Source organism: Coregonus clupeaformis, chromosome 20 (genome assembly GCF_020615455.1).
Source record: "Coregonus clupeaformis isolate EN_2021a chromosome 20, ASM2061545v1, whole genome shotgun sequence".
In the NCBI taxonomy this organism is placed as follows: Eukaryota; Metazoa; Chordata; class Actinopteri; order Salmoniformes; family Salmonidae; genus Coregonus; species Coregonus clupeaformis.
In genome coordinates, this window is record NC_059211.1 from 1156647 (window position 1) to 1223789 (window position 67143).

A 67143-nucleotide genomic window follows, 5' to 3' on the forward strand; every position below is an offset into this window, starting at 1 on the left:
GGGAAAGAGAGAGAGGAAAGAGAGAGAGAGAGGGAGGAGAAGGGAAGCCTTTGAAGGGGCCGTAGCGTGTGGGCGGCACATTTAGCCCAGCCTGGTAATTGTGTCTCTGGGGTCGACTCCCTGGACGAACCAACCAACGTCTGGTTGAGATTAGAGGAGGGGGGAGTGTGTATGACAGACCTAACTGGACCAGGCCAGGACACCTAACTACACAGGGAGAGAGAGAGAGAGAGAGAGAGAGAGAGAGAGTGAGAGAGAGAGCGAGAGAGAGAGAGAGAGAGAGAGAGAGAGAGAGAGAGAGAGAGAGAGAGAGAGAGAGAGAGAGAGAGAGAGAGAGAGAGAGAGAGAGAGAGAGAGAGAGAGTGTGTGTGTGTGTGTGTGGTGCTTTATGCCTATTGATGCATGCTTTCTAGTGACCAATCCATCCCTTGGGATACTCTGAATAGTTGAACAAAACCATGCCACTGTTCCTTAGTTAGTTAACCCCAGTACATAACGTCCCTTGTGAAATACCAGCACACTCAAGTGTGATATCTTTCTGCTCCAGAATGACCAGGTCCCTGCAGGACAACACTCACACTCCACCCAGACAGAACACGCACACACACACACACACACACACACACACACACACACACACACACACACACACACCAACTGAGTTACAGTGCCAAAGAGTGTAACAGAGTAAGAGAGAGGGGGAAACTCAAGCATTGGCAGTCCAAGTGGCTCAGTGTCGACTGACAGATATAATTACAGGAGCCCTCTCTAAAACCTCTCCCCCCTCTCCTCACCCCTCCTCCTCTCCTCACCCCTCCTCCCTCCCTCTCCTGACCCCCACAGCCCAAATCATTATTTATTTTAGCAGCTCCAGCCCCTGCCAAAAAGTGGCTTTCTGACTAAAAGCTTTCCAAACAAGCTCCACTGGTCCATTTGGCCGTGCTCCAAGACGGAGCAACGCCGCGCCGCAGTCCCACTCAACTACCATAGACAGACGGAGAGAGAGAGAGAGGGGGAGAAGGAGAGAGAGAGAGAGAGAGAGAGAGAGAGAGAGAGAGAGAGAGAGAGAGAGAGAGAGAGAGAGAGAGAGAGAGAGAGAGAGAGAGAGAGAGAGAGAGAGAGAGTACTAGCAATCAAAGGAGAAAGAGAAAAACAGGTCTGAAAGCATTACCCCATTCCCTCCCAAAACTGCCAGGCCATTGTTATGACCCAGACCCAGACCCAAACCACACACACACACACACACACACACACACACACACACACACACACACACACACACACACACACACACACACACACATACACACACACACACACACACACACACACACACACACACACACACACACACACACACACACACACACACACACACACACACACACACACACACACACACACACACACACACACACACCATGCTACATAAACAGTGAGAACTCTGTTTAAACTAAGCTGAGAGAGCAGGAGACCAGTTGACCTCAGACCCTCCTACAGCCTCGTCTCTGACAGTACACAGACAACCTGTTAATGAACAGTCCTGAGCAACACACACACACAAACACACACACACACACCTAGACACACACTCTGACTTGGGCAGTAATATAGGGGAAGCATCCATAGTGGCCAGGCTAGTTAGGTGTGTGTTCAGAAGAGAGTAGGAACAGATAAGACAGGGTTAGATTGGAGGTCAAAGGGTGTAGGGAGATGACATCCTGGGGGGCCCAGGACCGAGTTTGGGAAACCCTGATTTAGAGGTCAGAACAATATGTTCTATATATACTGTACTACTGTATGTGTAGGGGGGTGTGTGTTGTTGTGTGTTTCTGTCTATATGTCTATATGTACACTGTGTGTCTGCCTGTGTTTGTGGTGTGTGTGTGTGTGTGTGTGTTTGTGTGTGCGTGTGTTTGTGTGTGTGTGTGTGTGGCGTGTGTGTGTGTGTGTGTGTGTGTCGTTGACCCGTCATACTGATGCAGGTGTCCACTCTTCCAAGAATCAGGAACTAGGTCTGTTTCAACATGACGCCCTGTCTGTAACCAAGTGTGACATGCGGACAGATGCAAAACAAACACACACACACACACATATTAACACACACACACACACACCCTTAGCCCTTCATGGCCTCAGAGGAACCAGAGGGAGAGCAGTAACAGGACACACACAGACCTCCAGAGAGGAAGGAAACAGAGCCAGGGGCTAGTGGCCACATGTTACACCAGCTGTAACCCTCACAGTATTCACACATGACAACTTTACTGATACACTTAACATTGACCATTCAGTGTCTATTCAGTTAGCTACTTCCCAAAGTCATTTGTGAAATAATTGGTCCTTAAATCGAAAATATATATAAGTATTTGTTGTGGTAATGTTTATTTGTTGCAATATGACTGAATAAATGATGCCAGTGAACATTGTTAGCCAGTATAATAGTTTATAAACCTATATAATTAGCCTTCTGACAACATAGCCTACAAACCAGTAAAAACAGTCAGCTTTGTACTTTAAAACCAGCAGGTCAAGGCTGGTGTTTGTAGTTTGACCTAATGGTTGGTGGTCTGGTATGCTAGCTAGAGCACGTATACACACACGTACACACACACACATACGCACACACACAAATACACACGCACACATACACACAAACACACACGCGCGGGCAGAGCTGAATAGTTGGGCAGTTGAGTAGTCACGACGGTGACTCGAGGCTGAGCCAAGCTGTTGTTGATATCTGTAAGATATGAGCCAAAGTGTCAACGCTCCAATCAATCATTTCTCAAGCCTCTCAATTCCCTCATTCTTCCTCTCCTCCTTTATTTTATCTTTTTATTACCCCTCAATTAGGTCTTATCTGTAGTGGTAAACTTGGCCCTCTACTTCCTTATCTCAGAGACTTGGCCGACCAAGGGTCTCTGGTGTCAGGAAAGAAAAGGAGAGGCAGAGAGAAGAGAGAAGAGAGAAGAGAGAAGAGAGGAGAGAGGAGAGAGGAGAGGAGAGAGGAGAGAGGAGAGAGAAGAGATGAGAGAAGAGAGAAGAGAGGAGAGAGGAGAGAGAGAGAGAGAGAGGAGAGAGGAGAGGGGAGAGAGGAGAGGAGAGGAGAGGAGAGGAGAGGAGAGGAGAGGAGAGGAGAGAGGAGAGGAGAGGAGAGGAGAGGAGAGGAGAGGAGAGGGAGAGGAGAGGAGAGGAGAGGAGAGAGAGAGGAGAGGAGAGAGGAGAGAGGAGAGAGAGGGAGAGGAGAGGGAGAGAGGAGAGAGAGGAGAGGGAGAGGGGAGGAGAGGAGAGGAGAGGAGAGGAGAGAGGAGAGGAGAGAGGAGAGGAGAGGAGAGAGAGGAGAGGAGAGGAGAGGAGGAGAGAGGGAGAGAGGAGAGAGGAGAGAGGAGAGGGGAGAGAGGGAGGAGAGGAGAGAGAGGAGAGGAGAGGAGAGGAGAGGAGAGGAGAGGAGAGGAGAGAGAGGAGAGGAGAGGAGAGAGGAGAGAGGAGAGAGGAGAGAGGAGAGGGAGAGGGAGAGAGGAGAGGAGAGGAGAGGGAGAGGAGGAGAGGAGAGGAGAGGGAGAGGAGAGGAGAGAGAGGAGAGGAGAGGGAGGGAGAGGAGAGGAGAGGAGAGGAGAGGGAGAGGAGAGAGGAGAGAGGAGAGAGAGAGGAGAGGAGAGAGGGAGAGGGGAGAGAGGGAGAGGAGAGAGGAGAGAGGAGAGAGGGAGAGAGGAGAGAGGAGAGGAGAGAGGAGAGAGGAGAGAGGAGAGAGAGAAGAGAGAGGAGAGAGGAGAAGAGAGGAGAAGAGAGGAGAGAGAGAAGAGAGAGAAGAGAGAGAGAAAAGAAGAGAAGAGAAAAACACTTTTAGGCAAATGAGTGAAATCCCCCCAGAGACTGAGAGGAAGCAGACTTCCTTCCCTCCCTCTCTCTTCTCTCCTCCCTCTCTCTTCTCTCCTCCCTCTCTCTTCTCTCCTCCCTCTCTCTTCTCTCCTCCCTCTTGCTTCTCTCTCCTCTCTCTTCTCTCCTCCCTCTCTCTTGTTGGTGAACCACCCCTTTAGCCCCTCTCGCCCTTCCTCTCCCTCCCATTGCCTCCAGCCATCGACCCCCCCTCCCACTGGTCCTGACTGGTCAGAGAGTTGGCGTGTCAGGGAGGGATAGAGGGAGGGGTCGAGGGGAGGAGGAGAGACCTTGACCTTGTGGCCTGACCCCAGAGAAGGGGACGGCTGTCTGGGCCTGTCTGGGCCTGTCCACCCCGTGCATCTGTGCATATGCACTTGTGTGTGCGTGTGCACGCATGTGTGTGTGCGCACAACACGCTTTCGTGTGTGTATGTGTGTGACGGTCAGAGACTACCATTGTGCTCCAGGGGCCAGGGATATACGGGACCAAGACGAGACCAGAGCAGAGTGACAGGTATTGATCATCGGCCAGCACGCATGCTTAATGCCTGTGTACCTTAGGGAGGAGGGAGGCTGGGTCTGTCTTGCTGGAGAGAGAGAGAGAGAGTATGTATTTGACATTCCCTTGTATGCCTCCACTTTGAGAGTGATCATATAGGGGCGATTGTTTTCAATTAAACTAGAAGTGTCTATTCTATTCTATTCCAGACCATGGCTGGGATCCACCCTATAGGTCAACATTAATACCTCGTAAATCATGACGTATGATATTTATTTTCCCTTTATTACATATAATTGGTTATTGGATGATTGGTTTTCATCATAGAAATAGAACTAACAGCATGGCCTTATTGACTTGAATGGGGAAATCCAGTCGTATTAATTATATTTCTATGTTCTTCATCATTATTATCACCTCATTAGCTGAACGATTCTCATTGGATGGATGCTGTTTACACTGGAGTGGTGAAGAATGCTGTGATGTCATAAGATGGGGAGAGAGAGGTGAATTATTTTGGGGTCCCCTTCTCCTCCCCACTACCCTGCTCCTCTGTTCTTCAGTGTGGGACGGCCTCCTCGCCAGCTCAGACAAATTGATTTGCAAAGGTCCGGAGCTGGCAGGCCCTGTGAGCCCCTTTATGCATACAGAATGCTCCCCTCACAGTAACACAATGACAGAGTCCAACAAAAGAGGAGAGGAGAGAGGGATGAGGAGGGGTGTGGGGGGACACCAGGCCAAACTCAACAGGACAGAGGGAACTGGGCTGGTTCAGAGTCCATGATACACACACCCTCCCCCCTCCGCCCTCTCCCTGGCCCCTTATCCCTGTCTGGTTGGAAAGGTCAGTGTGTGTCTGGGAACGGGGTCCCAAGACCCCCCCCCCCTCCCCCCCACCCCTTCTCTTCTTTATTGAAGGATACCATTATTCGGCAACACTTAATACACACAGGCTGGAACAACACGCACGCACGCACACACACACACACACACACACACACACACACACACACACATGCATGCATATGAACACACCCAGGGTGTGAAGGGTCTCTTCGATTGAAAGGGAGGGCAGTTTGAAAGAGATTTATATGTGTTGGTCAACCTCGACTGGCCCCCCCAGACAATGGGTGCCCCCCCCACCCCGACCCACCCCCAGCTCTGGTCTGAATAAAATAATGATCACATTCACATGGAGAACACAGACCATTATTACGACACCTTTGTCCCCTTACCATGTAAATAACAACACACAGTAGCCAACCCAAAAAAGTTATTACAGTTTTTTACAATCACTTTGGCACTAATTTCAGAACCTTGACGTCATTTTTCAAAACTCTAGACACAAAACTCACAACCAATGATCAAAATGCACATTTTTCAAAACTCTAACACTTTTTTCAATTGCTTGGATACAATACACATAAAACTAAGATCATTTGTTCATTTAACAAAAGTCACCTGTTCAATATGACACAACTTAATATCAAAGTACTACTATTTCAAAAGGCAATTCACACATTACATTTCAGATGAGTGTCTACTCATTTCATTACAATTATCCAACTATCAATTGATACAACTGCTCAAAATGATAAGTAACTGTTGCATTACTCTTAATGCATAGTTGTATGGAAACAGACAAACAATATTCCATGTTTAGATCATGAAAGTTTCAAAGTAACGAGATTCATTGTCACCAATTAGCGTGGAGCATGAACCAATTAGACTACATTATCTATGGATGTAATATTTCATCATCATTCTTTATCAGACACCGTTTCTATGGTCCCCTTGTAACCTTCCTTGATGAGCTCGATCAGGTCTGTAGAGCTGATGGCGTGACCTATGTCATCGTGTGGGATAATGTCAGGTTCCACCATGCTCATATGACGCAAGCATGGTTTCAGGCCCATGCACAATTGACCACCCTGTATTTACCCCCATACTCTCCTTTCCTTAACCCGATTAAGGAATATTTCTCCACATGGAGATGGAAGGTTTATGATAGGCGCCCTCATGAACAAGTCACTCTTCTCCAGGCCATGGATGACGCATGCAATGACATCACGGCAGACCAGCCTGGATTCGCCATGGCCAAAGGTTTTTTCCAAGATGTTTGGCTAATGAAAACATCCATTGTGATGTAGATGAGAACCTGTGGCCAAAACCACAAGACAGAGTTGATGAAAATGTAGAAGTACAGTAATCACTCCTATGTTTTGCTTTTTACAGTACAAGCAAGCAAGTTGATGTTTTACAGTACTGTATTGTTTTTCATCAATATATTTCAGATTTTGTTCAATGATTCCACTGTGTCTGTGGTATTCTCTCTACTACTGCAGTACTTTTACAGGGATGTATTTACATGTAGTACCATAATGAAACATGTATCACCTATTTTGTACTACAATATTTAATGATTGTACGAACAATGACACAGTGAAACTATCGGTTGCTTGTGTGTGGGTGATCTAAATTAACGTTTCATTGGTATTTCACAATAAATTTGTATTTTGAATCAATGATTGTGCAAGTGTAAGATTTCTTTAAAGATATGAATGCACAATGCAATGTTTTGAACATTGGACAGCCTGTGTTACAAGTGATGACCGTTTTGAGTTTTGTGTCTAGAGTTTTGAAAAGTGACGTCAAGGTTCTGAAATTAGTGCCAAAGTGATTGTAAAAAACTGTATAACAATAAACGTTATTATAATCAGAACATTCCTATTTATCATATTATTAGTATATAATGAGACAGTTATGATCATTTCCAGACTATTTACACTTTCCCCTACTTTACTGAGCTGTAGTGCTGCATGTTTACACAAATGTAAAGAGAATAAAAATCTAAAAGGAAAACAATGAACTTGACCCTTTCAAAGTTCCTGGTGTGTGTGTGTGTGTGTGTGTGTGTGTGTGTGTGTGTGTGTGTGTGTGTGTGTGTGTGTGTGTGTGTGTGTGTCACCCTACACCATCACGTCTTCCTAACATTGGTAATCTGTTACAACTGGTCTAGGTGACTAGTAGCTCTTATTTCGTCTGCTAGGAGGAGAGAAGGTGGGACAGGCGTACACATTTATTGAGTTTACGTGTGTGTGTGTATGTGTGTGTGTGTGTGTGTGTGTGTGTGTGTGTGTGTGTGTATGTGTGTGTGTGTATGTGTGTGTGTATGTGTGTGTGTGTGTATGTGTGTGTGTGTGTGTGTGTGTGTGTGTGTGTGTATGTGTGTGTGTGTATGTGTGTGTGTGTGTGTGTGTATGTGTGTGTGTGTTTATGTGTGTGTGTGTGTGTGTGTATGTGTGTGTGTGTGTGTATGTGTGTGTGTGTATGTGTGTGTGTATGTGTATGTGTGTGTATGTGTGTGTGTATGTGTGTGTGTATCCGTTCCTGTGTATTCATGTGCGTCCCGTTGCTCTGTCTAGTCTTCTTCCTTTTCTCCTGAAGCCCCTGAGACACTACAGCAGCAGTAGACCAGAGGATGGAAACCCTGAAACCCTGGTTATAAACTGGCTGACCCTGGACTTGACTACCCTAGCAGACTACCAGAGAGAGGGGGAGGGACCAGGGGGAGGTCTGTGGAGAGGGGAGACCAGGGGTCCAGCTGGCTTGAGGACAGGGGAGAACCCTCCTCTCCTCTCCCTTCCTCCCCCCTCCCCAAATCCCCCTTCCCGTCCGTCGTCACCCCTTGCACTCTGAACTCGGCGGTAGGAATGTTTTTTAGTAGCCGTGGGTCAATATTAGGTCTGGTTACTCGTATCGCCTTCACTCGTCCTCTCTCCCTGCAACGTTTTTACGACTAACTGGTGTTTTGGTTGTGTTGGTTCTCCAGTATGGAAGGGACCTCCCTCTCCAGTGATGAAGTCCCCTGGACCAGCTGCCTTGAGGGAGGGAAGTAGCAGACACAACATAGAGACAGAGAGAGACGGCCCTGGCAGCGGACAATGAACTAGACAAATAAATCACCAGCCGTGTGTGTGAAGAACAGAAAGACAAGGAAGAGACAGACAGAGAGATAGATAGGAGAAAGAGTGTGTGTGCATTTGTCCATGTGTGTCTGGGTTCGTGTCTGTGTGTGTGTGTGAGTGTGTGTGTGTGTGTCTGTGTGTCTGTATATTGTCCATTGTATGGTGTGAGTAGAGACAACAGGGCCAACAGAGGTCAGAGGTCACTAGGTCCGCCACCCTCCACCCTATCTGGTCAGGGTCTCGGTCTCTGGGTCTGCATGTCCTCGACGGTCACACACACACCAGTGGTCACACACACACACCCCAGCGGGCGTCCTGCCAGCCCAACCAGCTCATTCTTGCCCCAGACCTGCCCTTGATCCGGGTCACAGGAGACCCCATTCATCCCTATCCCCTCCCCTTTAGAACCCCCCTGCTGCTTCTCCCTAGAACCCCCTCTGTGGTCCGTCTCAGCCCCCCTCTCTCTCCCCAGTCCCCATCTCACCCTCCAGGACTGAGACTGTTTAGAAAGATTAGGCTTAATATGAATATCCAGAAACAGAAAGGGACCCCCAGACTGTGAAAGCTATCAAAGGCATATTTGCATCTAATTCTCCAACCACCCCGCCCTTCTCCCCACTCCCTCCGCTATGTGCCCCCCCCCCACCCCCCAGCCAGTCACCCCAGTCACCCCAGTCCATTTCCTAACCGTTACCCCAGCAAGGCAGTGTGTCCCCAGCCCAGACCAGACCAATCCTAGAGGGGATTAGTTAGTTTTAGCCATGATGAATAATGGATGAATATCTATCTAACCCTCTGGGCTCTCAACAGCCACCTCTCAATTGGCCTTGGCGTTGAGACATTCACTGGCCTATCTGTCTGTCTGTGTGTGTGTGTGTGTGTGTGTGTGTGTGTGTGTGTGTGTCTGTCTCTATCTATCTATCTATCTATCTATCTATCTATCTATCTATCTATCTATCTATCTATCTATCTATCTATCTATCTATCTATCTATCTATCTATCTATCTATCTATCTATCTATCTGTCTGTCTGTCTGTCTGTCTGTCTGTCTGTCTGTCTGTCTGTCTGTCTGTCTGTCTGTCTGTCTGTCTGTCTGTCTGTCTGTTTCTGTCTCTGTCTCTGTCTCTGTCTCTGTCTCTGTCTCTGTCTCTGTCTCTGTCTCTGTCTCTCTTTCTCTCTCTCTCTCAATTCAATTTCAATTTCAATTTAAGGACTTTATTGGCATGGGAAACATATTGCCAAAGCAAGTGAAGTAGATAGTAAACAAAAGTGAAATAAACAATAAATATTAACAGTAAACATTACACTCAGAAGTTCCAAAATAATAAATACATTTCAAATGTCATATTATGTATATATACAGTGTTATAACAATGTGCAAATAGTTAAAGTACAAATGGGAAAATAAATAAATATAAATATGGGGTTGTATTTACAATGGTGTTTGTTCTTCACTGGTTGCCCTTTTCTTGCTGCTGTGATGGCACACTGTGGTTTTTCACCCAGTAGATATGGGAGTTTATCAAAATTGTGTTTGTTTCCAAATTCTTTGTGGATCTCTGTAATCTGAGGGAAGTATGTGTCTCTAATATGGTCATATATTTGGCAGGAGGTTAGGAAGTGCAGCTCAGCTTCCACCTAATTTTGTGGGCAGTGTGCACATAGCCTGTCTTCTGAGAGCCAGGTCTGCCTATGGCGGCCTTTCTCAATAGCAAGGCTATGCTCACTGAGTCTGTACATAGTCAAAGCTTTCCTTAAATTTGGGTCAGTCACAGTGGTCAGGTATTCTGCCACTGTGTACTCTCTGTTTAGAGCAAAATAGCATACTAGTTTGTTCTGTTTTTTTGATAATTCTTTCCAATGTGTAAAGTAATTCTCTTTTTGTTTTCTCATGATTTGGTTGGGTCTAATTGTGTTGTTGTTGTTGTCCTGGGGCTCTGTGGTGTCTGTTTGTGTTTGTGAACAGAGCCCCAGGACCAGCTTACTTGGGGGACTCTTCTCCAAGTTCATCTCTCTGTAGGTGATGGCATTGTTATGGAAGGTTTGGGAATCGCTTCCTTTTAAGTGGTTATAGAATTTAACGGCTCTTTTCTGGATTTTGATCATTAGCGGGTATCGGCATAATTCTGCTCTGCATGCATTACACTGAGGATATTTTTGCAGAATTCTGCATGCAGAGTCTCAATTTGGTGTTTGTCCCATTTTGTGAATTCTTGGTTGGTGAGCGGACCTCAGACCTCACAATCATAAAGGGCAATCGGTTCTATAACTGATTCAAGTATTTTTTGCCAGATCCTAATTGGTATGTCAAATTTTATGTTCCTTTTGATGGCATAGAAGGCCCTTCTTGCCTTGTCTCTCAGATCGTTCACAGCTTTGTGGAAGTTACCTGTGGCGCTGATGTTTAGGCCGAGGTATGTATAGTTTTTTGTGTGCTCTAGGGCAACGGTGTCTAGATGGAATTTGTATTTGTGGTCCTGGCAACTGGACCTTTTTTGTCTTACTGAGATTTGCATTCGCTCAACCAGCTTCACCTGGAATGCTTTTCTAACAGCACATGTGGGAACTCCTTCAAGACTGTTGGAAAGGCATTCCAGGTGAAGCTGGTTGAGAGAATGCCAAGAGTGTGCAAAGCTGTCATCAAGGCAAAGGGTGGCTATTTGAAGAATCTCAAATATAAAATATATTTTGATTTGTTTAACACTTTTTTGGTTACTACATGATTCCATGTGTGTTATTTCATAGTTTTGATGTCTTCACTATTATTCTACAATGTAAAAAATAGTAAAAATAAAGAAAAACCCTTGAATGAGTAGGTGTGTCCAAACTTTTGACTGGTACTGTATATGCTAAATATAATACATATATATGATATACAGTAAATGTCGGTTGTTTGCAATATATTTATTCAAATATAAACATAAGCACACAAAGGGCGATATATTGTCAGATATATGATGTTGTCAGTGTATTGTCACATAGTGTATATTGTGATAAACAAGAGGTTAGGTTGGAGTTTCTGGGGAGCGTGGGAGAGTCGCTGGACATTGTACATGAGCTGAAAAGCAAAAGAGCCACTGTCCTTTATTTTAAACTCTCCTAGTTTTTTCCTCTCTCCTCCTCTCTCCTCTTCTCTCCTCCTCTCTGTCTTGTTTTCAATGGCACACTTAAAGGCATGGAGATGTCAGCTAGTGAGATACACACATAAGGGCACACCTGTGTGTGAGAGGCTAGGCCAGACCATCTGAATGGGACGAATTTAGCCAATAGGGCTGTCTGTCCTCTCGGGGGCTCGAGGGCCGAGGGCCGAGTCTTTTGTGGCCTCTCTAAGGGCTGGGAGACACTTACACTTACAAACTCACCCCTGATTGGCCAGAAGACGACATCCACCAAGGTGCAATTAGCAATTAGACAAGACGTTTTATTTTGTGAGTGTGTGTTTTTGTGTACCTCTTATTGAGGTCTGGCTCGGGTTTCATGTTTTGTTTGTTTGTCCCTTTCAAGGAGCTCCTCCAGAGTAGCCCCACTCCCCACTCCCCACTCTCTCTTTGAACAGGCCACAGCAGCTGTGCGGCTATGCTACATAACAACAAGACAAGTTGAACACAATGACTAACAACGTGCTTTGTGAGGCGAGGCCCATTCAGTTAGGGTCCTGCCAAGCACCAGTGTCTCAGGCAACCCCCTTGAAGGCCATAGAACCAGGGAATGGGTTGTCCGATGAGTGGCCTTCGGAAGGGACCCCTGGTTTAGGGGGTGAGAGGATGGGGAGGCCCCCTGGTTAAGGGGTGAGAGGATGGGGAGGCCACCTGGTTAGGGGGTGAAATGATGGGGAGGCCCCCTGGTTAGGGGGTGAGAGGATGGGGAGGCCACCTTGTTAGGGGGTGAGAGGATGGTGAGGCCCGCTGGTTCGGGGTGAGAGGATGGGGAGGCCCACTGGTTAGGGGGTGAGAAGGTGGGGAGGCCACCTGGCTAGGGGGTGAGAGGATGGGGAGGCCACCTGGTTCGAGAGGCCCGCTGGCCCGCTGGTTAGGGGGTGAGAGGATGGGGAGGCCCGCTGGGTAGGGGGTGAGAGAATGGTGAGGCCACCTGGTTAGGGGGTGAGAGGATGGGGAGGCCCGCTGGTTAGGGGGTGAGAGGATGGGGAGGCCCGCTGGTGAGAGGATGGGGAGGCCCGCTGGTTAGGGGGTGAGAGGATGGGGAGGCCCGCTGGTTAAGTGGTGAGAGGATGGGGAGACCACCTGGTTAGGGGGTGAGAGGATGGGGAGGCCCGCTGGTTAGGTGGTGAGAGGATGGGGAGGCCTGCTGGTTAGGGGGTGAGAGGATGGGGAGGCCCGCTGGTTAGGGGGTGAGAGGATGGGGAGGCCCGCTGGTTAGGGGGTGAGAGGATGGGGAGGCCCGCTGGTTGGTTAGGGGGTGAGAGGATGGGGAGGCCCGCTGGTTAGGTGGTGAGAGGGTGGGGAGGCCTGCTGGTTAGTGGGTGAGAGGATGGGGAGGCCCGCTGGTTAGGGGGTGAGAGGGTGGGGAGGCCCGCTGGTTAGGGGGTGAGAGGATGGGGAGGCCCGCTGGTTAGGTGTTGAGAGGATGGGGAGGCCACCTGGTTAGGGGGTGAGAGGAAGGGGAGGCCCGCTGGTTAGGGGGTGAGAGGATGGGGAGGCCCGCTGGTTAGGGGGTGAGAGGATGAGGAGGCCACCTGGTTATGGGGTGAGAGGGTGGGGAGGCCCACTGGTTAGGGGGTGAGAGGATGTTGATGAGTGGTTGAGAAAAGTGGGGAATTATAATTTATAGGCAACTAGTGTCCCTTAGTCGTCTCAGTCTGGTGTAAAGTGGAGTCTGAGAGAGGGGAAAAAGAGGGAGAGAGAGAGAGGTCAGTATGTCACCCTTCTGCCAACCCTTACATGGACATACAGAGAGAAGCACGCACACACACACACACACAAAACACACACACACATGCCAGAGAGAGGGGAAAATATGCTCAGGGTGGTATAAGGCCAGTCCGGCAGGTCAATCATGTGACCATTCCATCCTCTCACCTCCCCCTCTTCTCCCTCACTCCTCCTCACCCCTGAGGGGCCAGGGGCCTTGGGGTAGGGAGGCGCACCGTTTCTGCGAAACTTCCAGAAACTCCAGGACCCCTCTCACCCTTCTCACCCCTCTCCACCTCACCCCCTCTATCCCTCTGTCACCCCTTCAGCAACTGGACCAGCTCAAGGAACACACTTCGCCCGCAGGGACACATTTCCTATTTCACACACACACACAAACGCACACGCACCTTTACCTGACATGCTGGCGAGGAACCTAAGAGAGAACTAAACACAGAGAAACTAGTGATTTAGTAAATATGTATGTTACATGTAAAAAATAATACACATAATGTGTATGTTTTATTGTCACATCACATACACCGGATAGGTGCAGTGAAACGTGTTGTTTTACAGGGTCAGCCATACTAATATGGCACCCCTGGAGGAAATTAGGGTTAAGTACCTTGCTTAAGGGCACATCGACAGATTTTTCCCCTTGGGATATTCAAACCAGCGACCTTTCGGTTACAGGCCCAACACTCCGTCATTATGTAGTCAGGCTCTTAGGTTTTTTCATGACCATGCAACCTGACCAGGAAAAACTAGAGCCTTAGTTTCTGCTAAGGTCACATGGTCAGGCATCAGGCAATGTGCATCTAATGTACTAGGTTGAAAGGTCAGTGGACTGCCCTATTCCCAGTTACAGCACTCTGCAGCCTCTGAGTGTCACTCCTTAGTGGCATGGAAAAAGACAGGGGCTGAACTTTGGCCATTTATTGATGGGGCCGTAAACCGGCGCCCTACTGTCTGTTACTGTACTGTACACACAGCAGAGAGAGAGAGAGAGAGAGAGAGAGAGAGAGAGAGAGAGAGAGAGAGAGAGAGAGAGAGAGAGAGAGAGAGAGAGAGAGAGAGAGAGAGAGAGAGAGAGGCAAAGGGCCGAGGTCAGCGATAACATGACCCTTTTTACAGGCCGTAAAAATCCTGTGCGGAACACACACACACAAAGACACACGCACGCACACACACACACACACACACACACAAACACACAAACACACACACACAGTGTTCTGGACAGGTGTCCTGAGTGTGCCCAGGGGAGGGTGTGTGTGGAGTGTGAAGGTGGGTGAGGGAGCAGTTGGGACATTGTGCCACTTTGAGCTCCACGCTCCTGGTTCAAGACTAGACTATGACCTCATTTCCTGTTCCTGTTAGTGGTGGACGGACTCTGGAATCTACACCCCTCCGGGTGAACTAACCGACCCCTGCGTCCTGACCCGTGGAAAGCCCTAGAATACTCTGACACACTAACTGACTGTTGGATGTCCACTGGGTCGGTTAGACAAACGTGTGACAATACGTTAAACTATGACTTATAGGAAAAGGTGATGTACGTTAAAGGCAGAAACAGACTGTTCAGTACAGGTCAACGTTGCCCCAAATGCCCACTAAAAAGCAAGTCTTAGTGCCGCAGACAGAGGGCCGAAGTTGAAACTTTTTCTGGAGGTTTCTGTAACCAGTCCCACCTCTGTGAGGAACTGTGTTTAAACTGCTGCACGTCGTTAATAAAAGCCCTCAAAGGAACATTTCACAAAATAAAACCACCAGTCCATCGCCAAGACTTATTTTTCCCCCCACATATTGTCTGTGTCCCAAATGGCACTCCATTCCCGATAAAGTGCACTACCTTTGTCCAGAGCCATGGGCCCTGGTCAAAAGTAGCGCACTATAGGGAATAAATAGGGTGCCATTTGGGATGGAGCCATTGTCTCACACTGGAGATGGGGTTCTGTGATCTGCTATACTTTACTGTTCTGGCTCTTTCTTCTCTCTGTGTGGTCATGGAGGGGGAAGAAGCCCGACAGCGCCGACAGCCATGGACCCCGCTCTGCCTGCCTGGCCACAGCCCCACACAGAAGCCACATGGTGGGGGAGGATGTGGGGGAGAGAGTGGGGAGGGACGGAGGGAGGGAGAGGGGCAGTTGGAGGGGAAGTTGATGTGGGGGGAGGGAAGAGTTTTTATACATTTTCTAGAGGTTTTCTCTCTATGCCTCTCTCTCGCTCTCTCTCTGTCTCTCTCTCTCCCTTTCTCTCTCCCTTTTTACCCCTCCCCTCTCTCCTTAACCCTCCTCACTCCCCCCTCCCCCCCTCCCCCCCTCACTCCCCCCTTAGACAGACATGGCAAACCTCCTGGACGTTTCCTTTCTGCCGGCCTGCCCCAACAAAGGTGTTCAGTCATGTGAAACCTAATCTAGAGCCCCCCAAAACCTGACCTCTAACCCCTTCCATCTTCACACAAGGAGAGAGGGAGGAGGGCAGGAAAGAGGGAGGCTTTTGGGAAAAGGTCACATTCCCCAAGACACTTTGTGTGCACACGCGTGTGTGCGCCTGTGTTTGTGTATGTGTGTGTGTGTGTTTGCGTTCCATATGCAAGTGTGCTTGATTGGGTGTGTGTGTGCACATATCAGTGCCTTCAGGAATTATTCACACCCCTTGACTTTTCCACATATTGTTGTGTTTACAGCCTGAATTTAAAATGGATTAAATTGAGATTTTTCTGTCACTGGCCTACACACAATACCCCATAATGTCCAATTGGAATTCTGTTTTAGAATTCTTTTCAAATTAATAAAAAATGAAAAGCCTAAATGTCTTGAGTCAATAAGTATTCAACCCCTTTGTTATGGCAAGCCTAAATAAGTTCAGGAGTAAGAATGTGCTTAACAAGTCACATAATAAGTTGCATGCACTCCGTGTGCAATACTAGTGTTTAACATGATTTTTGAATGACTAACTCATCTCTGTACCTACACATAAAATTATCTGTAAGATCCCCCAGTGAATTTCAAACACAGATTCAACCACGTAGACCAGGGAGGTTTTCCAATGCCTATCAAATAATAATAATATAATAATATAATAATTATAAATAAGGGCACCTATTGGTAGACGGGTAAAAATTAAAAAGTAGACATTGAATATCCCTTTGAGCATGATTAAGTTATTAATTACACTTTGGATGGTGTATCAATACACCCAGTCACTACACAAGATACAGGCGTCCTTTCTAACTCAGTTGCTGTAGAGGAAGGAAACTCAGGGATTTCACCATGAGGCCAATGGTGACTTTAAAACAGTTACAGAATTTAATGGCTGTGGATCAACAACATTGTGGTTACTCCACAATACTAACCTAATTGACAGAGTGAAAAGAAGGAAGGCTGTACAGAATACAAATATTCCATAACATGCATCCTGTTTGCAGCAAAGAACTAAAGTAATACTGCAAATAATGTGGCAAAGCATTTAACTGAATACAAAGTGTTATGTTTAGTGCAAATCCAATACAACACATTACTGAGTACCACACTCCATATTTTCAAGCATAGTGGTGGCTGCATCATGTTATGGGTATGCTTGTCATCGTTAACAACTGGTGAGTTTTTCAGGATAAAAAGAAAGAGAATGGAGCTAAGCACAGGCAAAATCCTAGAGGAAAACCTGGTTCAGTCTGCTTTCCACCAGACACTGGGAGATTAATTCACCTTTCAGCAGGACAATAACCTAAAACACAAGGCCAAATCAACTGGAGTTGCTTACCAAAATGTAAGACAGTGAATGTTCCTGAGTGGCCCAGTTACAGTTTTGACTTAAATCTACTTGAAATCTGCTAAATGGCATATTATATTATTATATAAATCTGTGGCAAGACCTGAAAATGGTTGTCTAGCAATGATCAACAACCAATTTGACAGAGCTTGAATAATTTTGAAAAGAATAATGGGCAAATGTTGCACAATCCAGGTGTGGAAAGCTCTTAGAGACTTACCTAGAAAGATTCACAGTTGGAATTGCTGCCAAAAGTGCTTCTACAAAGTATTGACTCTGGGGTGTGAATACTTATGTAAGTGAGATATTTCATGTTTCATTTTAAATACATTTGCTAAAATGTATAAAAACATGTTTTTTCACTTTGTCATTATGGGATATTGTGTGTAGATGGGAGAATAATATATATATATATATATATATATATATATATATATATATATATATATTTAATCCATTTTGAATTCAAGCTGTAACACAACAAAATGTGGAATTGGTCAAGGGGGTATTAATACTTTCTGAAGGCACTGTATGTGCCTGCATGTCCTCAAAGAAGTCAGCATTTCTGTTCTCCTGTGTGTGTGCCTGTGCGTGTGTGTGTGCCCCTGTATGTGTGTGTGTGTTTGCGAGAGCACACCAAACACTCCCTCTCCTTCAGCCCCTGAGCGATGTAGCTTTTAGACAAAACACCGACTTTGTTTTCTTGTTCCACCAGACCGCTGCTCTTGTTTGGGCAGAGCTCTCCTGGCCTCTCCACTCCTTCAACCTATTACTGACAATCCTGACAACTATGTGAGGTTCTCTCTCTCTCCCTCCCCCCTCTCTCTCTCGCTCTCCCTCTCTCGCCCCCCCCCTCTCTCTCTCTCTCTCTCTCCCTCTCTCGCCCCCCTCTTTCTCCCTCCCTCTCTCTCCGTCTCTCTCTCTCTCTCTCTCTCTCCCTCTCTCGCCCCCCCTCTTTCTCCCTCCCTCTCTCTCCGTCTCTCTCTCTCTCTCTCTGTCTCTCTCTCTGTATGTCAGCTGTCCAGGGTGATTAGTGCTTCTATATTGTTCCAAGAACCCCCTCTTCTCTTCTTCTCCTCTTCAGTCTGCAGCTGAAATCAGCCTCTCTTCTTCTCTTCTCTTCTCTTCTCTTCTCTTCTCTTCTCTTCTCTTCTCTTCTCTTCTCTTCTCTTCAAGCTACGAGACCACAACTAGGAGAGATAGATAGATAGATAGATAGATAGATAGATAGATAGATAGATAGATAGATAGATAGATAGATAGATAGATAGATAGATAGATAGATAGATAGATAGATAGATAGATAGATAGATAGATAGATAGATAGATAGATAGATAGATAGATAGATAGATAGATAGATAGATAGATAGATAGATAGATATAGAGGGACAGGGAGAGAAAAAAAGAGAGAGGGGACAGTTCTTTGTTTGCCTTTTCAGGGCGGTTTGTGAAGTAAAGTATTGTTTAGATTGATTAACTAATAAACTGTTGCATAATGAACTAATAAAACCGCTGCCCCACAACAGTAAATCTGTGTTTCGCCTGGAGGCGAGGTTGAAAATGAAAGTAACAGAAATAGCATATTTAATTTCTTCAAATCCAGTTTTACAGAGAGAGAGAGAGAGAGAGAGAGAGAGAGAGAGAGAGAGAGAGAGAGAGAGTCTGCTATGGGAAAAGTATGTCTGCTAGGCATGGATTATTTGGTGGCAGGATTTGAGGGAGCATTGCAATGCTCCACTGACATTGAACTTGGGAGACGTGAGACAGGGGGAAATCCTTCCCCTACCCTCCCTAAGCAAACACACAGACACACATACACACACACACACAGACACGCACACACACGCACACACAGCACCTTCTTCCCCAACACCCACTACCCCCACCCACACATCCTCACAACTCTGCTTCATCTTAACTGTCAACACCTCGCCAAAGCAGGAACCTCTCTCTATCTGTGGACTTTAATCTGGCCTTGCTTGGCAAACAGTGCGGGCTAGGACCAGAAGAACGATTAGTCTGTCACGTTGGCCCTCCAGTCCTGGAAAAGAAACAGGAGAGGAAACGAGGGAGGGAGATAGAGAGGGAGATAGAGAGAGCGAGGGAGGGGGCAAGGTGAAATAATGAATGTATATGAGACCTAGGAGGAGAGAGAGGGAGGGAGAGAGAGAAAGAGAGGGAGGGAGGGACTGAGCTATAGAGGGGAGGAGAGGGAGGGAGGCGGTTGGAGATATAAGGCAGACACCCAGATGACCAGACAAGGCCAGAGACCAGAGATAAGGGAGCTGAACTTCTACCCCGCCTGACAATGACGACGACTCAAGTTCAGCCGGGCAAACACACCTGGCGGACGCTATCGCATACAGACACACACACAAACAAACTCACACACAAAAATACATGCATAACTCTCTATGGGTGGAGATGATACACAGTTGAAGTCGGAAGTTTACATACACCTTAGCCAAATACATTTAAACTCAGTTTTTCACAATTCCTGACTTTTAATCCTAGTAAAAATTCCCTGTGTTAGGTCAGTTAGGATCACCACTTTATTTTAAGAATGTGAAATGTCAGAATAATAGTAGAGAGAATGATTTATTTCAGCTTTTATTTCTTTCATCACGTTCCCAGTGGGTCAGAAGTTTACATACACTCAATTAGTATTTGGTAGCATTGCCTTTAAATTGTTTAACTTGGGTCAAATGTTTCAGGTAGCCTTCCACAAGCTTCCCACAATAAGTTGGGTGAATTTTGGCCCATTCCTCCTGACAGAGCTGGTGTAACTGAGTCAGGTTTGTAGGCCTCCTTGCTCACACACGCTTTTTCAGTTCTGCCCACAAATGTTCTATAGGATTGAGGTCAAGGCTTTGTGATGGCCATTCCAATACCTTGACTTTGTTGTCCTTAAGCCATTTTGCCACAACTTTGGAAGTATGCTTGGGCTCATTGTCCATTTGGAAGACCCATTTGCGACCAAGCTTTATCTTCCTGACTGATGTCTTGAGATGTTGCTTCAATATATCCACATTATTTTCCTTCCTCATGATGCCATCTATTTTGTGAAGTGCACCAGTCCCTCCTGCAGCAAAGCATCCCCACAGCATGATGCTGCCACCCCCGTGCTTCACGGTTGGGATGGTGTTCTTCGGCTTGCAAGCCTTCCCCTTTTTCCTCCAAACATAACGATGGTCATTATGGCCAAACAGTTCTATTTTTGTTTCATCAGACCAGAGGACATTTCTCCAAAAAGTACGATCTTTGTCCCCATGTGCAGTTGCAAACCGTAGTCTGGCTTTTTTATGGCGGTTTTGGAGCAGTGGCTTCTTCCTTGCTGAGCGGCCTTTCAGGTTATGTCAATATAGGACTTGTTTTACTGTGGATATAGATACTTTTGTACCTGTTTCCTCCACCATCTTCACAAGGTCCTTTGCTGTTGTTCTGGGATTGATTTGCACTTTTCGCACCAAAGTACGTTCATCTCTAGGAGACAGAACGTGTCTCCTTCCTGAGCGGTATGACGGCTGCGTGGTCCCATGGTGTTTATACTTGTGTATTATTGTTTGTACAGATGAACGTGGTACCTTCAGGCATTTGGAAATTGCTCCCAAGGATGAACCAGACTTATGGAGGTCTGCAATTATTTTTCTGAGGTCTTGGCTGATTTATTTTGATTTTCCCATGATTTCAAGCAAAGAGGCACTGAGTTTGAAGGTAGGCCTTGAAATACATCCACAGGTACACCCCCAATTGACTCAAATTATGAGCCTATCAGAAGCTTCTAAAGCCATGACATCATTTTCTGGAATTTTCCAAGCTGTTTAAAGGCACAGTCAACTTAGTGTATGTGAACTTCTGACCCACTGGAATTGTGATACAGTGAATTATAAGTGAAATAATCTGTCTGTAAACAATTGTTGGACAAATTACTTGTGTCATGCACAAAGTAGATGTCCTAACCGACTTGCCAAAACTATAGTTTGTTAACAAGAAATTTGTGGAGTGGTTGAAAAACAAGTTTTAATGTCTCCAACTAAAGTGTATGTAAACTTCCGACTTCAACTGTACTAAGACAATGAGAGGTGTCATAGTTGTATATGAACTGCAAGTGTGTGTGTGTGTGCACGTTTGCATGTGAGTGTCATCACAACCTAAACACCTTAGTTGACAACAAAAAACAACCAACAATTCCATAAATGTATGTAATACTTTTTATTTTTCATTTTTTCAAGACAAAATGGCTGAGTGTAGAGAATTAAGCAGATAAGGTTGATGAAAATAGAGTGGCATCTCCAAAAGAACAACAACTCAACAGAAGAGAGCAGAATTCCCAGAAACTGAATGGTGTGGTCAATGACATTTGGTAATTAAAATAATAATAATAATAATAATAAAAACATCAGATATTCATCAAGAGAGAGAAATCGTATTGATTCCTAGCTGTGTGTGACTCTGTTTTGAACAAAGTTGTGTATAGTCATAATAAATAGGGACGTCCACTGTCGGAGGCCATGTTCAAGTTCAGTTCAGAATAAACTGCGTTTAGAACAGACAGAAAAAAAGGCTGAAAACCCTAAACGTACCAATGTAGCATTGCCATTTACACAAAACATGTAGCCTACTTTCACCAGCTAAAGCAGGCTTTTCTTTTTCCCACCCCAATGATTTCTGTTTTCATTTGAAATATACTTTGCAAATAAGATTTAACACTTAAAAAACCATAAAGCACCATGTATTGTTCAGCAATGAAAAATATAAATAAAATAAAACTGCTAAATTGATGTTGTTTTTAATCGATTGACTGCATAATGACTAGAATAGTTCTTAATTCATTGATATGACTGGAATGTGGTCAGGTGGTAGAGACGAAAGGACAGTAAAAAGTTATACTACCGACAACCCAACAATAGCTTGTATTACTGCATATAAAATGGCAGGAGAGGATTTTTTTTATAAAAAACGAAACTAAAAAGATATATACAACCACCTGTTTTACCGTGTTGTGGCGCATTCCGACGGGACTGCTTGAAAAAGCCATTACATGGCTTCTCTTATCCTTAGAATGCCACAACGTTTTAATTTTTAAAAACATACTTAATTTTTTGTTCAAGCATACAAATTATTCACACTATAATAGTATTATCCTGCCAAATTAAGAAAATATATACGCTGGCAGCTTGTTGGGTGTTTTTTTCAACTACTGAAAAGAGTACATTGAAACCTTTTAAAGAGAACAAGCGAACAGTTAAAAATACAGGCTTCAACATAAATACTAGAAGTGCCTACGCTAAGTGAACATTAATTTCAAATACCATTCTAAATACATGAATAGGTAGACCGTAAATGTGTATTTTAGCATAGGAACATGAGTGTGCATTTTCCTATGTTTTTTAAGTTCTCTCTATATATTCACATATAATTATAAAATCTCTCGCCGATGCAAATTTTGTTTAACCTGAAGACCTGTGTATAGCAAAAAGATGAGAGTCATGTTAATTTCATATTCATAATATAGTGATAAAATCTTGAGCATAATCATCAAGATTTAACGAGAAAAAATATATATCATCAAAAAAAACTTAAATAAAGTCTCCCCTAAAGATATTGAAGTGTTAATTAAAGAAAACATAATTTATTTATTCATTTTTATAAAATTTGTAGTAGAAAAAAAATTCTTGCCCCATTTGAGCAGCAAGTTTTCTTTCTTTCTTTCTTTCTGTTCTGAAGCAGGAGGGAGTATGGCGGTTCCTGCATTGATACTATATTACCCAGAGGCCCCAAAAAACTGCTAGGCCCCCTGGGAAACAAAATGGCTGGCGACGGTTTCTCGTTTCACTCTTATCTGCATGAAGCAATGACACCACATCAATCTGTCAGCATTAGAGCATTGTTTTCCCTTGAGTGTCCACCTGTAAACTGGGAAAATTGAACAGTGCACATATTTCGTCCTGGAAAAAGTCCCAGTTCATATTATTTTATACTCAACCGACTGTACCTCCGATTAGAGAGACAGATACAGGATCCAAGGCAGAGTGACAAGTGCTTTATCAACAACATTATGACAGGGAGTGATGCAAGTCTGTAAAATAAAAACAACAGCGATGAGGTCTAACGTGTCAACTCAAAGAGCACAAAACGATGTGAAAGATTCAAATTATGTAAAGATCGAGCAGGGGATGTGTTTTACTGAATACACTTCTCAAAATAATTATTAAATTAGTTTAGATAATTTCCAATATCAATTAATTTAAGAGGCAACGTTTCAGCTTTTAGGAAATCTGGAATAACATGCGGAAAAAAAAGCTTATTAAAAAGCTTATAATGCATTTAAAAATTATGAATTGTGGCAAAACCCCTACCCCCAACCCCTATTCCAAATCAGCCTGGCTTGTCAGAACTAAGAAAAATGAAAGTCTTCAGGTGCCCAGCCGCCACGGCAACACACTGTCATGGCCGACACAATGAAGATCCCAGCAACAAGGACAACAACATAGTTTTGTGCTACTTACAAAAAACTGTAAAACCTTTCATTTCAAAACAAAACACTCTAACACATTAAGAGCTTAAGTTTACAGAATTATAACAACTCATTATTACATTTAGTACCCCTATGTACGGTACCAAACAAAACACAAATAAAACCCTTTATATAAACACCACATAATCCCCGAATAGCATGTAGCTAGCATGCCAGTAAACAGAATGAGAATCTGAAGTATATTATACAATAAGTCAGGCAGATAAAATGATTTACCAGAAATATATATTTTTTGTTTCAACTGGTTCCTTGTGTTTCGCTAGGTCACAGAGGACGATGTCATATTGTACAAGTGCTTGATGCAAGAACCTGTTTTTTTCCCGTTAAACACGTTTGTAGCTGAATCTCCGAGCTTATAGCAAAAAGGAGGATTAACTAATGCAGATAAAATATTCCAAGGCACATTTTTTTTGCTTTTCAAACGATAACTATTAATTTCAAATTGACCACCACTATATCTTCTAAAATAAAATGTTATGTTGCTAAGTGCCTACCATATCCTAGGCAAACCCAATTTATATTTTTAACCCAGTATTGGACAGAAAATATTTTTTAAAGACCAGTTCAAGTTTTACCCTGCTTTTCGTAGTTAAGGGTTAGACCATTCACACTGCCCACCATGTTTCCAACACCAAACTGTTCATGATATGTTAAACAGTATGTATATGCAGCATGGGGTTTTTCTTACGCTTATCTTTTTCTTTTTTTTTATAAAAAGTACCTACCAACAGCAACAAAATTACAACCAACCAACCAACCAACCAATGAAGGACAATTTTCTCTAAGTAGCCAAAACACACCGAGCATGCCGTCCAGTTACAAAAAGTACAAAACATGTAAATTATTGCACAATAGAAAGGCTCAAAAGTTTTTACGTCTGATGCAATAGTATTGCCCCAAATATGGATCATGCATTCAGCTTTTCGAAGGTACAGGGTTTTTGACTGGTGTCTAACCCCTGTCACTCTTCCCACCTTTTGCCAGGATTCAGCGAATCAGGGAGCTGCCCCGCCTCCCCTACTCAGTCTTAATTTCCAGGGTGGTTGGCATGGGTTGATCGCTGTGCCACTTCTTCATGTGTTTCTCCAGAGTGCTGTACACACTGAAAGGCATGTGGCAGATTTCACATTTATAAACGTCCTTTCCCAACTGTCCGTGGGTCTTCATGTGGCGAGTGAGCTTGCTGCTCTGGGCGCAGGCGTAGCTGCACAGGTCACACTTGTAGGGCCTCTCTCCTGTGTGGCTGCGCCGGTGCACCGTCAGGTTGCTGCAGTTCTTGAAGATCTTGCCGCAGTACTCGCACGTGTCGCTCCGCCGGCTGCCATCCTTGGAGCTGGGGCGCCCGCCGCTCCCCGACAGGTGAGGGGTGCTGGCCCCACTCCCCGTCCCGCTGCGGCCCGAGGCCCCGCAGCCGCCGTCCAGCTCCCCGGGAGGCGTGGAATAGCGCAGGCTGCCATTCTCAGAGGAGTGCTCGGAGGAGGTGGCGAAGGGCGATTGTCTGGAGGAGTACTCTCCGAAGCTGAGGAAGGGGTCCTTGAGTTGTCGGGAGGCGGCGTAGCCCGCCAGCCACTGGGAGTACACGTTATCCGTGTTGGGGATGGTGGGCGTGGGAGGATCCAGGTCTTTCTCCACCTTGATACGCTTGGTCAGGGGGCTGAGGGAGCCGGGACTCCCCATCAGGAGTTTCCTGGTCAGGGCCTCGTTGGAGAGAGGACCCAGGCCGTTGGCCGTTGGGGTGGTGCCGCAGACCTCATCGGCCCGGTCCGACTCCAGGGTCAAGTCCTCGTCACAGGCGTCCCGGGGGGTGCTCCGTCGGTGGGGGTGGGAGTGAGGGTGGAGGGCCTGGCTGTTCAAGTGGTGCCGGGCCCCTTCCAATAGCAGGCTGAAACGAAAGTCATTCTTCTCACCTTCCTCAGTCTCCATCTCCTCCTCTACCTCCTCTCCTTCTTCCTCCTCCACCTCTTCCTCCTCTTCTTCTTCCTCCTCTCCCTCTTCCTCTTCGTCTCCCTCCTCCTCTTCTTCCTCTTCCTCCTCCTCGCCATTCTCAAGCAGCCCATTGTTCTCGCTCTTGAACTTGGCCACCACGGACTTGAGGGCGCTGGTAGCGCTGCCCACCAGGTCGCTGGTGCCCGGGTCGGGTGAGCTGGCGGTGGACAGGCAGTCATCCGACTTGGCATTGAGGGAGTTCTTCTGAGAGTGTGTCTTCATGTGGCGCTTCAGCTTGCTGGCCTGGGTGCAGGCGTGGTTGCACAGGTGGCATTTGTAGGGCTTCTCTCCTGTGTGGCTGCGCCGGTGCACGATCAGGTTGCTCTGGAACTTGAAGGTCTTCCCGCAGAACTCGCACGACTTGGCCTTGAGCGGCGTGGTAGGCTGGGCCGGGTTGGGGGTGGAGCGGAAGCCGGACGATGGCGACTGGGAGGTGGAGAGGGGAGGAGTGGCCGAGAAGGGGGGCTTGGAGCCCGGCTGGAAGGGCTGCAGCAGCCGTTGCATAGGGCTGGGCTTGTTGGGCGACAGGGGCGGGGAGGCCCCCGTAGGGTTACCCGCCAGCTCCCGCAGTCTCCTTGAGAAGTCCATGGCAGGCGGTGGGTCCAGGGCCCCCGAGTTGAGCCGCATCACCCTGTCGAAGGCGCTCGGGTGGTTGGTGGCCAGGTTCTCCGGGCTCAGGTGGTGCCGTGGAGGCGGACTAAACAGCGGAGGCGTCCGGGGGTAGCGCCCCTCGCGGGGGACAGAGGCGGCCCCTTCCTGGCCAGACCCGGACCCAGGCAATCTCAGCAGACTGAAGGGGCTCCCATCGGCCAGGTGGACACCATGGAGGGGGGGCTTGGAGGTGCAGTCGCCCCCCATCCCGGGCGGGGCGGCTACCCTGGGGGTGAGGGGGCTGCCTGGCTCGCTCTCCAGATAGATGCGGAAGCCGTGGGTGTTCTGGGCGTGCTGGAGCAGGAACCAGGCACTGCTGAAAGGCTGCTTGCAGGTCGTACACGTGTAAATACTGGGCTCATCCTTATCTGTGAACAAGAGAGAGAAAGAAGTAGGGTTACTTGACTGTAGCTAGAAAGAGAATGAGGACTGCTAGGATTGCTAGGACTGCTAGCACTTAATATTTCAGTTCGACACCAAAGATATCCATTGTATTTGATAAATAATTCATTTGATAAATACATTCATTTTAGCAGGGTCCAATTTCAGCGTAATTAATACACTGAGATTTAAACATGTATTCAATTACACAGCCTGTTTAAAACAACACCAGCAACGAGATCTGAATCAGTGTATACAATTTACACAGATGAGGAGGTAATTAGGAATATTTCAAACAATAATAGAATTTCAATGGCCCTTAGACGATGACCTGAGATTTGCCTGACAATGCATTTGTAATCTCGTTAAACACACTCAACCATCCTCCATAGATGTGTTTAGAGAATTAGAGGGGCTAAAGTAGAACATGTATCTAATGCTGATACATTTACATTTCACATTTTAGTCATTTAGCAGACGCTCTTATCCAGAGTGACTTACAGTTAGTGCATTCATCTTAAGATAGCTAGGTGGGACAAACACATGTCTCAGTCCTGGTAAGTACATTTTTCCTCAGTAAAGTAGCTACCAGCAAAGTCAGAGCTAGTAAGGGGGAAAAAAGTTCATGAAAGGTTTTTATATACACTACCAGCCAAAGGTTTGGACACACCTACTCATTCAAGGGTTTTTCAATGTTTTACATTGTAGAATAATAGTGAAGACATCAAAACTATGAAATAACACATATGGAATCATGTAGTAACGAAAAAGGTGTTAAACAAATCAAAATATATTTTATATTTGAGATTCTTCAAATAGCCACCATTTGCCTTAATGACAGCTTTGCACACTCTTGGCATTCTCTTTTGACTGGACTGTATATATATATATATATATATATATATATATATATATATATATATATATATATATATATAGCACTGAATACAAATAACAAGGTCAGATGTTAATAAAATGGACAGTTTCACCTCTAAAAGAAAACACACCAAAAAGGAGAGAGCCAGAGAACGATTTGAGGGTGGCACTATGAAAATGCATTTCACGTATTATTATTCTATTTCGGATAGTTTCATGGTTTACAGCTTTATTTTAAATCCTCTCAGGTGAATAGAAAAGAAGAAGAGAGAGGGAAAGGAGAAGTGAGATATGCAAAGTAAGTAGCGCATTCTCTACACCACTCCGCAAATGTTCTTCTTCTCTTTCATCTCTGCTTTCATTTCTTCTCTCCTATTGTTTCTTATCCCTTTCTCTGTTTTGTTTTATCTGTCAGGCAGGCAGGCTAGGCAGACACTTAACTAAAAACCTGAATGTGCTGCCAGCTATAAAGACTAGCCATTGCTAAGATGAAGGACGGGGCAGAAGCACAACCTTGCTGTACCCCACTGTGGCTGTGGAGGCTATGGGTGAGGAGGACAGTATGCAGGCTGGGCCCCTGCTGCTAGAGCAGCCTGAAGGAGGAGAAGAAGAATGCTGTGAAAACCAGATTTCCACGTGTCTGCCTCCCTGCCACCCTGACCATCTCATGACAATCCCTCTTAAAGAGTCACTCTTTGATATGTACGGCCCTTGTCAATGATATAGCTATACCCATCTATTCATCCCTCAGGTTTATAGAAAACCAAGTGGGCCTGCCGTTTTGTTGTTTTTCAAATCAAGGAGTGGGCCTTTAAAGACCAGCAAGCAAAGGCGAAATGTGCACCCAATCAAAGGCAGCTCCACATAACCTTTTTTTTTCACTGAAAAGAGATCTGGGGGGCTGGCAAATTATGGATCATTACAATCTGCAAAAGATTACAGTTAATTGCTGCCACCTGCAAGGGGCTCTGACCTCCTATGGATTTTTTCCATCATAAAAAGGCCATTTGCCCACATTCTGCCTTTCCACTTATATGCACATATAAAAATGCAATGCGTTTTTTTGGGGTCATTATATTGGCTGCAGTAGTGGCGGTATAGCAGACTATGCATGTTTTTTTACTGAATGAAACCAAAGACCCATATTACTCTTAAAATGTTCATTTACAACCAAGCTTTGTTGTCGAGTTCTGCTTTGATATTACGGTGATATGCAACCCTGCCCTGACAACACGTGTCAACCTACAGTCTCAACAGTCCCCTATGTAGGAAAATGTATATAAATGTTCCTGTTATTGAAAAGGACGATGCATGAAGAGAAAGGCTAACGTGGCGAATACACCTTCTCTTCCTCGGAGACCTACGCCTGTCTATCTGTCAGAGGAGGATCGAGGCACAAGGGTGGGGTAGCGCGGCGTGAAGGTGCCATTCGTAATGACTGCCTGAGACGACAGTCGTGAAGAACAGTGGAGCGCCACAACATGGCCGGCCCCAAAATAATTTGCCTATACATCAAAAACATCCAGATGACGTTAGAAAACTCCCTGCTCACGAGACGGCAACACAGAACAGTGTGGATAATTGATACCTTTGTCATATTGATTGGCACCAAGCTAGACCAATGTGCCGTACCCATTCCCACACGCCTGTCTGGCAGACACATAACAACAAAAGAAGATATCTAAATCGGCCTTGACTATGGGTGCTTCCCAAATGGCACCCTATTCCCTATATAGTCAACTAGTTTTGACCAGGGCCCATAGGGTGCCATTTGGGACGCAGACTATACCTCTCTAATGCTCCCGGCTCAAAGTGAAGGACAGGGTGTGAGGAAGCAGAGAAACACGTCCTGACAGGCCATTTGATGGCCTTGAAGATTATAAAAAGGGAAGGAATATGTGAGCTTGGGGGAATGATCTTATAAAATCGTCTCTGGTCTTCTCTAGTCCTCTAATGGAATCAAAAAGAAGAGAGCCTTTCAAAGAGTGGTCTCTAGATTCTAGAAGCTCTAAAGCTAAAACTAAGTCGAGGTCCCTTTGACATAGGAGCAGGAGACGAGGAACTGGGCTGAAACCTTCTGCCATTTTACAGCCAAGGCTGGGGAGAGGACTTACAGAGATCTGGGGAGGGGAGGAGAGAGTGAAGGAGAGAGAATGAGAGAGAGAGAGAGAGAGAGAGAGAGAGAGAGAGAGAGAGAGAGAGAGAGAGAGAGAGAGAGAGAGAGAGAGAGAGAGAGAGAGAGAGAGAGAGAGAGAGAGAGAGAGAGAGAGAGAGAGAGATAGAATAAGAAGAGAGAGAGAGAGAGAGAGAGAGAATAAGAGAGAGAGAGAGAGAGAGAGAGAGAGAGAATAAAAGAGAGAGAGAGAGAATAAGAGAGAGAGAGAGAGAATAAGATAGAGAAAGAGAATAAAAGAGAGAGAGAATAAGAGAGAGAGAGAGAGAGAGAGAGAGAGAGAGAGAGAGAGAGAGAGAGAGAGAGAGAGAGAGAGAGAGAGAGAGAGAGAGAGAGAGAGAGAGAGAGAGAGAGAGAGAGAGAGAGAGAGAGAGAGAGAGAGAGAGAGAGAGAGAGAGAGAGAGAGAGAGAGAGGGAAAGAGAGAGAGAGAGAGAGCGAGAAAGAAAGAAAGAAAGAAAGAAAGAAAAGCAGAAGAACAGAAAAGGAGGATAACAAACCTACCAAGGACATAGCAGCCCGCTGCAACACAAAGCAGAAGAGGGCTATTACTCTGTACAATCTTTCTCTGTACAATGTGCTGCTATCACCAGAGAATATGATCCGCGGCCATGCAAAGAGCACAAGGCCGACTGACGCAAGGGCAAAGGGGAAAGGACGTGTTAAACAGCAAGATATTGCCCATACGGCCCATTCGGCAGGATCACATGTATTCCACTACTATCTCAGCCAGTCAGACAGAAGGAAACCAGGCCGGGCTAGACAAAGCAACAGTGATGGGATGATTATAAACAGTCTAGTCTAGTCTAGTCTAGGGAGGTGCTGCAGCCTGCAGCCACTTTGCACATGCAGATCCAGACCCTCTCATTGTTCCCCTGCTGCAATATGCACCCCCACATCCCCTACTCCCAACCCTCCGCCCCCGTAACCCCGCACCCCACCCCACCCCCCTACACTAGTGTCAGTCCCAGCCAGACCGGACCCCTCCCTACCCTCAACTGAACCCCTACAACTCAAACACAGCGAAACACAAACAACAGCCGTTGGCTACAATCAACAATGACCTTGACCCCTGTGGTAACAAGTTCACAACGCCACGGTAACAACTGTCCATCCCCAAGCCAACTTTCTACTGTTCCTGCAAGGAGTTGACTTTTCCACCATTTTGTTTTGTCCTTGACAAACCCCTGCTAAGTCTCTCCCTCTTCCTCCCTACCTTCCAAACTGGCTCTCACAGATATTGGTCATTGAGTTAATGGAGGAATGTTGTTATAGGATTAGCAAGGCATTGGAGGAGAGGGAGAGAGAGAGCCAGGAGCACACTGTATGTCAGGTCAGCCATTTTGGGCTTCCAAGCACACCTGAAAAGTGATTATACTAATAACGGTCCCTGCCAATATTCATAAGTGTTTATGGATGTTGGTAGGAGTGCATTGGGGAGGATATGCAGACCTCTTCAGAGTGCTGTGATAGAAAGTGTTAATGTGACTACTAGTCTGTTTATATCATTAGTGTAATCATGGTCAGAGCCTGGTGATGGTGGAGGTTGAGGAGGAGTCATCCCATGTGTGTGTGTGTGTCTGCCCTCTCTCCATCAGTATCCACCCCAACGCGGTGGGTCCCAGCTGGTCGCGGCCCTGCTCTCACACACTCACACACACACTCTTCTCTTTGTCCCAGGCCAGAACACTTTTTGGCGCGCTGAGCCACTGGCCACCAACAAAGGGCCTGTTTGACGAACACTTGTTCTGAGACAAAGCCTGATGCAGGAAATGTGGCTTACCAACAAGAAAACACAGTGAGACAGAAGAGAGAAGGGGAGAGCTATCCGTGTTCTAACAACTCTGATTTGAAACAGTCCGTCCGGGGATTCCAGGTTTGAAACACAGACATTAGTGTGTCAACAGCATGGTCCAGTCAGACTACTAACCCACTAACTACACACATCAAACATAAAGAAAAGAAGAGAGTCTGAGAGAATAAGAGAGGGAAGAGAGAGAGAGAGAGAGAGAGAGAGAGAGAGAGAGAGAGAGAGAGAGAGAGAGAGAGAGAGAGAGAGAGAGAGAGAGAGAGAGAGAGAGAGAGAGAGAGAGAGAGAGAGAGAGAGAGAGAGAGAGAATGAAGGAAAGAGCTTGTGGAGAAAGACAGGCTACCACATCACAAGGAAAGAAAAGAAGAGAGTCAGAGAGAGAGAGTCCAAGACAGAGAGAAAGAAAACTTGGCTGGCATGAAGGGAGATTTACTGTGAGATAACTGACTGCGTGAAGCATGGTGGTCTTTGGGTTTGGGCACTAGCTCTGTCTAGCTGTGTACTGTACCAATAAGTCATGTGTTCTGTGTTGGTTAGACTCTCAAATCATACTTTCATACTTATTACCTTTCCACAGTCATGAAAGATGATAGGAGCAGCCAGAACTGGGACGGTGTTTCTCTGACCCACTAGAACCATTAGAGACAGATGATTGTAGCAGCCAGGACTGGGACGGTGTTTCTCTGACCCAAAATAACCATTAGAGACAGATGATAGGAGCAGCCAGGACCGGGACGGTGTTTCTCTGACCCACTAGAACCATTAGAGACAGATGATAGGAGCAGCCAGGACCGGGACGGTGTTTCTCTGACCCACTAGAACCATTAGAGACAGATGATAGGAGCAGCCAGGACCGGGACGGTGTTTCTCTGACCCACTAGAACCATTAGAGACAGATGGCTTCTAGACATCTACAGAGAACACATTCACTGTACGCACACACTGCATAATGGACAGAGCAGAGAGGGAGAGAGAGAGGGAGAGATAAAAAGATAGAAAGAGTGTGTCTGTCTGAGTGTGTGTGTTATTCTAAGTGTCTCAGTGTGTGAGTTTCATTCGTTTATGAGTGTGTGTGTTTTCTGTGTGTGTGTGTCTGTCCGCTGTCCGTTTCCTTTCCCTACCCCTGGACCTCTCCATCTCCAGTTGGTTGAACTCTGTTTGAACTGACCAGAAAGGACATCCATCCATCTACATGACCCCCTGTCTTTCCCTAGCCCAGTCCGAGTGCTCCTTGCTGGGGCATCTCTCGGTCCGACGGCCCCTGTAATGGGTAAGGTCTGTTTGTTCTACAGTGCAGATCATTATATGCTATCTGCTGCTTACTGAGAGTTGTGTGTGTGTGTGTGTGTGTGTGTGTGTAAGTGCGGTTGTGTGTGTGTGTGTGTGTGTATCATAAGAAATTCATAATGGTACTGTAAATAGACCTCTTGGCCTTGAGGTTTAAACCAGTGCAATTAACGAGCCAATCAATTACATAACATAACCGTCTGCATTAGACATTGTTTATTATGGACAACGATAATGTTGGCCTTAAAGTCAAACAGAGTGGATGGACAACATAAATTAAAGGAGATATCAGCGAAACCCCAAACTGCCATGTGCCTGTTTAAATACATTATACTACAGGTACTGTATATGAGAAGACTTAATCAAGTCGGTATATTTTTGGACGACATCCCAGGCAGGCTAGGCTATTTATCTTAGGGAGAGAGAGCAGAGATGAACAATGCTGAAAGACTAGACATTAGAGACTGTACTTATCGATTGCTCATTGGAAACATATACACACACACATCTTTGCTGATATCAATGAGGGAATAGCTGCAAATAGATGTTTCCCTCCATTTAGTTGTTTCTTTCTTTCTAAGGGAGGGGGCCCCATTGAGCACTTCATGCAATAGGTCAGCAATCACCATAGTAATTTTTCACTAGAGGGCCCAGACAGTGTTAAGAGGAGAGAAGAAGAGGAGGAGGGGAGGAGAAGAGGAGGAGAGGAGAGGGTGTTTAGGATAGGGGGTAGTGAGGGTTAGGAGGGGTTGGGGCTAGGGGGCATCTACAGGCAGGGACTTGCAGACTGGCGAGGCCCCGAGAAGCTGGAAGGCTGGGAGGATACAACACACACACACACACACACACACACACACACACACACACACACACACACACACACACACACACACATACACACACAACTCCCTCCCCTCCCACTGTGTGTGAGAGGATCCCTCCAGGCTGAGCAAACAGCTGTCTGGGTCCGGTGTCTCACTCAATTCAATTCAATTCAATTCAAAGGGCTTTATTGGCATGGGAAACATATGTTTACATTGCCAAAGCAAATGAATTAGATAATAAACAAAAGTTAAATAAACAATAAAAAATTAACAGTAAACATTACACTCATAAAGGTTTAAAAGGAATAGAGGCATTTTAAATGTCAAATTATGTCTATATGCAGTGTTTTAACGATGTGCAAATAGTTAATGTACACAAGGGAAAATAAATAAACATAAATATGTGTTGTATTTACGTTGCCCTTTTCTTGTGACAACAGGTCACAAATCTTGCTGCTGTGATGGCACACTGTGGTATTTCACCCAATAGATATGGGAGTTTATTCAAATTGGATTTGTTTTCGAATTCTTTGTGGGTCTGTGAAGTATGTGTCTCTGATATGGTCATACATTTGGCAGGAAGTTAGGAACTCTCTCTCTCTCTCTCTTTCTCTCTCTCTTTCTCTACCCCATCCACTCTTACTTTCTCTCTCTCTATCTTCTCTCCCCCACGCCGGCATACTCCCCTGTTCTTCCTCCCTCCTTTCTTTAACAATATTTTCTTATATTTCAGATGACAGCACTGAGAATGGTGGAGATGGGTCTCCCTTCTTCTCGCTCCGTCTCTCTCCATCTTCTCTTGCTCTTCTTTCCCTCTAAAGCCCTCTACCCTTGGCCTCATCCCACCCTGCCCTCCCAGCCACCTCCTCTCCACTCCCGGTAAAGCCTGTCTCTAAATCCTTCCATCAGGGTTAGGGAGGAGTAGAGAACTATACAGGTGTTTTCTTTTTTCCTCCCCCTCTCCATGCCCTCTGATCTAACTCACTTCACTGTAAATAATATTCCAAGAAGAAGACATAAGCTCATAAAGGCCTAACTGAATGGACTGGGTCGTTCACTGGAGGGAGGGAGAGAGGGGGAGGGAGGAAAGGGGGGGAATGGCGGGAGGGAGAGAGAGAGAGAGAGAGAGGTGAAGTATTCCAGATGTGTTTCCTTCTTCCTCTGACCACTGTCCCCATCGGAATCCCAAGTTCCCCGTTCCCTGGTGTCCATCGGACAAGGTGGGATGCCATTACTCGCCGCTCTCACTCTCACAAGGATCTGGACGAAAGAGAGAGCGGCTATCAGAACAATCAGACCTTTCCAGAGTACTGAATACCGTACAGTGTCCTTGGAAAACTCAACGGCTTTTCTACACTGGCCCAACATTTAGCCATGACCAAACAAAGGTTGTTTCAGACATCATGATACTGTATGTTTCTCTCTCTGGGCACCTCGAGGTGCGAGACAACCAGTGGCTTGGAGAGCCTGTTTGAGCATATGACGCCCCAAGGCATTGTGGGGGACTGGGGTAGACTGAAGGAAATGGGACAGAAGACAACGAGACCAGTGTGTTGGAGGAGTCGCCCGGAGCGTCCTTAAACACGCTACCCATCTGCTGTGTGAGTGTTCACACTGCGGTTACACGGTGGTCACAGTGCGGTCAGTTGGTTAAATAGTTCAAGGTCTATCGTCGTCAATAGATGGACTCTGCTGCTGCTCTTGGGTTAAGGTTTGTCCAAGGTCAAACTCAACCAGGATAATAACTCTTAGTGGAGTAAAACAGAGAAGAGAAAGGTGTGTTCATCTATAACACAAGAGCATAGTAAGCATTTCATTGGATGATAGAAAAAAATAATTGTTAATGACATGTAGTAAAGAGTTGGATTTTCTTCCTCTAATGGTGTTTAAATCAAACTGCCAATGTCATACCAGAAATCTATTCAGAGTAACACCACATAAGCAGACAACTTCAAATCTCAACCAGTATGTATATAGAGATAGTAAGGCCGGCATACTGAGGCCACAGGATGTCCCACTCCCATCCAACATCCCTACTGCCGTTTATTCATAACTTATTCATAAAGGACTTGAGGGAAACGGCGCAAGAACCCGAAACAAGTTCCAAACGGTATTAAAATTGCAAAATCGCCTCCTGTTCAACAAGCCACAACTCCCCCCTCACCCTAGTCCCCCTCCCAGCCCTCCAGCTCCCCAAGACATTGACAATAGCAGGAAGAGACACACACCGCACTTTCGGAAGTGGTCATGCACAGTCAACGTTGACCTACAAACCATTTTGTGTCGGCTTATGCCAACACAAGTTCACCGTTCACACTACATGTGTCCTTTTCCACGCTTTCTTTCTTTTGCACTCCATTTGAAAGCACACTTACTTTGAAGAGGAATGGTGGAAAAGAGGGATAAAAAGCAGGGGTGAAAGGGAGGGGTGCATGGGAAGCAGAAAGCAGCCGGTTAATGCCATACATGTAACGTTTACCATCAATAACAGTCTATAAGATGGATGGGCCATACGCTTGGAGAAGGCAGGCCACGCTCCCCACTATTCTTCATCTCAGGGCCTTGCCGTACCAGATTCCATGCAGACTCTCTCTTAATTAGACACATGTGGTCTAAGACTCTAATCTATACCATGCCATGGTACTGTGTAGACTAGTGCAGAGCAGGGCTCAAACTCACAAAGCATCTGATATAGGACCAGGTCCCTCCCTCCTTATTCATTATGATTGAAAATGCACTCTTATTCAGAGATGCTTTGTGAATACAGGCCCTGAGAAGAGCCAGGGAGGAGGTAGGGCGTGCGCTAGGACCCTTGGAGTGGAAATGGCCCACCACCTCTCTCATTTATACCACAGCCTGGCCTGAAGTGGGTCTGCTTTGTATAAGCAGATGTATGTGATAGATGTTATTTTGTGATGGGTCTAAGAGTCACAGGCAGCACTACATTTTGAATGCTCAAATTCACTAAACATGTTGGTATGCACCTAAGGGTTACAGCATGTTACATGCACAGCATGTTTTCTGCTGAACACACTGGATGCAATGCTACCAAGCTTTGTCGAGCTACGTGGGATCTAGCCAGGCTATTCACAGAGTCTCTTCATTCTGCAAGCATAGGCATAGTATAACACTAACACCAATGAGTTAATATTCATTAAGTAGGTAGCCTCGCCAGCCTGGAAGTTGGTTCCCTGTAGCCAGCTTGAGCCTATAAATGGTGATTTTAACAAGGCAAGGGCCTAAGATCTCAAACCGTGCTGGAATGTTACCTGTGAACCCGTGCCAACAATCTGTCTGAGGGCCCCTATAGATAACCACATAGCAGAGGTGAAGCAGTATAGCAGGCCAAAACTAAGGGAGGGCAGGGAGGGTGGTGGTGGTGGTGGAGAGACCGGGGTGGCAAAGGGGGCGAGAGAGAGGGCCGAGAGAGAGGGCCGAGAGAGAGGGCCGAGAGAGAGGGCCGAGAGAGAGGGCCGAGAGAGAGAGGGCCGAGAGAGAGGGCCGAGGGGTACGAAAGCTATTTCTATTAGGTCATCTGGTTGAAGTAAACACATGTGGTGCAGCCGCCTCGCCACCACAACAAACGCCTCAGTCTGAGAGAGAGCGAGAGAGAGAGAGAGAGAGAGAGAGAGAGCGTGATAGAGAGAGAGAGAGAGAGAGAGAGAGAGAGAGAGAGAGAGAGCGTGATAGAGAGAGAGAGAGAGAGAGAGAGAGAGAGAGAGAGAGAGAGAGAGAGCGAGAGAGGCTGCCCTAGCCTAGTGACTCTGACTCAAGCATTCAACGGTCAACAGTTAAATCCAAAACAGACAAAGAATTCCTTATCTTTTTCCTTATCTTTTTCCTTAAACACATTTTCTGTTTAAACATTCCCCCGTTTGGTGACGGGAGGGAGGGTGGGAGGGTGGGAGAGAGGGAGGGAGAGCAGGAGTTCTAGAAGAGAGGCTATGTTCTTTTAGTGACAGCTGGATTTATACACAGACAGCTGCAACGAGCAGGATACCCATCCAGCCCTGTCCGAGCCATCCTCTTTAACACACACACACGGACAGGCACTGACACACACACACACACACACACACACACACACACACACACACACACACACACATAGGACCCATAAACTCACTGACAGACATTCCACACAGGCACTGGGCAAGACGGCACACATACGTGGCCACGCCGCGGGGCCAGAGTTGGATCGAAACATAATTTTGAAAGATGTCCAATGACTTCTGAGTTATGGATACATTTTCAGCGAGCGAGCAGAGCAAGTATCGGCTTGAATTCTCTCTCCCCTTTTGCCAATGCCCACAGTGTGAGGAAATTGGGATTTACAGTGATAAAAGAGGGCATGGCTGACTGTCAACGTTGTCTGAAACAGAGAAGAACAGCTAGGGAGAAGTGTAGATTTATGTGGCAGATGTTTGTGCCCTAGCTGTTTGTAACAGACAATAAAACTTAATTTACAGATGGAGTGAGAGAGCGCCATTTTTAAACAGTAGAGAGTAGAGCCTCACAGTGGAACATAGAAGCAATTGCTTTAGCTGCACATGTCATAGTGTGGTACCACATGAGATTTATCAATTGTAATTAACAGTAGAAAAATAACACACAGGTACAGTGTAGTCTAACGTGTTCATCTACAGACAACCAGTTCGAGTGCAAATATACACTATATTCTACACTCTTAGTAGAATCTAAAAGGGCTTTCGGCTGTCCCCATAGGAGGACCCTTTGAAGAACCCTTTTTGGTTCCAGGTAAAACCCCTTTGGTTCTCCTATGGGGACTTCCGAAGAAACCTTTTGGAACCCTTTTTTCTAAGAGTGTACCCATTTCAGAGGGCCTGTGTGTCACACTAGGGGAAACCACCAGCACTCATGCAGCACGAGTCATGTCACACACACTTTGACACACACACACACACACTCCGACACCCCTCTGGTGTCACCCCTAACGGCTACAGCTCTGTCACTGTGTGGGGCTACACTCATCCCTCATGTGCCCCCGTTACCGGCGGGGACTCAGGTTCCCACGGCGACGAGGGGGAATTGACGGCTTCTCAGAGACGCATGGTCCCCAGGTCAACGACCTCGACTGCCTCACCGCGTTGTGTTGCATTCTGGGAAGATGAACTAAACATACTCAGAAGTTTAACTGTAACTTGGCTCGGGTTTATGTTGGGTCAAGATGTATAACCTATACTGGTCTCTATGCCTGATATGATGCTCAGGAAAACTACTGGGGGAAAGTGAGTGATGAGAAACTTGCTCAGTGACTTGTTCAGAAATAGTGTGACGGGTGGTAATCATTTCTGATTGACACCCTTTACAGAAAGAGATAGTAGAAAAATAATACGCCTATATAATTTATGATGATTGTTGTATGGCAAAAGTCCTACACTTTTACAACAATTCAAGGAGATAAAAATATTAAGGGAGGTAGTGGGGAATAGGGGATAGGGGCAATATTATTTTTGAGAGAGGGCAGAGGGAGGGAGAAAAAATGAAAAACAAAAGAGTGTTGTTGGACAGAAACACAGACAGACAGACAGCGTTAGCCACAACAGCCAACCGGAGAGCCCATCCTTGAGGGGTGCTAGATTACATTAGCGCCAGCTGCTTCCTTTGTGTGGTTTTACGGTTAGGGCCCGAAAAGCTGCTAAAATTTCACTTAATCTGCTCCAGAAACCCAAGTGTCAGCCACTCAAATGGGGGCTAAAAGCACCACTCTCAGATAACTAAAAGGAAAATACGCTAATAATAGCTGCCCACAGCTCCTCAGGCAGCACATAGGCGAAGCCGTGACCGAGCATCCATTTTGTGTAACCAAAGTAGATGCCGTTTTGGTGCATAGGAAACTGGCTGCCCTTGTGTGCGACTGGCCAGTGGTAGAGCCCTAATGGTGGTGGCGGTGGGGGTCAGAGTCACCAGAGGACCAGACAGCCTCCCCACCTCTCCTCCTCGTCTGTTCATCCTCTAGTGATTAGCCTATGCTAATACCCTGAGTGAACCTCACTTTCTTTTAAGCTACCGGCGGGACCGCTACCCAACAACAGCTGTGGGCACTTTGGCTATAAATTAAGGGGTGGGGGGTGTTATGTTGTATGAAAACCAACAATGTTATCCTTGTAAAACTGAACAAAATTCCAGCAAACTTGCTATACACAAATGTGTGTGCCTGTGTGTGTGCGTACGTGTATTTGGCGTGTGTGTGTGTGAGAAAGATAAAGATAAAAAGAGGGGAAGAGAGGGCCCCTCCGCTCCGTCCCTCAGATAATGACATGACAGGATCCAGGCAGGGACGACGGAGTATAGAAGGAGGAGGATACGGGGTGAGGGAGATGGGGGATAGGGGAGTGAGGGAGGGGAGACGGAGGGAGGTTAGCCAGGGGAAGGCCAGTCAGTCCAGTCGGTCGGTGGGGTGGAGGATGTGCAGAGAGGGGGGAGGGAGGCACCGTCCACCAGTTGTCTGGGAGAGATGTTTGCAGGGAGCACATACATCCACCACACAGTGAGACCTTGGCTGGAGCTGCACTGATGAGGGGAGAGGGGGTCTGGCATCGCTCTCACACAGCTCTCGCCTTAACACTGTCCTCTACACTACAGATACTGAAATCTCACCGGACTGACTGAAGAGACTGACTGACCGATTTTTCTATCTAAATATTATTGAAGCTATGTAAAAAATACTGTACTGTTAAAGAAGAGAGAGAAATAGAGAGAAAGATACAGATAGAGAGAGAGAGAGAGAGAGAGAGAGAGAGAGAGAGAGAGAGAGAGAGAGAGAGAGAGAGAGAGAGAGAGAGAGAGAGAGAGAGAGAGAGAGAGAGAGAGAGTGGGACTTCCCAGTATCCTGTACCTTGGTTTAGGTTTCCAAGGAGTTAGATGTGTTGGATTAAAGCTCCTACACTACTTGTTGGAGCAGGAGTCAAGAATGGGAGGGAGGGAGGGAGAGAGAGAGAGAGAGAGAGAGAGAGAGAGAGAGAGAGAGAGAGAGAGAGAGAGAGAGAGAGAGAGAGAGAGAGAGAGAGAGAGAGAGAGAGAGAGAGAGAGAGAGAGAGAGAGAGAGAGAGAGAGAGAGAGAGAGAGAGAGAGAGAGAGAGAGAGAGAGAGAGAGAGAAATTGGAAGGAGAGACACACTAAAGCAAATTAACATTTTTAATTCGAGAGTGCTGCCCTCCTTGGACTCCAAGGTTGGATCCAGAGTGGCAACAGATGATGAGAGACAAATCACTGGCCTTATTACTAGCCAGCAGTCTGTCCCTCCAACTTGGTACATGTGAACATCTGGGGAAGGACAGGGCATGTACAGCATGAACAATGCTGCCTAGCACAGCACAGCACAGTGGCACAGACCAGCCAGTTTCTCATAGAAAAGTATATGTATCAAAGCATAAAACATTTCTCTGGCACTTTGAACCTGTAGGCAAAGGGTTGTAATAAGGGTGCTTAGCTGACTTATCACCTTGGCTGATAACACAATACTGCCTGGCTGGTCAAGAGAAGAGGTGATTTGTTACAACAAAAGAGCCAAGAACTGGATCAACAGGAATGAGAGGAAAAGAATGGCCAAAACCGCTATAGAGAGAGAGAGAGAGTCCTATGGTCACCTTCAGAGGCTTCCTGTCTGCGATGTTGTCTATGCATACGTCTGGCCACAAGGTAAACCAACATCAAGGTCAAGGAAACGTGGGAGTCTGTCCATTCCATAGCATCTCTGACAGGTCTGAACGGCTGTTTCAATTGTTCTCAGACCTGTTCTAAAACCTGTCTACCAGATATGACAGGTCTGCATGGCAGCTTAAACTGTTCTGAGACACAGGCCTTTTAAGATGATTTAGAGGGGAAAGTGCAGGGGTGATTTGGGGTTGGCCATTTATAAAAACTTTACCTTCATTTTTTATCAGTTTGAGGTACATATTAAGAATCTCATCTACTTTTTGTCAGTAAGCTAGGTATATTGTAATAAACTTATCTGCGTACACTCCCGTTCAAAAGTTTGGGGCACTTAGAAAATGTCCTTGTTTTCGAAAGAAAAGCAATTTCTTTGTCCATTAAAATAACATAAAATTGATCAGAAATACAGTGTAGACATTGTTAATGTTGTAAATGGCTATTGTAGCTGGAAACAGCTGATTTGTAATGGAATATCTACATAGACGTACAGAGGCCTATTATCAGCAATAATTTAGCAGACGCTCTTATCCAGAGCTACTTACAGTTAGTGAGTGCATACATTTTTCATACTGGCCCCCCGTGGGAATTGAACCCACAACCCTGGCGTTGCAAGCACCATGCTCTACCAACTGAGCTAACTGAGCCAACTGAGCTACAACGGCACGTTGTGTTTGCTAATCCAAGTTTATCATTTTAAAAGGCTAATTGATCATTAAAAAACCCTTTTGCAATTATGTTAGCACAGCTGAAAACTGTTGTGCTGATTAAAGAAGCAATAAAACTGGCCTTCTTGAGACTAGTTGAGTATCTGGAGCATCAGCAATTGTGAGTTCGATTACAGGCTCAAAATGTCCAGAAACAAATAACTTTCTTCTCAAACTCGTCAGTCTATTCTTGTTCTGAGAAATGAAGGCAATTCCATGCGAGAAATTGCCAAGAAACTGAAGATCTCGTACAACGCTGTGTACTACTCCCTTCACAGAACAGTGCAAACTGGCTCTAACCAGACTAGAAAGAGAAGTGGGAGGCCCCGGTGCACAACTGAGCAAGAGGACAAATACATTTGGGTGTCTAGTTTGAGAAACAGGCGCCTCACAGGTTCTCAACTGGCAGCTTCATTAAATAGTACCCGCAAAACACCAGTCTCAACGTCAACAGTGAAGAGGCGACTCTGGGATGCTGACCTTCTAGGCAGAGTTGCAAAGAAAAAGCCATATCTCAGACTGACCAATAAAAAGAAAAGATTAAGATGGGCAGTCTGAAATATGGCTTTTTCTTTGAAACTCCATTTAAAAAATCAGCCGTTTCCAGCTACAATAGCCATTTACAACATTAACAATGTCTACACTGTATTTCTGATCAATTTGATATTATTTTAATGGACCAAAAAAATTGCTTTTCTTTTGAAAACAAGGACATTTCTAAGTGACCCCAAACTTTTGAACGGTAGTGTAGGTATAGTCTATTTTCACAGAAATCACACTATATCAAACCAAATTTAACTAAATCAAACTCACTGGAATCTCTTTCGAGTCCAGTGAAGTCCAGCTACAGTCATAACATAATCCTGACATCCCAATCACATCACGGCATGGTTGCTACAGTGACCCCATTAACAAGTAGGTTACCACGGGGACATCTTAGCCCTGAGATAAACAACAACACCACGTCTGAAAACATCCAAACCTCATCTCCATTCTCCCCCTCTCTCTTCTACATAATGCATTATAATGTATCCTGTACAAGGATGTGGGAACATGGCAGTTCCACAGAGTCTTCTGCCTTTCTCAGTCGGATGTCACGCGAAGCTCCCTCCGGTTGATGCATGGGTCCATGAACCCTACGAACTCTCACTCCATCTCTCACTCCTTCTCTCTCTGGTCTTTGTACACGCTTAGAAAAAAATGGTGCTATCTAGAACCTAAAAGGGTTCTTCGGCTGTCCCAATAAGCTAACCCTTTAAATAACCCTTTTTGGTTCCAGGTAGGGTTCTCCTATGGGGACAGCCAAAGAAGCCTTTTGGAACCCTTTTTTTCTAAGAGTGTATCCCTCTCTTCTCCCTATCTCCCCCTCTCCCCCACCAGACACATGGCCGGAGAGAGCAGACAGCCATCTGTGAGTGGTGGCGTGCTTTGTCTGGGTCCATCACGAACCCCCCCACACCCCTCACCCCCTCACCATTACTATCCCCGCATGTGAGAGTAGCTTCTCATACAATCTGCACATATACATATGCAAATGTGTGCGTTTGAGTGGGGGGGGGGTGCTAAGAGCAGCCGTCATCACACACAGAGAGTGAAGAGACATATTCATCAGATATTTTCACGCCAAACTGACACCCGACGCATGTGCCGCTCAAGAAAAGAAAGAAGTGTGTTTCAGAGAAAGAGAGAAAGAGAGAAAGAGAGAAAGAGAGAAAGAGAGAAAGAGAGAAAGAGAGAAAGAGAAAGTGAAGACAAGAAGAACCTGTCCATATAAAAGAGAGTAATGGTCGGAGATTTGTTAAATACATGCACATTTTATGGCACACATGCACAAACACACACACACACATACATTTTATATATACACAGTTGCCCTCTGGCACAAAGATGCATATATCAGGAATTTCTTCATAAATATTAAAAAATAATCAATCAATGAAAGCTACTTGGATCAAGATGTGTCAACAACACCCACCATCTCCCTTAAGGAAGACCCCATAGAGAATGGCCACGATGGGGCAGAAACACATATTTTGATAGACCAGACATGAATATCTCAATGAATATTTCATAACAAATGCCTTAAGACAATTAAATAGTTCATTGATTAGTTAGTGGGGTGGTGAGTCCATAGGGGTTATAATGGGGTTTTCTTGGTTAAATGTTAAAGCGATCTTCTAACTACTTAGCATACAGATATGATGTGTTCCCACATGAAAAAATACTATAGTGTATACTACTCTTTTTTTAAATACTGTAGTAAAAAAAATAGTATAACATACTATAGTAATTACTGTAGTGTTTTGCGGCCTGTAGTATACTGTAGTATTTACTTTAGTGGTTTTGGAATGCGCAGGGTATATGCAAATGAAATACTGTAGTATTTACTATAGTAAAAAAAAAATAATGTAGTGTTTTTGCGGACATTTCTGTAGGATTTACTACAGTATTTATTTTGTGGATAATACTGTAGTATTTTGGCGGACATTTCTGTAGGATTTACTACAGTATTTATTTTGTGGATAATACTGTAGTATTTACTATAGTATTCTACAGTATACTACAAAATGCTACAGTAAGTACTACACATGGTCGAGGGATACTACAGTGTGTAGTATAGTATTCTACAGTATACTACAATTCATTACATAATTCTATAGTAAGTACTGTAGTATTCTATAGTAAACTATAGTTAAAAAATGTGAGTTAGGCCTGAATATCTAGCCTGATCTAGTCTGTTTGTACTGTTTTTCCATCTCATATAGTCACTGTCATGCCATTAATGACCATAGCAAGACAGTAAAAACAGATCTGGTATTAGGCTACAAAATATCTCCCTAAACTTCAGTCCTGTGTCTGTGACCATTTCCCATCAGTTAAAAACACCAGACCTGAGTACAGGGAGACAACAGGAACAAGTCCAGTAAGGTGACTCCTCTACTCTCTCCTATTCTCACCACCAACACCTTCAGCATAACACTATGTCACACACACACACACTGAAATGAGAAGAGAAGAGAAGAGTTCTTTGTGGTACAATGTTGACCAGCCTGTTCTAGAACTCTCCTGGGACAGTCCATGAGGTGATTAAGGACAAATTAGAGAACTACATGTTTCTGTACATTACTGTATAGGACATTAAACACACACACAACCGTTTTAGGCATGAGGTTATAAACACACGGATGCACGCGCGCACGCACACACACGCACACACATACTTGCATACAAAGGGTCTTTATGCACCTTATGTATGAAAATGTATGCACTCACTAACTGTAAGTCGATCCGGATAAGAGCGTCTGCTAAATGACTAAAATGTAAATGTATGTCGTCCATATCAAATCCATTCTCTCTGTCCTCCTCTCTCATGTTAGCTGTAACGTTTTCTGTATTCAATAGGAACTAAAGCTGTGAGCATCATATTGTCCACCAACACCTCTCCATCATGAAAGAAGAAGAAAACCACACATGTTCCCCTGCTATCCTTCCCTCCCCTTTTATGAGGACTTCTAGTTCTTCTTTTAATTTGTTCACACGCTCCTCCCTTTACTTCGCTCTTTCTCTGTACTCTTTATTTTCTGCATCATCCTGGCCTGTGGCCCCAGGTTAGAGGTTCTGTTCCCTGTGTTTCCTACACACACACACACACACACACACACACACACACACACACACACACACACACACACAAACACACACAGGCACACAGGCACTGGCTGGCTAACCGGTCTGAACTGGTTCTGACACTAGGTGAACCAGAGCTGTGTCCTTTTTTGCCTCCAGACAAAAAAGAACCTGGTGGCATTCGATCCAGACTCAGCAGGTATGATGAAGATGTGTGTCTCCCTAGACCTTCCAGGCCTGGACTGCTGCCAAGTTCATCTGTTAATGGACAGCCACTCTGAGGGCCGAGTCACCCCCCTTTCCTTCCTTCTCTCCCCCCTTTCCTCTTCTCCTCCCCCTTCCAACAGCCGTCCCTGCTCACGACCCCCCCCAACCTCCCCAATCCCCCCCGCCTGCCCAGATACAGCCCTCTCCCCTCCTCTCTCCCGCTCTCTCTCTCTTCCCTAGACGTAGATCACTCCTGCTTCTTTCTCTCTCCCTCTCTCCCCCCTTTCCTCTTCTCTTCTCCCCTCCCCCTCCTCCCTCTCTATTCAAGATAAACAAAGTGCTTCAAGTTCAGGGGACACCCTGGGACCCTTTAACAAAGCCATCTATCATCCTGTCTGCCAGGCCAGGCCTCTCTCTCTCCCTCTCTCTCTCTCTCTCTCTCTCTCTCTCTCTCTCTCTCTCGCTCTCTCTCTCGGCCACCACCAGCCCTGCTGCTGTCTCTACCTCTTCTGCTCTCTGTCTCCATATAGTACTCTCTCTCTCTCTCTCTACCTCTCTCTCTCTCTCCCTCTCCTCCTGGTCTCTCTGCCTCGGCCTCTCAGGCAGCCTCTCAGCTCCAGCCGGACAATTTCCCCTTTGTGCTCCCGTCAGAAACCCACCAACCCCCCAAGCCCTCGCCCCGCACTCCTACCCCCCACACCCACCCTAATGCGAGGGGGCTTGAGGAGGGCTTGACCAGTCACTTTGTATGCCTTGGAGCCGCTCCTCCATCTCTGGTCCGTCTCTCTTACCACGGGTAAGGCTGTACTAGGACAATTAACAATACTGTTGACGGCTTGATAGGTGGTAGAAAGAGGAGTACCAGGAAAGAGTATCAGGGTGGTAGAACTATGTAAACACAGTGAAGTCTATGGAGAGTGTGTAGAGCAAGATATAAACACAGCTGGGAGGTAGTCTATAGGGGAAGTCTCATTTAGTTATACTGAGAAGGAGTCAGTCAATGTAATGTGTTCTACAGGTCTCTACTACTCTCCTTCCTGAATGTGCTCTGAGGAGGAGAGAAAAGGAGAGTGGGGGGGAAGAGAGGGAGGGAGGGAGGTAAGAGTTTTTCCTGGCTAACGATTGCAATGAGAGCCGGCTAATCAACTCTTGACACCTAGAACTCACTCCAGGTGAGAGAGCCAGCACGGCAGTACATACACACACACACACACACACGCACACACACACACACGCACACACACACACCACCTGAGAGATCAGGGAGCTAGGCACTGACAACACACACACTTATTAGCAGTTCATGTGGACACACACACGGCCACAGTGTCCACAGCCCCTCTAACTCTCTCTCTCCAGTCTCACGTCGAAGGTCTGGCCTGTTCATTTTAGAGTGCTAAATTATCCATTAGATGTTATCAAGTCTTAGCAGGCCACTGCCATTCCTCTAGGAAACATCAATCATTCATAGACCAGTGGCATCATCACGCTGCATTGGGACGCACTACTGGGAGCATGACTCTGCATGCACCATAGGCAAATACATTCACACATATTTAGGTTGGGGCACACACTCATTCAGGATACTCACAGAGTCAGACTGACACACTCAGGATGACACAGTCAGACTAGCACACTCAGGATGACACAGTCAGGCACACAGGATGACACAGTCAGGCACACAGGATGACACACTACCCTAGCTTCTCTCTCTCTCTCTCTCTCTCTCTCTCTCTCTCTCTCTCTCTCTCTCTCTCTCTCTCTCTCTCTCTCTCTCTCTCTCTCTCTCTCTCTCTCTCTCTCTCTCTCTCTCTCTCTCTCTCTCTCTCTCTCTCTCCATCCTTCCGTCTCTCTCTCCCTCTCTCATCTCCTGCTGTGTCCTGGCAGCCAGGCAGGGCAGGCATGTTCAGAATGCATGGCAGTAATGGCCTAATCAAAAATGCAAAACAATTGGCAATTACCGAGAGGAGGCCTAACGCTCATTAGAATTTACAGCAAGGTAATGAACTGCGAGTCTGGCTGCCCATGCCATGAATATTCATATATTCAGATAAAGCAATCAGGGCTTTGAAGATTAAAGAAGAGGGACACTTCAAATTCAAATGAGGGACGGAGGAGAGGAGACCGGCATATTATCAGTGAGATTCAGGATGGACGTAAAGAGTGGATGGATGGAGGATGGAAGTAAGGGGTTGTGTAGTTTGTGTGTGTATATGTGTGTGTGTGTGTGTGTGTGTGTGTGTGTGTGTGTGTGAATGCTCATTCACTTAAAATCCTTACACCAAACTACACATACACAATAGCTGTTTTTAATGAATCAACCAAAAGCAAAACATATCAACTCCACCACAGCTTCATGGTTCTAATGACCGAAACCAGACTCTCTGAAGAACTGATAAACTCTTCATCGTCTGAACATCATTTAACAGATTTGGGATTTGAATCGGAGATCAAATATTCTCTTAACTTGGCCTATTAGGAGTCAACGTGCAGTTGAAAACAGAACCCAAGAGGGCCAGAAACTGCACTGATACACACACACACACCCACACACACACACACTCACACACTTTTTTTTTCTCTCTCTCTCTCTCTCTCTCTCTCTCTCTCTCTCTCTCTCTCTCTCTCTCTCTCACACACACACACGCCTGTGAGTTTTCACACATGTAGACAGACACATGGGGCCTCTCAAAGTCGTATCTCTATCTCTGGACTGAAGATAAGCGCTAGCCTGCCACAGCTGTAGATGACCACCCACCCACCATACACACACACACACACACACACACACATACCCTTCCACTGGGCCCAGTGTTGGGAACAATATCTGACAGGTCACTGATATTGCAGTAAGACACTATGAGACATTGAGCAGCAGCAGGTGGTTAAATGTTGTTTCCCAACATCACTGAGACACTCCTTAGTCCCTTAGGTCAGAGGTTTATGATGTGGTTTGTATGGGAAACAAAAAAACACAGAGCAAATGGTCATTATTGACAATCTACGTTTATCAAATGCGTTAATTCCATGTATGTCAAAACTTACAAAGAAAAATGTATGAAAGAATATAGACCAATGCAAAGTCACTTGAGCCTGGAGATATAATACCGTCATGGCTTTCTTGATACAATTATCAAATCAGTGTACTGTAGATGCTATGAATACGCAATTTTTCTCCCCAGAGTTACCAAACTAATACAGAACCTTACTTCTGTGACCTGTGGCAGTATCAAAGACAAGCTCTTCTGTGTCAAATACGTTTTTTTCCTCCAAACATCTAAAAATAGCGTCCTTAACCTGGCAGCTGAGAGCGATGGTGGCGGGGGCATGACAGCCAAGGCGTGGTGACGGCCGGGACAGAGATGACCCCTGACCTCTGTATCAGCCTGTCTGCCACAGCATTGACAAGACGGGAACGTGTTTACTTCTGATAGGGAAAAGGGTGATTTTTTTATCCTGGTTTGTGCAAACAACGCTCTCTCTGTCTGTCTGTCTGATAGAGGGGGAAGCAGAGGTATTTTTTGGAGAGTGTGTGTATGTGTGTGTGTGTTAAAGCGTGCATGCGTCCAGGCATCACATTGACTCACGCCAGTGTGTGTGCATGTATGTGTGTGTGTGTGTCTTCTGGCTCGCTCCAGAGCCAAGACAAGGTAAGGAGAATTAGTCCTGACTGAGTAAATGTTGGAAGCTGATGAGAGTTTGAGATGTGCTTATGTGGACTGGGCTAAGAGACTCCCTGTCCCCTGGGTCTAGACCAGACCAGGCTAGAGAGGAGAGGAGAAGAGAGGAAGAGAGAGAGAGAGAGAGAGAGAGAGAGAGAGAGAGAGAGAGAGAGAGAGAGAGAGAGAGAGAGAGAGAGAGAGAGAGAGAGAGAGAGAGAGAGAGAGAGAGAGAGAGAGAGAGAGAGATGGAGATGGAGATGGAGAGAGTGGGGGTAGAGTCAGAGAGAGAGAGAGGGTCTGGCCGGAGCTCAGGGCTGAAATAGGGATCATATGTTCCTGTCATACAGCACTCATCATCACACAGCTCCGCATCAGGGAGCGCTACTAACACAACACATTTACTACAGACAAAACACAGGGGGAGCGGAGAGGAGGGGAATGTGTGTGTGTTCCTAAACTAGCCTCCACCTGAAGACCCTGGGGCCGTGGCGTTGGGGTTGTTAAGACAAACGCTGAAACAGGAAGCCCCAGCCAGGAGCCCTACAGACACACACACATACACTCACACACACCCATTACCCAACCTGTCCCCCCCTCACTAACACACACACACCCCTTTATCCCCCGCCCCCATTCCACATCGGCCATGGCCCACCCCGCCCCTGGGACACTGTGCTCTGTTCCAAGTCTGCCCTGGCATGGTCCACAGAGGGGTGTCCTCCGGCTACGCTTGCCAAGTCAAAGACCCTTTCATGTTCAGCTCAGCCTGCATGCTCAGGCTAGTAAAGCGTTAACAAATACACACACACACTGATATCCCCATACACACACACACACACACACACACACTGATATCCCCATACACACACACACACACACACACTGATATCCCCATACACACACACTGATATCCCCATGCACCCACACACACTGATATCCCCATACACACACACACACACACACACTGATATCCCCATACACACACACACACACACACACTGATATCCCCATACACACACACACACACACACACACACACACACTGATATCCCCATACACACACACACACACACACTGATATCCACACACACACTCAAGCTGCACACACACACTTGGAAACTAAAATTCATTCAAGTACGCTAACACTGAAACCAAACAACAAAGCCTGCTGCTGAATCTCTGTAAACAAAACATGTGTGTGTATTTAGGACTCAGGCTTTGGAATACAACATTCTTCTTCATGAACAATTCATATTGAAAACTTGACTGTGGCTCTATGGTTAAACCATACTATTGGAACCCAGGTGTTTACATTAGTGGATGAGGAAGTATAGTAGCATTACATCATTACTAATCTGTAACAAGCTCTTCTTCCAGAGCAAATAAGACAACAACAACATCTCTCTCTATTTCAAATCTGAATGATAGCACAAACAAAAGGATACACACTCTGTCTCTGCACTTTGAATTCTCAGTCACACGAGGGACAAATATGTCACTAACGAGGAGTCGGACTCCTTCACCCCCTACACCCCCCTTCCACTGCCCAACCCCCAATCCCCACCCTCAGTCTCCCGTCCAGGCCTGACAGACACCCCCAGTGAAAGAGGGGGTGGATGGGGGTCTGGTGGGAGAAAGGTGGCATGGTGCCAACACAGCCTGGCTAAATACCTTTGTTCTCCCAGAAACAGGATGGGTAGACAGTAGGCAAGGCGAATGAAGATACACTAAACCACTAGTCTGGTCTATGTTTGGTGGGGTGCTGTATGGTAAAAATGTGAGTCATTTTCTTCCTTAAAGGGAAGGTTTGATGGGGTGCTGTATGGTCAAAATGTGAGTCATTTTCTTCCTTAAAGGGAAGGTTTGATGGGGTGCTGTATGGTCAAAATGTGAGTCATTTTCTTCCATAAAGGGAAGGTTTGATGGGGTGCTGTTTGGTCAAAATGTGAGTCATTTTCTTCCTTAAAGGGAAGGTTTGATGGGGTGCTGTATGGTCAAAATGTGAGTCATTTTCTTCCTTAAAGGGAAGGTTTGATGGGGTGCTGTATGGTCAAAATGTGAGTCATTTTCTTCCTTAAAGGGAAGGTTTGATGGGGTGCTGTATGGTCAAAATGTGAGTCATTTTCTTCCTTAAAAGGAAGGTTTGATGGGGTGTTGTATGGTTATAATGTGAGTCATTTTCTTCCTTAAAGGCAAGGTTTGATGGGGTGTTGTATGGTTATAATGTGAGTCCTTTTCTTCCTTAAAGGGAAAGTGTCTGCTCTGTACATGTAATTGACTGAGTATTGATTGGAGGCTAGGTTACAATGAAGAGAAAGGCGTTGGAGAGGGAGAGGGGGAGTAAGGTGGTGGTTGTTCAAAGGTGCCTGAGCCTCTGCTTGTGTCTGTGCCCGTGTCTGTCTGACCCTGTATGTGTCTGTGCCTGACCCTGTCTGTGTCTGACCCCAAGCTTGTCTGTGTCTGTCTGTGTCTGTCTGTGTCTGACCCTGTCTGTGTCTGACCCCAAGCCTGTCTGTGTCTGTGTCTGTGTCTGACCCTGTCTGTGTCTGACCCCAAGCCTGTCTGTGTCTGACCCTGTCTGTGTCTGACCCCAAGCTTGTCTGTGTCTGTCTGTGTCTGACCCTGTCTGTGTCTGACCCCAAGCCTGTCTGTGTCTGTGTCTGACCCTGTCTGTGTCTGACCCCAAGCCTGTCTGTGTCTGACCCTGTCTGTGTCTGACCCCGAGCCTGTCTGTGTCTGTGTCTGACCTTGTCTGTGTCTGCGTCTGTGCCCGTGTCTGTGTCCTTCTGATAATCTGCTCTGTTTATAATCTGGAGCCGGCCTGTGTGTGTCCCTGTGCATATCTTAAATTGTTTATCATGCAAATGGCAGTACGCTGTTCTGTTCTGTCTGCTCCTCCTAACAGTCCACAACACAAACACACACACACACACACACATGATTCCATTTGTCATAGAGAGACATCTGCCCTGTTGGACACTGCATTTAAAAAAGGGGATTGTGCGTGTATGTGTGTGCGTGTATGTGTGTCTCTAAAAGTAAGGGTGTCAGTATCATGGTGTCCCCTGTCTGGCCATGGAACACCCGCATTAGGGGACAGTATTTTGGCCTGTGTCCCAAATGGCTCCCCATTCCCTATATAGTGCACAGGGCTCTGTTCAAAAGGGTGTCATTTGGGACGCAACCGTGGAGATGCTGGGGACAGTATGTATCCTAGAAGGCCAGTCCATCATGAAGACATTCACAGTATGAATCACACACTGATTAAAACAGACACTACTACCAACACCACATGTCCCATATCATGCTACCTACCATCTTTAGCCCAGTTCAAAATGTCATTGACATGGATCATCCTTAGTTTCCTAGGACAGATGACATCAACATGGCATGGACATGGCTTTCGTGGAATCCCAGTGACTAAACATGGGAGGTAGCACGATACGGGTCGACAGTGTCTGTTTGAGTCAGTCCATTAAAGCCAGGAACAACGTTTAGAGGAACATCGTGTCTATTTCTCCATGTATGATTAGACTCTCTTCGTCTCAATCTCTTTGGACCTCCTTTTCTCTCTCTCTCTCTCTCTCTCTCTCTCTCTCTCTCTCTCTCTCTCTCGCTCTCTCTCTCTCTCTCTCTCTCTCCATTTCCACAGAATCAGGACAAGGAGGATGGCAATGAAGTCATAAGATGAGCGTGAAGATGACGAAGAACCCCTTCATCAATTTCACTTCATGCAACCTCTTTCCTCATAGGACTGTTGAAACTGCTGTGTTCCAAAGCAACACCTCATACCACAGATCTATTCATCTCAATAATAAACCTCTATATCTTAGTATTACACCATGTTGAGCCATCACACACCACACACACACATCACACACACACACACACACACCACGCACACACAAACACACACCACACACACACACCACACACATACCACACACATACACCCCCCCCCACACACACACACACCACACACACAAACACACACAAACACACGCACACAAACACCACACATACACACACACATTATCCATTGGACTTGTGCTATTAATAAAAGCCCAGTGCATAACGTTAGTGACCCAGTGATATCATGTGGAGACGTTATGCATGATGATCTAAATGAGCGTAGAAAGCTTGTAGAGGCAGCTGACTAGAGCCAGGAGGCATAGTAGGCCTGTGTCTGTCTGTGTGTGTGACTGTGTGTGTGTGTGTGTGTGTGTGTGTGTGTGTGTGTGTGTGTGTGTGTGTGTGTGTGTGTGTGTGTGTGTTGCTTAACAAACAGATGCATAATTACTGATAAAATACAAGAGGTCATTAGATTTGACAGAATAGAGGATAACTACACCACAGCCCAACACAGATAGCATAGCAACGTAGCCACTGTATTGTATTTGGATCTAGGCCTATGGGGCTATACAAATAGCCACTGTATTGTACATGGATCTAGGCCTATGGGGCTATACAAATAGCCACTGTATTGTACATGGATCTAGGCCTATGGGGCTATACAAATAGCCACTGTATTGTACATGGATCTAGGCCTATGGGGCTATACAAATAGCCACTGTATTGTACATGGATCTAGGCCTATGGTGTCTATACAAATAGCCACTGTATTGTACATGGATCTAGGCCTATGGGGCTATACAAATAGCCACTGTATTGTACATGGATCTAGGCCTATGGTGTCTATACAAATAGCCACTGTATTGTACATGGATCTAGGCCTATGGTGTCTATACAAATAGCCACTGTATTGTACATGGATCTAGGCCTATGGTGTCTATACAAATAGCCACTGTATTGTACATGGATCTAGGCCTATGGGGCTATACAAATAGCCACTGTATTGTACATGGATCTAGGCCTATGGTGTCTATACAAATAGCCACGGTATTGTACATGGATCTAGGCCTATGGTGTCTATACAAATAGCCACGGTATTGTACATGGATCTAGGCCTATGGTGTCTATACAAATAGCCACTGTATTGTACATGGATCTAGGCCTATGGTGTCTATACAAATAGCCACTGTATTGTACATGGATCTAGGCCTATGGTGTCTATACAAATAGCCACTGTATTGTACATGGATCTAGGCCTATGGTGTCTATACAAATAGCCACTGTATTGTACATTAAAGGGATACTTCGGAATTTTGGCAATCAGTCCATTTATCTACTTCCCCAAAGTCAGATTAACTCATGGATACCAGTGTTATGTCTCTGTGTCCAGTATGAAGGAAGTTAGAGTTAATTTTGAGAGCCAATGCTAACTAGCGTTAGTGCAATGACTGAAGTCACTGCGCTAATGCTAGTTAGTAATTGCGCTAGCGCTAGTTAGCAACTTCCTTCAAATTGCACGCAGAGACATAAAAATGGTATCCACAAGTTCATCTGACTCTGGGGAGGTACTGTAGATAAAGGGCCTCATTGCCAAAATCCCAAAGTATCCCTTTAAACTATATCTAGGCCTATGGGATCCATATCAATAGCCACTGTATTGTACATGGAGCTGTATGTTTGCCTATGCATTCCATATGGGGTATTTGTTATTTGGAGAACACTCACTGATATAACATTTAACTGAAAACCAGCCTCACCTCCCCAGAAGCATTGATAAGTTCAATGCAGCATACTACTTTTCTTTATACTATGCCCACATTTATAGCCATAATTGTTTTTAGAAACGTTTATGATAACTCAAAAAGGAAAATGAAACGGTCAAACACACAAAGTTAATTTCCACCAACGTCTGTCGGACAGAACTATTTGTTTGAACTGCCTATCATGGTTTTTTCTCTTGCTTCATTTAGCTGTGGTTAGACAACCGCCGTAAGAAGTCCTTAATTAACTAAATGAAGACTAAGAGAGCCCTGACAATTAGTGTCTCTAGTAGGATTCCTCAAATAAATGCCTCTTCCTTGACAGTTCAGCGTAATTACATTCCTACACGTTTCTTTAATTCGATATTTTAGCGCCAGAGTGAGAATTGGCAGGCATGTATTTGAGGGAAAGAGATACGTCTCTGTGAAAACCACAGCAAAATGGAGATACATCTATCAAGACCACATGAGAGAGAAACTAGGGCTGCGTCCCAAATAGCACCCTATTCCCTATATAGTGCACTACTTTTGATCAGGACCCACTATATATAGGCGCTGTATCAAAAGTAGTGCACTATATAGGGGATAGGGTGCCTTTTGGGACGCAGGCCTTTCTCTCTTTTTCCGTCTCTCCCTCCCTCTCTCCCTCTTTTGGAGAGTAGAATGGGAGATATATTGCACTTCTATCCCCATTTCAGAGATAAATTCAACAACCCTACATTCAGCAGTGCAGTAAGCATTTCATAGCTCATGGATATCCATATCCACTATTCAAAAACGAACCCAACTCCAAGTCCATCTGCTCTGTGCAGTTTGTGCTGTAAATACTTTTTTCCATCTATGATCCAATTACTTTGCTTTAAACATCACCAAAACACAGGCAGTTACTCACAACTAGAGTTGTAAAATTCTGGTAATGTTCCCAAAATTCCCAGGTTTACCCAAAAAAAATCCTGTTGAGAGAATACCGGTTGGAGGAATCTCTGTTTATTCCTTCCTGATTCCGGGAATCCTCCAACTGGGATATCTGGAAACCTTAGGAATTTTGCAACCCTACTCACCACGTTAGAGTACCATCCAAGTACCGTCAACACCCAACATCTCGAATCTTACAGTAAACCTCAGACCCAAACACCTTGCTTGTCGCTTCAGTTGTATACATCGGCAGCCATATTTGTTACGTTCATCATCATCGTCGTCACGGTGACGTCATTACCTGTGATATTCTCCTGCTTGGGGATAATTCCGTGGGTGGGCGTCGATAAGCAATCCTCATCATCGTAGCGCGGCGACACCTGAACGGCTACCTCCACGGGGCGTCTCGACGGGTGTTTGTCTCGGCATGTGTTTGAGGAGGGACGGGGCGAGGCGAGGGGAACGGCGGAGGGCGACCGCCTGTGACCGTCGTTTAAAGTTTTGTCCGTGCAGGGGCCGCCGCTGCACTGCCGCCTCTTGTGCTCGATGAAGAGCAGGATGTGGGCAAGGGGGAAGCGGGAGTGGCACTGGCCACAGGTGAGCAGGTCCTGGTCCCCCTTGAGGAGGATCCTGTTATTCCCATGCTGGCCCAGCCTGGGGTGGTCCTCATACTCCTCCTCTGGGGGGAGAACGGCCGACAGGGGCTCAGCTGGAGAGGAGAGAGAGGAGGGGAGATAGTTAGACACAGTAATACTTCTATACAGAATACCTGACAGGGTTGAGATCTGCATAGAGGACTATGACTAATATTTCATCTAAGGCAGCTGACAACTGTGGTGGAGAGTTAGATACGTTATGGACAGTGGACACAAAACACTGATTGAGATCTACAATCAAGTATCATTTCAAGGAAGAGTGAGATGCAGTATATAGGTTATTGTAGTGTTGCAATCTGCATATGCATCTATTGCTATTGTTGTTATGACTATTATTACTGATAATATAGAAGGCACAACCAATGAAGAGAGAGGAATGAATATCCAGTAGTAGGCCTGTAGAATCATGTTCAAGTCTATTTAAGTCCTATCGTTTTAATGACTATTATCAGTGTTATTGTCATGATCATTTCCAGTGTTAGAATTAATCATCATAATCTAGAAGGCACCTGTGGTTTATAGTGATTGCATTTCCAGGTGATGCACTGTCTTAGAAAATATATGAGCGACAGATTTGAAAGAGGGGGAAGGAAGGAAGGAAGGTAAAAAGAAGACAGGACAAGACTATAGCACTGTTTTTCTGATAAGCCAGCCAGCGACACCGTTCAGTCAGTGTGCTGCTTGCTGCCTGAACGATTAAGGCGCTTGACCCTCTTTATTGTGGTGCCAATCTCGCGTTTTTAATGAACCTAACACCTCGGAGAATCAAAAAATAGATTCTAATTTGAGTTCAAGATGATTGGCCCCCATTTCGTTAAAAGTGCTGGGATCTCGTGAACCGAGGTTAGATATTGAGGAGTATATGTGGAGTAGGTCCCTGAAGTATACAGGCAGTCAAGGAGCATTTTTTAAAATAGTTAATCTATCTACAGTAAACGACATCTCAATGCCCAACTGGGATGTTCAGATAAAATGTGATGAATTCTCGCCGTCTGTTCTGAACCTTAAATTCTGTGTCGGGTCAGACGAGAAGGAGGTGGGGAGGAGGAGGGAGGGGGGGGGGGGGGCTATGCAATTCAGATAGGCCTGTATGTTTGGCTGCATGTATTGAGGCTGAGGGAATCTTTTCATTTTTATTCGAGCTTAACTCAGACAGTTTATGCTATCAGGACATAGCAGTCTAACTGAGGCTCTGTGCGAAAAAGTCTACCTTCAAACCCAAATAATCTCATTTGTTGTGTAGGCAACTGGTTGATGAATACAAATTTAAATATATATTATTCCTCAACATCCAAGTGAGCACCAGAATTTCAACTGATTGAACTTAATCCAATAACTACTGAAATTAGGCAATAGGCTATTAAATAGCTATTACTTAATTATTACACGGTAATGATCCCTTATTTCAAGTACCCTAGCTGCTATATGCAGGGATCATACAACGCAGCCTATATGGACATGGATGAGTCTTACTTGAATGGAAGCTATTTTCAATAGGCCAAAACTAGCTATTCAAATACTTCAAACTATGTATGTAAATGACAGAGTTTTCAATTTGAATAATATTACCATGCATTTGCCAGTAAGGCTGTAATCCTATAGGCCTATACCTCTCATTTGTCATATTTGAATGATGAACTCCAGGTCGCAGTTGTAAATGAGAACCTGTTCTCAACTGGCTTACCTGGTTAAATAAAGGTGAAATAAAAAAAATAAAAAAATAAAAAACTCGGTCCCTCGTGAGCATGTTGATAAAACTAACCATTTGGCAATTAGGATTCATTTTTGTCATATTTTGACATTTAATTGAAAGAAACAGTGATAGACTAAGATTTCGTTGAAATAGGGGACTAATATACCTCGAAGAATGAATAGGCTTGCAATATGCTATAGAGTCCAATGTAAGGCTACATAGGGGGAAACTATGTATATCACAGTGGCCTATAGATGTTTGAAATTAAGTCACATTTTGCCTACTGATCATTTCTTGCAGAAAATAAAACGTTCTCAAATGGCTATTGTTTTATCCATCTTCGAATTAAATGGAAAATACTGAATATCCATGAAGAAATCTATTTAAATGCTTCAATTTTAATTTATTTGGAATACTATAATAGGTATATTTATAAGATATCACAAGGGCATAACAAGGAACATCAAATATACGACCACGTATTTTTCGTAAAACGAATAACTGCGCTTGGTCAAGCAGGCAATCTAGATCCAGCAATTAAGTAGCCTAGATCAAGTTCAAGTTCATCGATGTGTATGTCTACAATCATATTCTGCCCCCTACCGGCGCCGTCCATAAAAATACTACAATTGAAGGCATATGTTACGAGAACCTAATTTGCTTCCACCGAGAATTGAATGGCAAAAGAGAAACAACTGTGTGGAAACATTGTAGCGATTTACAGAATATGTGGAACGAAAAACGAAACATTTTTACGGATATTCATGTTATTTACACTCCTTTCAAAACGCTCTAGCCCCCAGTAATGTAAAAAAAGAAATTAACACAGTTGAAATCATGCCATCATACACCACGGCATAAACAGCATAAAAGCAATAGCTTATCGAATATACATGTATAACTCATAAATTACTCTAAAACGCCACTTCAGTAGGCCTACCCAAATGTAATATGTGCTTGCATAAAAGCCTAACCTCCCGAGCCCTCTCTGAAATTAACCTAACGTTAAACGTAACGCAGCGGAGTGTCCAAAAGTAGATTTAATAGAACGTCTCCAATTATTCCTATGCTTATTGTTGTATCCATTCAAATTAACTCATGATGTAAACGATAACAGTGTAATTGGATCACTAGGCTACATGGAGGTACAGGGGTATTCTTGGATCGGGAACTCTATCCTACATCCCTCGATATCAAAGCTGGCTTGGTTCCACACACGAGGTCTTCTGTATGCGGTATGAGTATGTAAACACCACTTCTCCCCATTCAAGAAAAGAAAACATCGCTCGAAAAAATATACGCTATCAAACAAATAGTAATAACAAAGTGGAATTGTTAATATGGGGATAAACTTTGTTTTTCGTAGCCTATTCCAAATCGAAAACTGATATGACTTTATGGAAATATCCATAGGGCTACCTTGATAGGCAAAGGTATCCCTCCACTACAGCCTATATGTCCTTTAAATGGCGAAAGAAGCCTGTGTTGTAGCCTCGGCATATACGTGCAAAATAGCCTTATACATGATTGTTTACCAAATATACAATATTTTCCAAGGTCCAAGTTTTTGCGGTATAAAGTTATCCAATTCAATGAGAGCGTTCTTGCCACGCTTTTAAGTTATTTCCACGGGTCCGCGTCATGTCCAGTTGCCTAATAACATTATCCGAATAAGTTGCACTTCCCGAGAAGAGGCTGTGTGCGTTCTAGTTTACCACATTATAGAAGATGCAATTTTCAATACTACTTACGCGAAAACTCCCGCTTGCTCAAGTGCTGGGGTTTGCCTTGCTTGCGGCGAGACATGTTGGTAAGTGGTGGCGTTCAGCTTAGTTCACATTGGCAGAGCCGTCCTACAATGTAATAGACTCCAGAGAAAATATCTTCATCGATGCGTTTGACATCCAAAAAAATGAATTATAGATCATACCACGATGACGCGCGGGGTACGGGCTGTGCGGCAGTCTTCATGACTTTTTTGCAAAGACAGAGAGAGGGATATGAGCAAAGCCCCCTGAGCTGCAAGTTCAAGTGCGGACGTGACGTTCCTACGAACTTGAACGTCAGGCGATGGATGGACATAGAGATACAAAACATGGGCAGGGCAAAGCTGGGGAGGAGGAGGTGGAGATGGAATGATAAAACCAATGGACAGTCATTACGGGATCCGCATATGAAAAAAGAAAGGGACCCCGAAGACGCCAATGGACAGAGAGATCAGGGGGGCCGGGCCAATAGAGAAGGAGAGAGAGAGAGAGAGAGAGAGAGAGAGAGAGAGAGAGAGAGAGAGAGAGAGAGAGAGAGAGATTGGAAATGAACGTGAACCTTGGGATACAGCATATCCAAGTGGAAGGATTCTTGACAACAAAAACGGAGAAAATATGGGACCAGTGTATATGATCCTAAGAAGAAATATGAACCATTAGCCTATTACTGCATGGATAAAAACAATTTATATTGGACAGGAAAGGATGCGAGTGCACTTTACGGATCGATTTAATTGGATAAAATAAAATAAATAGGCCTATTGAATTCATTTTGGATATCGATCTCCGTGCCTATCGGACCAGTTCGGTTCAGAGATAATGGCTTAAAGGAACTTATGTTACAATGATACAGCCCGATAGGCTATACGCTTTATTAAATAGGCTATAATTAAGAATGTCATATTTTAGCAGTCCATAGCCTACCACCATATTTTGTCCACTAAATAATACCCTAATTTTGGTTCTTGCGCAAAAGCACTCCACATCTTGCACTAACAATATCATATTACGACGTCACATAATAGGCCTACGTTCCATTTTAAAGGTTAATAAATCATAAAATAACTAGGCATATCAAATTATTTAAGTTTATTGGTAGTGATATCATTGGTGTTCCAAAGACTGTCAACACCAATTGACAGGCCTATAACAGGCAGTTTACTTCATCAAAGTGGATACTTTTGACATTTGAATTTCATTTCAAAGCATGTCGACATGAAAAATTAGATATTCGTATTTTTTGCTATCAAATGATCTAGGTCACACTATCACTATTCAATGGAATAAAATAACCTACAGTAAAATGCGGGTATTCTGTAGGCTACAGTACACCTGTTAGTATTTGTTTCTCACGGACTTGAGTTGTCATGCCATCTTGAAGACAATTCATAGGCTACTACTTCACAGAAATATTCGTTTCTTTGTTGTTGTTGTTGTTTTTTTCATTATCTTTGTTTTAATACCCCTTGCATTATTATTTTGTTTTTGAAGTATAACCTACATTTCTCATATGAACAAAAGTCGACTATAATAAAATAAGTCACCTAATTAATAAATAGGTAATTAAAAGTGTTAATTATGTGCTTTTTCCTCATGAGGAAATCTATTTTTGTAGTCTAATCCACATGCGTAAAGTTATCGTTGCCCACTGAAATAAAGAATATATACGACACATTTCTGTTCATGTGGCCCACTGTTAGTGTAATATAGTGTCATATTTCACACAATGAAAACATGCTAATTCAAATGTTTGATACAGTGCAACATAGCCTAAATTACAGGCGAGACAAACAAACAAAACAGGCTAAAACTGGTGATTTTATCAGCCTTGCAGAATATTTTTTGTTTTAGGAAACTATTTTAATGTAAGCAATGTGCGCTTTGACAGGCTACTGTTGACAGCTCACTTGCGCTCACTTGCGCTTGGCCTCTGCGTTTTAGGTACTCTGTATCGTGTAGCCTTCTACTGGAACCATCATAAGTCTATACAACGGCGCTATCTAGTGGTCCTTTGCTAATACTGCGAAGGAGACATTGTTTGAAGCCCACCCTGCACTTTATGTTATCTGGCAGTGGATGATGCTAAAAGATCATAGTAGAATCCACATCTGCCTTGCATAATGCTTGCTCCTATAGCCTTTAGTTCACATAAGACACCACAGTTCAACACAGTTCAAAGAGCCATTCAACATGGTTTAATTTAAGCTATTTATTGTGTGCTTTGTACAAATTATTGTATTATTAATTGTTATTATCAATTCGGTCTTCTAATTGAAACACGTTCTACTTCTATGTGTGCATAAATCAACAGCAGTTGCCTTGATATTAAACTTTGAGAGATCAAACTAGGGGAGATTCTCAATTGGATAGAAGTCCCTCCTCTCCTTGAAACCGATTAGTGGTCCAGGGTCGAGTGGTCGAGGATAGTGTCAATTCATTAGTAGGCGAACAGAGGTCCTATGCACAAGAGTATCCTCCTGGTGGCTAGCGCAAAAGTGTTTTAAAATCTGCCAAACATTTGAATCAGCTGTTGTTTTCTTGGAGGTGAAAATAATGCACACATTTAAAAATATACACTTATCCTTTTGTTTATAAAATGTCTTGCACAACTAGATGAACTATACTGAAGAAAAATATAAATGCAACATGTAAAGTGTTGGTCCCATGTTTCATGAGCTGAAATAAAAGATCCCAGAAAAAAATATTCATACGCACAAAAAGCTTCTTTCTCTCAAATGTTGTGCACAAATTTGTTTACATCCCTCTTAGTGAGCATTTCACCTTTGCCAAGATAATCCATCCACCTGACAGGTGTGGCATATCAAGAAGCTGATAAAACAGCATGATTATTACCTTGTGCTGGGGACAATAAAAAGCCACTCTAAAATTTGTCACACAACACAATGCCACAGATTCCTCAAGTTATGAGGGAGCGTGCAATTGGGATGCTGACTGCAGGAATGTCCACCAGAGCTATTGCCAGATAATTTAATGTTAATTTCTCTACCATAAGCCGCCTCCAACATCGTTTTAGAGAATTTGGCAGTACGTCCAACCGGCCTCACAACCGCAGACCAAGTGTAACTACGCCAGCCCAGGACCTCCACATCCGGCTTCTTCACCTGCGGGATCGTCTGAGACCAGCCACCCAGACAGCTGATGAAACTGAGGAGTATTTCTGTCTGTAATAAAGCCCTTTTGGGGAGAAAAACTCATTCTGATCGGCTGGCCCTGGCTCCCCAGTGGGTGGGCATGGCTGTGCCCCTGCCCAGTCATGTGAAATCTATAGATTAGGGCCTAATTTATTTATTTCAATTGAATGATTTCCTTAAATGAACTGTAACTCAGTAAAATCGTTAAAATTGTTGAGTTTATATTTTTGTTCAGTATAGTTTTTAGCACTTTACCCATTTATTTTAGAATTCCATTTGCCTGATTTATCCATGAGGTCAATGGTGACTTTAAAACAGTTACAGAGTTTAATGGTTGTGATAGGAGAAAACTGAGGATGCAGGCAGGTCACTTGTGTTACAAGTCAGAATTCGATGTCCATCCATATCTGAGGACGTTGGGGGATGACGTGGAAACCGGCCACTAGGGGCAACAGTGAGCGCTGTTACCTTCAATTAGGTTCCGGTTTTGTTATGGTGTGTGGATGGATGAGTGTAAGCATTTGCCACTGATTTGAAAGATTGCATGTTTGAATACAGTGATAGAAAGTCGTTTTTTATATATTTGTTTTAACCCTATCCCAAACCTTAACCCTTTTACCTTAAACATTCGCAGTTAATGCCTAACCTTAAAATGTCGGAGTTAATGCCTAAACTTAACCTTAAACATGTACAAATTTGACATTTGGAAGAACTTCAAAATGTGATGTTTGGGAAACATGGATGAACATCTAATTCTGAAAAGAAGGAAGCCTGTACAGAATAAAAAATATTCCAAAACATGCATCCTGTTTGCAATAATGCACTAAAGTAAAACTGCAAAAAAAATTGGCTAAGAAATTATCTTTATGTCCTGAGTACCTCTCTTCATATTTTCAAGCATGGTGATGGCTGCATCATGTTATAGGTATGCTTGTCATCGGCAAGGACTAGTTTTGTAGGATAAAAAGAAATGGAATAGAGCCAAGCACAGGCAAAATCCTAGAGGAAAACCTGGTTCAGTCTGTTTTCCAACAGACACTGGGAGACAAATTCACCTTTCAACAGGACAATAACCTTCAACACAAGGCCAAATATAGACTGGAATATCCTACTAAGACAACATTGAATGTTCCTGATTGAACTAGTTACAGTTTTGACTTAAATCGGCTTGAAAAACCATGACAAGATCAATGATCACCAACCAACTTGATAGAGCTTGACGAATTTTGAAAATAATAATGTGCAAATATTGTACAACCCAGGTGTGTAAAGCTCTAAGAGACTTACCCATAAAGATTCACAGCTGTAATCACTGCCAAAGGTGATTCTAACATGTATTGACTCAGGGGTGTGAGTACATACTGTATGTAAATGAAATTTTACATTTTTTGCGTCTGAGTGTATGCTCTTCTCTCGTCTAGCCTGGTCTGTGTGCCTGCCCGTTCTTCAGTCTAAGCCCATGTCACAGTGAGCCAGGAATGATGGATGACAATTGAGCCAGCCACGTGAACAAGATGAGATTGTATTGTACAGCTGAAAAATCTATACTGGATAGAGACTGAAACAAGACCTACGTCCCTCTGGTATGGCAGGCTGCCAGATCCTATCCCTCAGCCCCCTCCATCTACCCTCCATCACCACTAACAGCAGTCCCAGGGGGTGGCAGTGTGCCCACATGGGGGAGAGAAGTCACCTAGCTGGGGGTTGCCTTTTTAGTACAGGTGGGGAGGAATAAAACAGATGTGGGAAAAGTACAGTGGACTAGACTAAGTAAAATATGTGTTAGAAAAAATAGGGGTTTTGTTTAATACTATAATAACATTATTCATTGAACTTCCAGTCTTTCTGTATTCACAAGTTTTCAGGTCTTTAAAAATAAATAATAATAATGGTCCATAGCTTTCCTCTGGGTCCTCTAACAGGCTCACAGAAGACAATGGCTGGGTTTCAATCCAGAAAGATGTTCCCTCCCCCTCTGCCCTCGTTCTCTCCCTGTCTCGCTGTCAGAACTGATCCAACTGGATAGGTGAAAGCAATGTGGCGGAACCTAGGTGGAGCTGTTTCTTTTACCTACAGAGTAACATGCAGACCCATAAAAAGGGAGTGAACAAGGTCAGAGAAGGAGGAACATCTCTCTGGAATGAAACACATCCAACTTGGCTTGGTTCTGGGGCAGTGGGCCCTCTGCCCATAAACTAGAAGACGGTGTCACCACTCTCTGTCTTTCCTAAATGGTTTTACAATAACAGCAGTGGAATGGGACGTTAACGACTTGTTTTATGTTCTGATTAACATGGTGGCAGAGAGAGGTCGTTAGTGTGTTGAACTGGGCTGTGGATCTGACTGCTAACGAGGAGAAGGGGAGTGTCCTATGCTGATTCGGTTGAGAAAAAACTCCTTAGAGCCTTAAAATATAGCCTGGTCCCAGATCTGTTTGCGCTGTCTTGCCTCAATGACTATGGGAGTTGGCAAGATAGCACAAACAGGTCTGGGACCACAGGTTATAAAAACATACTTGGCAATCAGGAAATAATAATAATAATAATAATAATAATAATAATAACAATAATAATTAGGTGTGTGCTTAAATTTGTCCTATTTCACACATGTACAGGAGTGTATTACATGCATGTGTGAATTGGAAATGTGTTTTTTACATATCCCAACCCCCCAGATAGTCAGACAGATAATTATAGTGGTATTATTGTGGTGTATAGTAGTGGTACAGTATTGTAATGCTAATATAACAACTAGTAGTCTGTCAACTATGACTTTATTTCAATACAAACAATAATATTGTGAGATGAAATTGCAGTGCCATTCTATCACTTCCATAGTTGCATATGATATAAAATATAATCTGATGTTGTTTGATACAAATATTGGGTTGTTAGGTATTGACCTACTGTATATGTAGGTTTTGTGGGTTTGTGGGTTTGTGGCCTGGAGCCAACTTACTGGATAGTTTATTTTTGCAGTCTCTGCTCTATCTGACCCGTGAGTCAGTGTGGATCGAACATGGAGCACGAGAGGGATGGAGAGATAGATGGAGAGATAGATGGAGAGAGGGATGGAGAGATAGATGGAGAGATGGATGAGAGATGGATGGAGAGAGGGATGGCGAGAGGGATGGAGAGATAGATGGAGAGATGGATGGAGAGAGGGATGGAGAGATAGATGGAGAGATAGATGGAGAGAGGGATGGAGAGATAGATGGAGAGATAGATGGAGAGATAGATGGAGAGATGGAGAGATGGATGGAGAGAGGGATGGAGAGATAGATGGAGAGATAGATGGAGAGAGGGATGGAGAGATAGATGGAAAGATAGGGAGATATATGGAGAGAGGGATGGAGAGATAGATGGGGGATGGAGAGATAGATGGAGAGATAGATGGAGAGGGATGGAGAGATGGATGGAGAGAGGGATGGAGAGAGGGATGGAGAGATAGATGGAGAGATGGATGAGAGATGGATGGAGAGAGGGATGGAGAGAGGGATGGAGAGATAGATGGAGAGATGGATGAGAGATGGATGGAGAGAGGGATGGCGAGAGGGATGGAGAGATAGATGGAGAGATAGATGGAGAGAGGGATGGAGAGATAGATGGAGAGATGGATGAGAGATGGATGGAGAGAGGGATGGCGAGAGGGATGGAGAGATAGATGGAGAGATGGATGGAGAGAGGGATGGAGAGATAGATGGAGAGATAGATGGAGAGAGGGATGGAGAGATAGATGGAGAGATAGATGGAGAGATAGATGGAGAGATGGAGAGATGGATGGAGAGAGGGATGGAGAGATAGATGGAGAGATAGATGGAGAGAGGGATGGAGAGATAGATGGAAAGATAGATGGAGATATAAATGGAGAGAGGGATGGAGAGATAGATGGAGAGATAGATGGAGAGAGGGATGGAGAGATAGATGGAGAGATAGATGGAGAGAGGGATGGAGAGA

At 44.9% G+C, this 67143-nt stretch overlaps 1 protein-coding gene across 1 annotated transcript; it reads right to left on the minus strand.

Moving 5' to 3' along the window:
- Positions 1-21189: 21189 nt before the first annotated feature.
- Positions 21190-60443, minus strand: bcl11ab (BAF chromatin remodeling complex subunit BCL11A b). Its single transcript, XM_041838902.2, has 3 exons — positions 60021-60443; positions 56222-56629; positions 21190-26535 (listed from the first exon to the last, which is right to left on the minus strand). Exons 1-3 carry the CDS (start codon positions 60073-60075, stop codon positions 24548-24550), a joined length of 2451 nt encoding a protein of 816 aa, XP_041694836.2. The 5' UTR covers positions 60076-60443; the 3' UTR covers positions 21190-24547.
- Between the last annotated feature and the right edge of the window lie 6700 nt (positions 60444-67143).

What these genes read in the sequence shown, in the direction of transcription:
- bcl11ab (XM_041838902.2), bottom strand. Translation starts at nt 60,075, where the DNA reads ATGTCTCGCCGCAAGCAAGGCAAACCCCAGCACTTGAGCAAGCGGGAG. An exon ending in GAGCAAGCGGGAGTTTTCGC is followed by an intron (nt 56,630 to 60,020) that starts GTAAGTAGTATT and finishes TCTCCTCTCCAG; the next exon opens with CTGAGCCCCTGTCGGCCGTT. An exon ending in CAAGCAGGAGAATATCACAG is followed by an intron (nt 26,536 to 56,221) that starts GTAATGACGTCA and finishes TCTTGTTCACAG; the next exon opens with ATAAGGATGAGCCCAGTATT.